General features: G+C 33.2%; 1 protein-coding gene and 1 pseudogene across 1 annotated transcript in view; both read left to right on the top strand.

Annotated features, from left to right (window-relative positions):
• Nucleotides 1-9,299: 9,299 nt before the first annotated feature.
• Nucleotides 9,300-38,224, top strand: LOC127864928 (uncharacterized; annotated as a pseudogene).
• A 22,058-nt stretch (nucleotides 38,225-60,282) lies between these two features.
• Nucleotides 60,283-72,089, top strand: part of LOC127870720 (uncharacterized) — a 12,487-nt gene continuing 680 nt past the window's right edge. Inside the window, exons 1-5 of the mRNA XM_052413161.1 lie at nucleotides 60,283-61,104; nucleotides 65,943-66,169; nucleotides 68,465-68,704; nucleotides 70,590-70,754; nucleotides 71,324-72,089. The exon at nucleotides 71,324-72,089 is cut by the window's right edge and continues 680 nt beyond it. Coding sequence (XP_052269121.1) covers nucleotides 60,854-61,104; nucleotides 65,943-66,169; nucleotides 68,465-68,704; nucleotides 70,590-70,754; nucleotides 71,324-71,952 — 1,512 coding nt within the window. The 5' untranslated portion in view covers nucleotides 60,283-60,853 and the 3' untranslated portion in view covers nucleotides 71,953-72,089. The remainder of the gene's footprint in view (nucleotides 61,105-65,942; nucleotides 66,170-68,464; nucleotides 68,705-70,589; nucleotides 70,755-71,323) is intronic.

Consider the following 72,089-nt stretch of genomic DNA (forward strand, 5'->3'; position numbering starts at 1 on the left):
GACCATTCGAAAGTACGATGGCGACAATGCGATAGTACGATGGCGACAACGCGACAGTACGATGACGACAATGCGAAAGTGCGACAATACGAAATGCGGTAGTACGATGGCGACAATGCGACAACGCGATAGTACGATGACGACAATGCGACAGTGCGACAATACGATGACGACAGTATGAAAATACGATGTCGATAATGCGATAGTACGATGGCGACAATGCAACAACGCGATAGTACGATGACGACAATGCGACAGTGCGACAATACGATGGCGACAGTGCGATAGTACGATGGCGCCATCGTACTATCGCGTTATCATACTGTCGTCATCGTATTATCGCATTGTCGCCATCGTACTATCGCACTATCGCCATTGTATTTTCGCACTGTCGTCATCGTATTATCGCAATCGTGCCATCGCACTATCGCATTGTCGCCATCGTACTGTCGTCATCGTATTGTCTCATTGTCGTCATCGTATTATCGCACTATCGCATTGTCGCCATCGTGCAATCACACTGTCGCCATCGTATTGTCGCACTGTCGTCATCGTATTATCGCATTGTCGCCATCGTACTATCGCGTTATCATACTGTCGTCATCGTATAATCGCATTGTCGCGATCGTACTGTCGCCATTTTATTGTCGAACTGTCGTAATCGTACTATCGCATTGTCGCAATCGTACTATCGCACTATCGCATTGTCGCCCTCTGGATTTTAATGTGAAACTACGATGGCTAACGGTATTCCGTAATTAACAGACGTGATTTTGTTGCCATAACATCGGATCATCAAGGCGAAAACTTTTAACGAAAAAGTAAAATATAAACATAAAGGACACCTAAACACTCATAGATGAGAATGTAACATCCACGGCGAATTTGTGTGTCAATAGCCATCGGCGGAGAACAATCTTTTATGTTCAAATAAGCCTGAAAGATTAACATCCCTTGTTCATCATCAACAAATGACATAACAACAAAAATCTTATATATTTTATGCCCTATGTAACTAAGAAAATCATCTTGATATAACCGTTTTAGTGACAACAAAGCTAGGGAAAGATCGAGTAGTACGAACATTTAATACTGCTGGTTATGTAAGTTTAAATTCCATTTGTAAGACGAAGATAAGCGTTGTTAAATAATTAAATACGATCAAGGAATATACGCTGATGGCAGGCAATTCCGATTCCGGATTGCACTAACACCGAATGTAAATGAAGATTTTCTAGTTATAATACTATTTCCAGTAACCCGTACCTCATTTGACAAAATAAAATTAATGCAACCAATAACAGAGATGTTAAAACACATTTGTGTTAGTGAAGTTGCCTTTTTAGACACAAAAATTCGTCCCAACATAGCTGCGCGATATATATTGCTTATTTCAATCAAATCGGTTTAGCCTAATTGAATGGATAGCGTAATGATGCTGGGGATAGCAAAATTATATTGATAAGATCACGTTTTTTATCCGCTGAGAATCAAATAGGATTGTACTGTCGTTTAGTTAAGACCCATATGGTCATGTCTAGTTGTGTTCAATGTTGGTTTATTAGAATCTAAGGTCAAAAAGTCAAGTTAAAACTTATTTCAACTTTGACTAGGTATTGTGAAACATGGATGGTTTGTTATTAGTTGTTTGTTATCATTATCAATAATTTGTAAAATGACAATAATTATTCAGACTTCCTTTGCCTTCTATCATGTTGTTTAAAGGTTATCATCATCGTGTAAGAAAGGACGCAATTTGGTTACTAAATCTTATATTGCTGCCGTTCCAATTAAAAGCATGAGTCGTTGGGGCATATGTAAGATTTATGACCCGATTCGCATAGGCTCTGCATATAATCAGGGACGACACTTTTATTGTATTTTTCGTTTAAAGTAGGTCTCTTCTTAGCGAAAACCTAGTTTAAGCGTTACGTGTCGTCCCTGATTATTTATAGAGCCTATGAGGATCGGCTCATCCTAATGTTCAAAGTCGTGGCGCATATTGCCGCTGTTTTAGCGACAGGCTCTATATACATTACGATTGTTCTAACCGCATGATCATCAGTGGTGACAGTTGTTAGCTGTTTAAATAACACAATTAGTCACAATGGCTTAAAATATCATTCAAATTTAATCCTAACGTTCGCGCAATTAGTTGTCGCTGTTTTTGAAATAATATTCACATAACGTGGAGTGCAGTACAATTTAAGTACTTTATGAAACATAAATATTTGATTTTTGTCACATGTGTAGATTCTTACTCGTTTGTGATATCATAAGATCTAATGGTAAGAGTAAGTTTCAAGAAGATTGTACTTAAAATATGATGTCTAGAGTGTAAACAATAATTTTATTTTATTTCACCAAATTACTTTAGTTAGAGCCAAACATGACCCAGTTTCAATATCGGCCGAGATATAATAAGAACAAATGTTCAGACCAAGCTTCATGAAGACTGAAATTAGAATGTGACTTCAAGAGTTTCAACAACTCTACACTAAAGCCCTATCAGGCAAACCTTTTTTTAAAACGGGCGTGGCCATTTTTAAACTCGGCTGAGATATCATTAGAACAAATGTTCTGTCCAAGTTTAAGGAAGATCGGCCAAAAAAAGCGACATTTTTATTATGACCCCCACCCCCTCTAGATGTTTTAGGCTCGGTAAATCCCTACTGATCATTCCTGATATCGAGCGCGTTTGGCAAGCATATTTTTCTTTGTATTACTATTTCTTACGTGCAAATAATGCCAGCGGACTGTAATCTGAATATGTTTTTTCACTATTTTTTTGTTAATGAGCGGGCGATACGTTTTAGCCGTGATAATTTCCAACTGTATGTTATTGTCACTGTGACTTATCAAAATCGCTATGAAAGGTATTCATTAAAAGAGGTGTACATATGAATGTGCGCAATTTGGTAAAACATGCAGTGTCCATAATAGGTTTCATTTTTATTAAAAATATGTTTCTAAATGTTTAGTGACATGAGTCAGCACACTTCCATTTACGGCTTTGAAAAAATTTAATTTCAAAGCAAGTTGAACAATCTTAATAGCATAAATTAATTGCAGTAACAGGGGAAAAACACAATACACAACGTCAAAAGCAGTGCCTCTTGCCAACAGTCTTAATTTTGATAAACGGAGGTTAACATTGTTATCTCCTAATAATGTCTCTGGAAGTTCTGCATTTGTATATTGGATGTAAATACAATCACATACGTTTTAAATAAAGCATGTAGCAATTGTTTGATTTGCAAATATGCTGTTATTTGAGATCTTTTTATGAACAACCCAAGTAACTCTGTAATCATAGTTATTTGTAACGAACATAGTCCTTTATATGGCTGTGTTGTCTTGGTTTGCTTTTTTAAGTACTGTTATAGATGTCCTCGATACCTGGCAAATGAACTTTGTGTTCTATGGTTATAAAACATACATAGTTATTTCCTCTCAGTTATTTCAAGAAATAAAGATGAACCAGTGTTTATACTAGTTGGTCAGCCGTTGTCTTTTTTCGTCAGATAAAAAAACGATGTTTGCAATTAAAAGAAATATTTTGCAAATTTTACCCAATTGTTCAGAATTTCTATTATTTTGGATATTTAAATTGGTTTTTGAAACAAAATGTGTAGCCGAACACCAATTTCTAGTTCCAATGTTCTCATGTGTAGTAATGGGTTTATTATTAAAGTTTGCCAGACAGTATTAAAACTAACTGGCTCGGTTATGTAGAAAATGGTCCATCTTGTTTGTCATATTCAAATTCAACTAAAGTCAAAAGGGGAAAATATGTTAAGCACATAGTAAAGCCTAAAATAAAGGATTTATAGATTCTGATAAAAATAAGGAAACTGGTTAAACGAAGAGTGTAACAACAAGCAACAGCAATGTACAAGAGCTTTGTACGATTACAATCTAAATAAAAATGGACTAACACGCGAATGAAGGATTACAAGTGTACGTGTAGGAAAACGAAATTAAAGTACAACACTGATCTTAGCAAACACACGAGTGGTATGCGACGGAAATTATCCCGTGTGTTTTGGAAATTATTTAAAGGTAAAACTACATCGCAAAACTCAGATGCTATACCGATAATCGAATTTCACGATTATTTTAGTGAATAAGCGGACGAAGGTGGCGTAAGTATAAGCTCTTTTGATGCCGAAACTGTCCTAGATGTATTTGATAATGGGCTAAACACAGAACGTACGAACCCTGAACTTGATAATCCAATATCGAAAGAAGAAATTATAAGGGCAACACAACTGTTAAAAAAACAAAGATCATGTGCGTGACAATATTATATATGAATATTCTGATGAAACAATCCATGTCATCGTCAGGTCGTTAGAAATATTGTTTAACTACATACTTTATAATGAGCGCTTTCCCCGCAGCTGAGCATCCGGAATAATAGCACCAATACATAAACATTGAGACATATTAGACCCAAACAAGACAAGTATTGATGCAAAGCATCAAAGGGCGTCGGGAATTTCAGTGTAAAAGGCACTCAATGAAGTTACATGGAACGATTTTTTTTCTACTGTAAATATTAATATATTGGCCGATTATTTTAAACAAAATAGAAAAAGATAGTATAACCATTATCTATGATTTTGTGTTATAACCCCCAAATAACCATTATCAATGATGTTGTCTTATAACCCCCAAATAACCATTATCTATGATTTTGTGTTATAACCCCCAAATATTTCATAATTCATTTTATTTACATTGGTTTCCTTTTTTTACTGGCATCCGTCTGCAGTTTTCATTAATGGAACAGAATTGTGAAGGTTTTAAAAAATCTGCTTCATCTTGTAAGCGTTCTTTCATATTTTTCTCAACTTCAAGGGGAGATGATTCTGAACTTATTCTTACGTTGCTCATTTACGATAGGGGTTGAGTACTCATTGATATGATTTTAATGTGTTTACGAAACCCCCCCACCCTATCACACATTTATTTCATGGGCATAATAAAAACAAAAAATGGTTACAAAAAACAGCATATTTATTTAAACTAAACTGTCTATATCAAAACAAAAAGTTAACATAGAACACAAATAAAATAATTTGATTCTACTGGGGCTCAAGCCTTGGGCCTCTCACATGTGAAGCGAGCGTGTAACCACTACACTACGGAACCGCTTAAAAAATCACCTTCTAACTAAGATATTAATAAGTGACTGTAGTGTAACGGTTATCAATAAAGCAATAAACCGTGTAATCGCTGCCGTCTTGTAAAATTGAAGACAATACGCGTTAACCAAAACTCGTACAGCAAAAGTCTGCGCTATTGTTAGAAAAACCACAAAATTAATATATTTTGATTATGTTTTGTTTTTATACAAAACCAGAAAGTTGCACCGGTTCGCGTATTTGCCCAGACCCTGTTATCTTTTATAATTGCCCAGTCCCTGTGATCAGTTATTAATTTAAAGAATAAGCTTTGCATTATTGGCAATAAATGTTGTAGTAAATGTAATAGGCACAAATGCAGTACTTATTTACACTAATTTACACAAAAAATCACCACTATGCAAGATATTCTGACAACAAAATTATATACATTGATCCGTAAAATAACGTCTCCTCCCATAAGCGAAAAAAACATATTACATACGAGTCGCCGCACTTCAGTGCGACGCCAACAACTAGAGAAAGAAAATGGCATTCGAAAGGATGCACATTTCGGCTTTAGATCAAACTGTAGGTAGCACGGTCGATGCAATATTTATTCTTAATTCGCTAATAGAAAAACTGTTGCAGAATACATATTCACTATATTATTGCTATATTGACTTTATATAACAATATCATATATATTAATTATATATTTTATATTTTTCCAAAAATACAAAAAGCTTAGAATATTGTTATAATTGTTGCAATAAATGAAATACGCGTTAACGGTGTGGTCACGATGTATTAACCTCATCCATCTGACATTATGACTGAAACATGTTGTATTTCATTCCTTTTTAATTTTATCTTTCTTGAAATGGTGTGTGTTTTGTATTTAATTGAAACGCATGCCGCTATTGCATTTGTATGTTTATGACGATGAGCTGTATATATGCTTAAGTCAAAACAAAATGTTCTGTTCAATTCTGTCGAAATGATTTATAATCCGAAAGAAATAATTGATTGCGTTTTTAACGTTCTCTGCTATGAAATATTGATGCAGATAGTGTTAGTCTAACACTCATATACCTTAACAACACATACTTAACAAGTAAGTAATGCGAAATCAGAAACTGTATATGCATCGGTAAAAGCGGAGATAATATCGATTGACGAATGGGCAGTCAAAACTTTTAGTTTTCATATCCGGTTCCAGTGAAAAGTTCAATGAAGTGAGTTAAGATGGGTTTAATTAAAAGACAAGAATATCAGTGAAACTGATGGATGCTCCCCGATGATGCGCTTTGTCAATATATGTGTTAATAACCACCTAAAAAATCTATTATTAGCCTCGGTGACCTTGACCTTGACCCCAGTGACCTTAAACTTCATCAAAAGGTAGAGGTCCATGCAAGGTACGTACATGCCAAATATGAAAGAGATCAGTAAAGTATTGAAGGTGCTATGAGAAACTGTCAAAAAAGTGTGACGAAACAATCTATTATTAGCCTCGGTGACCTTGACCTCGACCCCAGTGATCTAAAACCTCATCAAAAGGTAGAGGTCCATGCAAGGTACATACATGCCAAATATGAAAGAGATCGGTAAAGTATTGAAGTTGCTATGAGAAACTGTCAAAAAGTGAGACGGAAGAATCTATTTTTAGCCTCGGTGACCTTGACCTTGACATCAGTGACCTCTAACCTCATCAAAAGGTAGAGGTCCATGCAAGGTACGTACATGCCAAATATGAAAGAGATCGGTAAAGTATTGAAGGTGCTATGAGAAACTGTCAAAAAAGTGTGACGGAAAAATCTATTATTAGCCTCGGTAACCTTGACCTTGACTCCAGTGACCTCAAACCTCATCAAAAGGTAGAGGTCCATGCAAGGTACGTACATGCCAAATATGAAAGAGATCGGTAAAGAAATGAAGGTGCTATGAGAAATTGTCAAAAAAGTGTGAAGGAAGGAAGGAAGGAACTACAAACTGGCAACTATATGCTCCACCGAAAATATTTCGGGGAGCATACAAAGAAGAAAAAAATATATATAAAACAAAATTGCAAAATCTTATCAACAGAGATATTTTACGGCAATATATCAATTACCAATACATAACAACAAAACACATACAATTCAAGATAAGGCATAAAATTATGAAAACGGTGTTCACTTTGATTAAAACGGTCAAGTAGATTTGGATGGGTCGGGTGGTTGGCTTAAACCAGTTCATAGGCGGTCTACACTAATAATCACTGCAGCGGGAAAATGTACGACTTGCAGCATGTATTAAACCTGTATTTGTGTTCCGAATGCATGATATGATAAAACCAATGATCATGCACATCAAACAGGACATATGAAGTGCGACCTATCAATTAACCTGGACAGTTTTGCCAGTTCCAACTAAGATTCATTGAAGAAACGAGGTCTTCATTTCATACATATTAACACTCGAAGTTTATTACCTAAGTTGGATGAAATTAGAATCATTGCAAGACAAACTCGAGCAGCATGTATTTGTATATCTGAGTCTTGGTTAGACGTCTCTGTTCCTGATATTGAAGTTTCCATCGATAACTACTCAATACAGAGGAAAGATAGAAATCGTTATGGTGGGTGAGTCTTAATTTATATCCGCAGCGATTTAGTCTTCAATTGTCGACATGATTTAGACCATAAGGATCTGGAGGCTACCTGGTTGGAACTTCTTCTACCAAAATCCAAATCTATACTGTGTGGAGTGATCTACCGACCTCCGAAGCAATCTGACTTATACAGTGTTCTTGACAGTGTATGTTCTTCGTCTAGTCATTTTAATGAATACGAAACTATTTTATTAGGAGATTTTAACACTGACGTATCTACAAATTCTAGGACAAACACACTTTTTTCAGCTTTTACCTCTTTTATTAAAATGTTTAATTTGAGTCAACTTATACATGACTCTACAATAATATGTGATACTACTTCTACAACTGTAGATTTGATTTTAGTGACTGATCCTGATAAAATATCTCAATCCGGTGTTATTGACACGTCTTTCAGTGATCATTGTATGTTTTTTTGTACGCGAAAGACACATAAGTCAGTCATTGGTGTTCACAAAAATATTTCAACACGTTCCATGAAAAACTATAGCAATGAGGATTTTCAAGCTAATTTATTAGCTGCTGATTGGACACCTGTAAATCTTAGTGATAACTCATCAGATGTATGGGAACAGTTTAAGATTTTTTTTATGTCAATTGTAGACAATATTTCACCTGTAAAGAAATTGAGAATTAAGCAATGGACAGAACCTTGGATTTGTTCAGATATTTTAAATTCAATAAATGAGAGAGACAAAGCTTTTTCTAAATATAAGAAAAATAAAAGTGATAAATTTTTTAATTATTTTTAAAAATTTCGTTATCAGACTCAAGACCTATTAGTACAGCCAAGAAAAAATTCTTTGCAGAGGCTCTTGAAGAAAATAAAAATGATTCCAAGTCACTTTGGAGAATTCTAAAAAATCTTGGCTTACCATCAAAGAAAACTTTGTCTTCCTCTAGTGCAAATATTTGTCTTAATATTGATGGGAACATTTGTTTTGACAAAGAATCTATAGCTAAATCTTTTAACACAGTTTACACTACTGTTGCCTCAGTGCTTGTTGAGAAACTACCAGCAAGGGTTAATAAATTTGTCAAATCTTTTATTACTGCTTTTTATGCAAGATTTGGTGTCACATTAAATAGTTATTCATTTTCACTTGTTACTTAAAAGTCAGGTACTTAAATACTTATCTCAACTCAGTGAAAATAAAGCTACTGGTCTAGATGTTATTCTCTCTCGATTTATTAGAGATGGGGCTCCAGCTATTTCTTATCCGCTTACACATTTTATCAATTTGTCTCTTATACAGGGTATGGTTCCAGATGAGTTAAAGTCTGCTAGGGTCATTCCTACTTTTAAGAAAGAAGATAAAACAGCTGTTGGCAATTATCGCCCAGTTTCTATTTTAAGCATTGTTTTCAAGGTCTTTGAGAGGGTTGTTTATGACCAGGTAGAGTCTTATTTCAAAGCCAATAAGTTGTAATATAAATTTCAGTCGGGTTTTCGACATGGCTATTCCACTGATACATGTCTTATCGATCTGACGGAATTTATAAGGTTGCAAATGGATAAAGGGCACCTCATTGGTATGATACTTTTAGACCTTCAAAAGGCCTTTGATACAGTGGACTACTCAACTCTTCATATGAAACTTAGTGCAGTTGGCCTTGGTGATGATATCTTGAGATGGCTTAGGTCATATCTTTCTGATAGACAGCAGCTTGTTGATGTCTCAGGCACCTATTCATCAACTGCTGGTATTTCTTGCGGGGTTCCCCAAGGGTCAATCCTAGGTCCTCTTCTGTTTTTAATATATGTAAATGTCAGCTGTGGTAAAATCAAGTTATTATTATATGCAGATGATTCAGGAATTTTAGTTTCAGGTAAATGTAAGTCTGTCATTTAACATGTCCTTAAAGAAGATTTGCGTCTTGTTAGTCAATGGCTAGTTGATAATAAATTATCACTACATTTAGGGTTAGGGTTAGGGTTAGGGTAAAACTGAGTCAATCTTATTTTGGTCTAAACACAGGCTTAAGTCAAATTCATCCCTTGATATTACTTGTAAAGGCACTGTGATTAATCAAACTTCTTCGGTCAAATATCTTGGAGCTACCATAGATCAATCTCTGTCTTTTGATACTATGGCACGGTCTGTTTTGCAGAAGGCTTATGCCCGGTTGAAATACTTGTATCGTAAAAAGGACTTTCTTACCCAACATACCAAGAAACTCCTTATTATGTCCTTGATTCAATGTCACTTTGATTATTGCTGTTCAATTTGGTACCCCGGTCTTACTCAGTTGCTTAAAAATAAGCTACATGTTACTCAAAATAAGCTAATTAGGTTTGCTCTTAATCTTGACCCCAGGTCACATGTTTCGCTTTCTTAATCGGTTACCTGTCAGCAAACGTGTTGACCAGATTATCCTTTGTCATGTTTTCAAGGTCAAAAATGATTTAGCTCCTGATTATATGAGTCGTTTATCCCCCAGGATTCTGTCCATTCATATAAGACAAGGTCAAGTAGTAGGGGTGCTTTTGCAATTCCAAAGGTCAAAGGTTTTGGTTCCAAGTCATTCTGCTCTCTTGGGTGCTCCTTGTGGAACAGCCTACCTGCTAACATATCCAGTATAAGAAGATTACCTTCATTCAAAATAGCAGTTAAGAAGTACCTGATGGACAGTTTATAATTTTATCATTTTTATATCATTATTATCTATGTATCATTTTTGTTTCGGTATAGGAATATTTTAATCAGTTCATCTAGATCTAGTCATTTAAAAAAAAATATAATTGCCGAAGTTGTGATATTGTTTTTATCAGCTTTCCTTTAATTGATATTAAATTCTTTTTATAAGGTTTTAAGGACATTGCGTTATGTGTAAGTTTGTGTATTAATTTCAAGTATTTTTTTAGCTTTTTGTAATCCATAAATATATTTCTTTATATTCCTTTGTAGTCTATTCCCTACTGTGGATACAAAATGCCAAACATAGATTTGTACTGTGATAATATAATTAGGCCAATTATCTGTGATATCATTCCATTTAACAATGTGTACTAATATGAACTTTATTATAAGGTCAATGTTTAAAAACTCCTTTTTGTTAGTTAAAAGCTCTCTATGTCATGCCACCAGCACAAAGGACCACAATGGAAATAAGAGTCGCTCTTTTTTGTGTTATCCTTGGTGTTTGGTGTGCATGTCATGGTTTATTCTCCCCTACCGGTTTCACCGGAGGGGACTTATGGTTTGCGCTCTGTCTATCAGTCTGTCAGTCCGTCAGTCAGTCACACTTTTCTGGATCCTGCGATAACTTTGAAAGTTCTTGATATTTTTCATGAAACTTAAAAAATAGAGAGATGGCAATATGGACATTATGCACGTCATTTCATTTTGTTCCTACGTCAAAAATTCTGGTTGCTATGGCAACAAATAAAAAATAAAAATTCTGACAATGGTGAAATTTCTGACAATGGTGGAGCCAGTGGGGGACTATATTGCTTTGCAATAGTCATGTTTATTCTCATGTGTTCTACTCTGTATTATACATGTTGTTTTAGATGTCCATGTATGTGTATTCCATACCGAAATAAATCAATCAATCAAACGGATTTTCGAAAGATGACGCAATTGTGGATAGTTAAATGCTTTTAGTTGACATATGACAACAATAAACGGTATGTTTACATGTTCTTGATTTTTAAATAAACTTTTTAAATATATTTCAAAAGACAAAATACAACATTTATCTACATTTTTTGTAAATGGTGATTTATTAATACTACATTGCACCCACGTTTGACGTAATCTTTTGTATAATACCTTATTTTATGCTGTTCTTTAATTTGTAACACATTGTTTCCGCTGTTCCTGTTACATTTTTAATAACCCTTTACGGTAACCTTATCACCGCTGCAACGTTTTACGTTTTTTCCTTCGCATTCATTTTGTGTGTGTTAATCCCCTTCATATGTACTGTTCTTAATTATCGCTACTTGTACAAATTTTGCATCGAAACTAACCTTTTCGATGACATGATAACAATAACACTACACTAATTGCTAACTTGCGTTTTGTACTAAGTTGAGCTGTTTCTAACTCAATTGTTTTGAGATATGCATGTCTATATAAACCAATTATAAATAATTTACTCGTTGAAGACGAAGAAGATTGTTTGGAAGATGAAACCAATAATTTTAAAGTTTGCGCACTCTGATTACAACTTTGCTTTATTAATAACATAATGACATATTATTTGAGAAATAGAAAACCTCACTGACGGCCCTATGGCAGAATAGTGACCAGCCAGGCAGCCTCAAATAGTATATGGGCCGAAGCCGAAGGCTGAGGCAGAATAGTGACCAGCCAGGCAGCTTCGGCTTCGGTCCATATACTATTTGGGGCTGCCTTGCTGGTCACTATTCTGCCATTGGGCCTGATGTGAGGTTTTCTATTTGTTATATTATACCTAATATTTTTATGCAGATAAATGGCAATAGAAATAAAAATTAATAACACAATATAAATTCCATAAATATTTATCAGTTAATAATATGTACCGTATAATTCTCCCTGCGAAAGTTGGACACGGAAAAATTCGCTTCTTAATACAAAATTCATTTTTATGCCCCCGGATCGAAAGATCGGGGGTATATTGTTTTGGCCTGTCTGTCTGTCATTGTGTCATTGTGTGTGTCCCAAAACTTTAACCTTGGTTAAAGTTTGATAACTTTTTTAATATTAAAGATAGCAACTTGATATTTGGCATGCATGTGTATCTCATGGAGCTGCACATTTTGAGTAGTGAAAAGTCAAGGTCAAGGTCATCCTTCAAGGTCAAATGTCAATTATCATTGTATTTTTCTTTCCTAAAACTTTAACCTTCGTTTAAGTTTTGTCATAACTTTTTGAATATTGAAGATAGCAACTTGATATTTGGCATGCATGTGTATCTCATGGAGCTGCACATTTTGAGTGGTGAAACATCAAGGTCTAGGTCATCCTTCAAGGTCATCCTTCAAGGTCAAAGGTCAAATTTATGGCTTTAGCAGCGCAATAGGGGGCATTGTGTTTCTGACAAACACTTCTCTTGCTATTGTAAAGCATTTTACATATTGAGATACATTATATATAGAGATAACTGCTTATATCAGAGACAACATGTTGGAAAACATCGATCCTAAATATATTTTTTTTAAGATGTGATTTATAATAAAAAACACATATTCGTGACCTGCACAACGAATCGTTACTGTTAATAACATGTACGGTATTATTGTTGGGCGCGAGTTGTCTCCCTGAAAAAAAATGGACACGGAAAAAATCGCTTCTTTATATAAAATTCATTTTTATTGTAAAGAATTTCAAATATTGAGATACATATTGTATAAAAAATATCTGCATTTATTACAGACAACATGTTTCAAAACATTGATCCCAAATATAGCTTTTAATTTTTTTTTTTTTTTAGATGTGATTAATAATAAAAAACACACACTTGTGACCTGCCAAACGAATCGTGCGTTTACCCTAAAGCAAAAATCTCTTCATTGCAAAATTTGCACATATGTTACAAATAACGCTTCTAGCGGGCACTATTACATGCGCGCGCATCTAGTCAGCGGGTGCTAATCTGAATAGCGCCCTCTGACTAGATGCGCGCGCGTATTTAACGGTCACTATTAAAAATAACGGACCTGTGTAGTTTATATACGCAAAGAAGATTTTTTTCAATGTGAGGTATAATATATAGGGATAGTACACGTTCTGAGGGCATGATCATCTGCGAGCGCTCGAAAAATCCGTTCCTGTCCGAGTGGGCAGGAAACTTACACACATGGTACCTATGAGCATATGTGCAGCGGTGCACTATTTTTAACTTTGATCTGACCCGTAAACTCATTGAACTTACAACATGCGACGCACATAATAATAACTTTTGACACAGGGGTCAGATCAAAATCCCAAATAGTGCACCGTCGCTCATATGCTCATAGCTACCACGTGTGTAAGTTTCAAGGTTCTAGTGCTAATAGTGTAGGAGAAGATAGTGGCCGACCACGCCCACCCAAAATTTTGTTTAAACATAACTTCTTCATTTATTCACCAATTGACTTTAAATTAATACTGAACATATCTTATGACAGCACGGTCTATCTCGACCATCCATGTCCACATTACCCACCCCAGGGCCGTTGATAAAGGTAAAGACAGCTTGGTTCTCGAGAGATCCAAGGGAACTACTTCCCCGTACCCTAAATTTGTTTCGTACCCAAAATTGTTCGTACCCAATTTTTTTTCTTACCTCAATTTCCCGTACACCCATTTTTTTTTCTGAACAAAATTTTTCGTACCCAATTTTTGTTCGTACACATTTTTTTCGTACTTAATTTTTTTTTCGTACCCAAATTTTTTTCGTACACAATTGTTTTCGTACACTTTTTTTTCGTACCCAATTTTTTTTCGTACCCAAACTTTTTTTTCCTTCCAAATTTTGGATCGTACCCAAACTTTTTTTCCTACCCACATTTTTTTCCTACTCAATTTTTTTTCGTACCCAAATTGTTTTTCCTACACAATTTTTTTGGCATAATTTTTTCGTTACCACAATTTTTTCGTACCCAAAATTTTCGTACCCACATACACAGTTGTGGTGATGTAGATCAACTTAAATTGATGCTTTTATATCCATCCTCTTCGAAAGCCTCGTCACACAGTACTGTCAGTACTTTGATTCGCAATTGTCATATATTATCCCCATGCTCCGAATTGGAGCGGAGGGATTATGTGGTTATCTCCGCGGTCTGTCCGTCCGTTCGTCCTGGCCAATACCTCCTCCTACAATATTAGCTATAGATACTTGAAACTTAAACACATGGTAGCATATGTGCGTCAGTGCACAATTTGGAATTTTGATCTGACCCCTGGGTCAAAAGTTATGGGGGTTGGGATTGGGCCGTGTCAGAGATTTTCACTCATTTTTTATAGGTTATTTTACATTAACTTCTTCATTTCTTCACAGATTTACCTCGAATTGATACTGAACATCTCTTATGACAATACGGTCAATCTCAACTATGCATGGCCCCATTACCAACCTTGGGGCGCCCCACCTACATAGACCATGCCCACCTAAAATTTTGTTTTCACATAACTTCTTCATTTATTCACCAATTGACTTCAAATTAATACTGAACATCTCTTATGACAACAAGGTCTTTCTCGACCATCCATATCCACATAACCCACCCGGGGCCCCACCAACATAGGCCTTGCCCACCCAAAATTGCCTTTAAGTATAACATCTGTGCGGCGTGGGGATACGCGTCGGCCTCTGCCGCGCCACTTCTAGTTTATATGTATGATAGAACCTGGGCTTTTAAGGTGTGTATATCCCTATCGGAAGGTAAGAATGAAAGTGAGAAAAATGCTTATTTTGTGCAACATTATCTAATATTTCTTACAGGTCACACGCTCGTTGTGAATAATTAAGTGATATGTTCATCGGAAAGTTCTTTACTTTTGTAATGCATATTTTTTTTTTTTTTAAATGTTCGTCCAATTGATTATAATAATTTGTTCAAGAAGCAAAACTTATTACTTTAGAAAATTTGCAAATAAATGCGAGAATAACTGGCGCTGTGTGTCGGGCTTTGCCATCGTCGGTTAGCTCCCATATATTATAGCGTGTAATTGGAAAAAAAGTAAGATATATTTAAATTTAAGTATATATAAAGTAACTTACCAGGTGAAAATACACGTATTTGTCTTACAAATACAACAGAAACGGACGACATTTCTCCTATAAGATGCAATATATAATTATGTGTTCATTTTAATATGTTAAATATTTTATATACAATAATGTCGCATGCCGTCAATGTTCTTTTCTAATGAATTGTTTTTCGTTTAAATGTGTTGATTGTTTTAGGATCAGTCCACTTTTATAACCAGGATTAATTGTGTTAGACAGACGTGATCTGTTTAATTTTCTTCAATTTACAATAAAAGACCAACGCAAACTTAATGTGAAAGAAATTTTGAAAATGAACAATTGAATAGAATAATTCCAGGTTACGTGACAGGTTCGGAACTCTATAGAACAAATTGGAATCCCAATAACTTAGCATTTAATGTTCCAATTCAGTGACCACAGTTTTATCCATTTTTTGTTGTATATAATTCGCTGTTTTAAGGGATTAAGAACTATATCATACTGTATAGAAAATGGAATGTTTCAATAATAAAGGACCATGTGGTATTTTAATACTTTTTTACGCTGTTGCAGTTCAACTTTCACTGTGTTTTTATTTGTATTATAACTCGCTGGTATTTACACACAATTGAAATTGACAAATGCGTCCAATCGATAATCGTACAAGTTCCGGACTAGTATTTTTGTACGGACACTGATTTGTTTTTTATTTACGGGTCGTTTTCATGTATTTCGTTTCGGACAATGATAGCATTAATGGACTAAGTATCACAAACTTGAGAGGCATTGTTGTTAGCAGACGTGACTCATCTGCTGAATATTTCACTCATCCTCTCGAGCGTTAGGTTATTCCATTAAGCCACGTTAACATCTATAGCATATTCACTAAATCATACAAAATTCACAGCATTATACAAAGCTCTGTTATAAAATGCACACTGTTTTATGAGTGTTCTGTTTTAATCAGGCCATTTGCATACGGCAAATTGTATGGAACGGTTCGTGAGATTCGACGATCTTGCATGTGAAACAACAGTTCTGGATTATATGATGCTCTTAATTATCTAAAATTATCCTATTGAATAAAAAATAAAGTTTCCCACCGAGTGCTAGCAATCCAGAACCATATTTTAACGAGAGCGCCGATGGCGTTAAAAGCATAGGTGCAAGATACAGGGAAGAATGGCGTCACGTGGTATAATGTAGTTCGATATCGCCATCCGCGAATTTCTCAAATCAATAATTTCAAACAATTACCGACTATTTAAATAGATAATCTTTCCATTTACATCAGTGTTTGAAACGCTTATGAAAAATAATTACCCAAGCCTTTCAAAATTTAAGCACGGACAGATCTGTATCTTTTCACAAATGAAAATAGACGCTACCCTATTCGTCTGCGTCAAGAATTTGTCGTAAAACTTGTGGTAAGCGTTAGATGCAGACGTGCACAACAGATTGAGTTCTGAATACAGATTTCTGAATGCAGATTTTTATAGAAACTCCTCAAAGCAGTTACTTCCCTTGCTTCGCCCGGTCAGTAACTTCTAGTATAAGGGAGGCCACTGCGTTGGAGATTGAGATTTATAGTGCAGATAGAATTGTTTTACGAACGAAATTTGTTTTAGGTTATAAGAAGATTTTTTGACATAAAACGGTCTTAGAAAAATTCACTAAAAACGGTGTCAGCAATATTCTTGGAAGAAAACGTTAGAAAAACGTTTCCAAATTTTTTTTGTAAGAATGACCATATACTGAATTAAATAGATATTTCGTCTGATTTTTGATCAGGTAAGGCTTCATAATGGGTAACCATTCGATGTGGATTTTTGAAATGTGGTATATACCATAAGCATAGGTGCGTAAACGCACCTATGCTAAAAACCATCACGACATTTTGTTTATGTGGCTGTTTTCTTAAAACATAGCATTCATGTTTCATTGTGGAAATAGAGAACATAAAACATAATGTTTTGTTTTTATGAAAATAAATCCATCTCTAAATCTGGATTCATTCCAAACATATCATCCTGAAAATCGCACAAGTTCTAAAGCACTAAAAATTAGACATAATAGAAATACAATTTACAAGAATATGAGAGTCATGCTCTATTATAATTTCGAAAAATGTATATAGAAATTACATAAATATAAATGTAATAATATCGTGCAAGTTCATGCATCACATGTTGGTGTTAACACGAAATTCTAATACTAGAAGTTGTTAATTAGCACTAATGCTTTTGGTTTAACTTTAAGTTTGTATGAACATACAGCCATTTACTGTCAAAATCATGCATTTTTTTGTATTTAGGAAGGGAAAAACTTATAACTACGTTCAACAATTAATATACATAGTACACCAAAAATCATTGGATTGGTAATGCCATTTAACTTTTAAGATTTTTTTCTTAAAAATTGCAAAAATAAACTGTTAAGTTATGAAGCAATATTGCCCTTTCATCAGGCGTGCAATAGATTGCTGTCCGGTAACATCTACGTTTGTTTTATTACAGAACACTCATTCATGCGGTATTTATATCCCACATTTAGTTGTTTTAATACACAATTAATTTGATGTTATCTTATTCAAAACATTGTTCAGATATGATTTGGTAAATTATCCATATTGCATCAGTTACGTCTGTTCTAACATTCCTTTCTTCTACACAGGGGACATATTAATTTGCTACGACTTAACACATGTTCCATTGTAAGTAACTTTTATTTTTTATTACTTATTAACATTTTATTTTTCCAAACAAAATAGAATAAATAATCAACATATATGTGCCTTATCGTTGGTATACTGTTAATGTTAAGAATGAATTTAATTCCCATCAACGTAGTATTTGAAACATTGTTGCAGTATGTATTATCAAATAAGTCAATAAGACAAACAAGAAGCTCTTAAACCGTTTCGAAGTCGTTCAATGTATATCTTTCACATAGAACTATTTTATGATTTAGTATTTCTGCTGAAAGTTATGTAAATGACTTATTAAATGACTATCAATCGTGTATACCATTGTTGCGTTTTCATATACGTAACATGCCTAAATCCATATTTAAATAATTTTGTTGGGGATTACAACAATGCTCCGCCGACTTTTTTTAAGTAACCAGTATTAATTGTTTGCCAATCTTCAAACAAAGTTTTGCGTTTACAATAGTGTTACCAGCTGCAGCGTAAAAAACGAGGGTATATGAAACTTTAGCATAAGAAATCGATTATTATATTAAAACCTGTATCAACAGCAACCGAATGGTATTATAAACTGTGGCATTGGTAGCCGAAGGTGTTTAAAAGTGAAGCATAAGCAACCGATGGTATTGTAAATTGTTACTTAAGTAATGGTATTAAAAACTGCAGCACAAACAATCGATGGTATTAGAATTTGTAGCATAAGCGACCGATTATTTTAGTAACTGCAGCATACGCAGCCAATGGAATGATTTAATGCAGAATTATAAACCAATGTTATAAGAAATTGTAGCATAAGCAAGCGAAGGTTCCTGCAGACGCAACCAATGGTATTATAAATAATAGCATACGTAAGCGATGTTGCTTAATATTGTAGCATATATACCGAATATATTAGCAACTGTGACATAAGAAATTGAGAAATAATGATTAAATAAAGCAAATGCAATTGATATTATTATTAAGCAGTATTTGATAAAAATGTTGTACTAGTCAATAACGCCATTAATAACTGCGTGATCATGCGCAAATCAACAATAGTAAATACGATGCGTGATGACAAAAACTAAAGAACAGGAACTGTGTGCAGCTGCGCGTAGCTCTTTGTGATTAAATGTGGTGATTAAATGACTCAGACAAATAAGAGCTGGACAGTCCATTGGTATAAACACAAGAGTACAGTACTAAATCATATCCGCACAAACGTTGAATTGTCTACAGCGCTTAACGATATTGGCACTGACAACATACTGTTTGGCTCAATGAACTTCTTCGTACAATGAACGATGTATACACGATGTATTTGTAAATTTATAAATCGCTTAATACTGCATAAGGTACCATTCTGATATTACTTTTTTAGGTTTTTATACCACTCACACTTTAGTTTCATTGAGCTGAACAAAACACAATTAAAATGTCAAACTTTGTTGAACATTTTAAAGGAAAATTTCGAAAGAAGAATGATATAAATGTGTTTCATTAATTATACGTTTTAAATTAATGTTCATGTTACTTTTATCAATTAATAATTGTAAATTTTTTATTGGGAAGTAGGTCGATTTAATATATGGATTCTTGTTATATGTTAATTATATAGTATAATTATTGTATGCGATTAGAATGCTGACATTATATACAGGATCCTCGATTCAGTACATACATTTTTATAAGTAATACTCAGACACCACCCAACACGGACTAGCACTGCTTGTTGTTACATTGACACACTATACACGTCTTTGCCCTCCGGTGAAATATATAGAGAATAACAGGTTACTGCCTGATCTTTTTGTAAAATATCAGACAAGGCTTAGAATAATATAAGGGCTCGTTATTTTATTCGTGCCGAGTCTGATATATTAAAAAAAGATCAGACAGTAACCTGTGTTTCTGTTTATCATACCTCTTCGTCCCCGATAATAAAGAAATAATGAAAAAAAATCGCTTAAAAGCCGCAGTTTTATCGGGAAAGCATATGACTTTTGTCGTTTGACGTGTTAACAATGACGTCACGAGCACGCGCGCTTAATATTTGTAGAAAAATGTTTTTTTGCTGTTCGTGTTGAATTTTGTATTTAAAATATATTTAACTTGGTAGCAAATTGTTTGTTTTATTGAATCAGATTCGATTTTACTAAAAATTATTAGTTAATAGTTGATTTCGAGTAATATGACCATCCCCCGTACATGACTGATATTAGAACTTCCTGTTGACCATGATATAAAAAAATATATCAGGCAACGTTATATCAGGCAGATATCAATGCGGTGGTATGATAAATTGTGTATTAACCGCTACCGTGATGTCCCCTTTGTGTCGTACTGTAACTTGTGTGTTAAAGTTGTCCTTTTTGTTTTCTTTACGCGAAACGTTACCTTGTGTTATGATGTTGGTCTGTATGTGTTCTACGCTCGCCACTGTACCCTGTATTTCGTCGTGCTTGCGTTGGTGTGTTGATAATGTTTTTATACAAATATCATTGATCTATAATATGATATGTTTATTGATCAAATGACAATCGTCAGTGTGTTTAACCTGATCTGAATCACGTCACGAAACTTAATGTATATTTAAGTAAAAGACCATTGCTTATAATTATAATAGAAATCGAATGCGATTTATATTAGGAATTATATTGTAATAAACGGCAGAACATAAACACAGCAAATAAAAGCATAACCCAACAAATAATACTTAAATCTTATAATTTAAGAAAAACGTGTGTTATATAATTTCAATCTAAATTGATGTTTAACGTCCCAAAATATAACATTCGATTAATTAGATTACAATAATTTAAAACGATGAAAATGTTTAAATTGTAAAAAATTAAGAGAGCCATGTTTATACATAATTTCGCGCTCGTGTCTGCACAGCTTCAAGACAATTTTGTGTTCATCCAGTTCCATCGGCACATTTGTTGTCCATTATATGTTTTCTGGAAAGAATATCATCTTACAGTATTAATCAGATATATTTCCCAGTGGTTTTCGTTACCGTATTAAGATCGAATTAGTCAATAATTTCTCCAAACGACTTTGGAGGGCTCATATCGACAATCTATATCTGAATACTTCAATATAATAGGGGAACTATTTATGATGAGTATTCCGCCTGTAAGATTCTTTATTGACATTCGACCGGTTTGTACTCATGCGTATTCCCTCAAAGATACTAATCGTGTTAGAACATATACGTGCTTCATATGAAACCGCTATTGCAATAAACCACACTTAGCCTGTTGTTTTCTCCGACGTAGCTGTCGTGCCCATTTTTAAACCTTTTCGTTCGATTATTTCAGTGGAATGGCCAGAAAATTTCCATACACAAAACTCGGATAAAAAAATAAATATATTGAATGTTCGTATTGGTGAAAAAAAATGCGCGCAATAGAAAACGTGAAATACTTCGTGTAGTATATCCTTAACAGAATTCTTATTTTTATTCGGCTATTTTGAAAATAATCGAAATTGAGAATTACGCTTTTTAACGATGTTAAATGAGTTGCAAGTGTGAAACTATGTTTATCTGTAATAACACGGCTAATACATTTGCAAACGTTTGTCTTTCAAGCCTCTTTATACTTGGTACATAGTCACCGCCAGAGCAACATAGTTCTCAGGTATTGGTCAATATCAATTCCGAAAAGTGGCAGCACAAACATTCACAAAGAATTACAAACTAGAATCTATCCACTCGTTTATAATGAGGGCATGATACAGATGTTGTTCTTTTTTATAACTTTGATGCATTGTCATAGCTTCTAAAGTGGTATAGAAATAACGCTATGTTGATTTATGTTGCACTCTTTGAAGAAGTAATAAGTGTTGCTTCTAAATGAAATTCTCCTAGATTATTTCAACATACTGGTAAGCTTATTTTAATTCCAATGGAATTTCTGGCATTAAATCTGATGCAAACCCTTGTTATACTTTATCTTATTGAGTTTGAATATTTAGCAGGATAAATGATTATTTGCTTGCTACATGTTACTTTATGCTTCTCTTTCATATTGGTGTTTAGTATTTTTTCTTATTGTGTATGTTTTATCCAATAGTTAACTCTTCTTTTTATTATGTTTACCCGTGGAAGATCGGATCCAATAGTATAAATTAGTTATTTTTCCTCATTTTTTACTATGTACGTTCAGTTCGAGGCCGAAGACGTCATTAGATTTTTTAGTAATCCTAGCATAAACTTGAAAAGCAAACAAACTTCCTATTGAGAATGTTTTTAATCAAATACTTGTTGGTCCCTGTTTATTTTCAGCTCTTCAGTTTGATTGCGATTATAATTTATCATATTGGAGTTGTTAAGTCTGAAATATATGCTGATTTTCAAGCACGTCCAATGTGTGGGTTCTGGTGATTTATCAAAAGAATATGGGGCTTTTCATGGACTTGTATGGCGTGTCAAACGTTGCAAAATTCAATGTTTCCATATGTATGTGGTATAGTTGTATATATATGTTGTATATTTCCATTTTTGTGTGGTATAATTGCATATATGTGTTGTATAAATTCATATATATGTGGTAAAATCCGATATATGTATTGCATAACAAATATATGTTGTATTATTTCATGTTTATGTTCGATATTTTCATATATATGTTCTAAAAGTTCATATATGTACGCAATATTTTGATATATTTGTGTGGTATAATTTTCAAAATATTTGTGTGTTCTTAACATTTATATGTGTGTGCAATAGTTACATATGTTTGTTGTTAAATTTGCATATATATGTCCTATAATTTGAATCCTGGGAAATATTTTAACAGGTATGACTAAAAAGCGGATATGGCTACTTCGAGCGTTAAGTGCGTTTATGTGTCTTCTTCACGAGTGAACCGTCACGATGAGTTATATTTTTCATATTAAACAGGCGTCCATTATCCCAGTAGCAGGCTAATTCGTCCTAGGCCTAATTCTGGGCCTATTCGGCTTCAGCCCTATTCGGACAAAAATCAACGGGACTTATTCGACCCTAATTTTAATTTAACATGTTCTTTTAACTTAAACACCATATCGTTTTCTCAAGCTCGAATGCGCTCACATGATAATCACTTTTTTAACGAAATTTTACCAACTAGATCGCACAAATTCCGATCGATTCTCATAAAGGTTACTTAACCATATACCGCCATAAGATATGTTAAAATCGTTCAAAAATATATTCATTAACTTGTATATTTAAGTTTCCTGCAAAAACCATCACCTCCGAGGAAACATTCCACAAGGATGATTGTGATTCCGTCAAATGTAATCCATCGTTTTAAATCGGTATGACTGAATTGCGGGAAGTGCCCCTTTCCAACGACAGGGCTTTCTATAAACGGAAAGGGTCTCATATGTTTTATTTTGAATATTTTCCAATAGATACAACAGAAATGCACTAATAATCTAAATAAATAACTCATACTATATTGTTGAAATTTCAGCTTTAATAGTTATGAGTCCTTTTCCTTCCACTTAAAGCCCTTTACGCGGGATTTAGCCATCTTCGCTTTTCAGTCACGCCTGTTCAAAATAGTTCCCATGATGCAAATTATAGAACATATATATGAAAATTTTACAACAAATATATGGAATGATTGCACACAAATATGCAAGTTTATAACACCCACATATTTTGAAAATTATACCACACAAATATCAGAATTATACCACATATATCAAAATATTGCATACATATATGAACTTTTAGAACATATATATGGAAATATCGAACATAAATATGAAATTATACAACATATATTTGTTATGCAATACATATATCGGATTTTACCATATATATATGAATTTATACAACAAATATATGCAATTATACCACACAAAGATGGAAATATACAACATATTATATATACAAATATGCCACATACATATGGAAACATTGAATTTTGCAACGTTTGACACGCCATATACTTGTTCATACCTATATTTTAATTAATTCGGGGTCGGGTCGTGTTTAAGGTTTGTCATGCTTATAGGCACAGTGTGATGTGTTATATTCGCATTCTCTATTACAACATGTCTTTCCGGTATCGGGGACATATCTATGTGCAATAACTTTACTCCTGTTTAATTATTAATTAAGCTTATGGTTGATACCTTATTCAGCAGTACACCTTGGGTTTTTGCCAAAAAAAGATCATATAAATAATAACGTGTATACATGTATATGACTTTTCGTAAAGACAAATCTGAATTCGCCATTTTGCAGTATCGCATTGCAATTGCTTCCAAACTGAATAGGGTACATGTAGGTGTTTTATGACCGAGCTCACGTAATATATAGATTTTTTAAATTATAATTATTAGCGAATCAACCCACCTGTCCTGTGTTTATCCCAAACAAACATTTTTTTGAAGAATGTCATAATTTTATGTATTATATACATTGATTACAGTTACTATGTAGACAATGAGGTATTATGTTAGAGAAATAAAATTTGTTTTCAAGTACTCATTTTTTATCTTAAGGTAATATCAAAGCACTCCTTACCAAACCGTATATGTCTTACTTATATCAAAATAAGATTTGCTTTCAAGTACTTAAATATTATCTTTAAGTAAAATCAAAGCACTCATTGCCGAATTGTATATGTCTTACTTATATCCTCCTTATTACTTATTCTCCAAACTTATTAAAGAAATCTTACCAAAAATTTTTAGACAACAAGTTCACATTAAAGGGGCCTTTTCACGTATTGGTTTATTGACAAAATTAAAAAAATGTTTCAGATTCGCAAATTGTCGTTGTAGTTATGATATTTGTGAGGAAAACAGTAAAACTGAACATTTACCATGCTCTAAAATAGCCATTATATGCATCCTTTGACAATTTAAAAAAACCTTAATTATAAAGCGTTGCAACGCGAAATGATTGAATAATTTGGAGAGTTCTGTTGTTGTCGTTCTACTTTGTGATACTGCTTATATTAAGTTTAAAATACATGACTCATTGTGTGAGCATGGTGTAATCGATAAACTTTTAATCCAGGGGTCAGTGGATTGAGTCCAGTTGAGGGTTACTTTTTCTTTCTTTAATTTAATTCTTGTTTATTTTTACTGAAGCTTTTGAGAGCCAATGTTCACATTTAACAATATTAAGCATTTAATGACAAACTTCAATACATGCCAAAATCTATGAAAAGGCCGCTTAAAAGATTGCAAAAATTTTCGTCATTCCAAAGTGTTTGGAGAGAAAATATATATTGAGAAAAGAAAATAAAATCATGGTGCACAAGTTTAAACATATAAAACGCGCATTTTTTTTACAAATAATACTCTATAAAATGAAATTCACGTAGTGACTTTACAAATATTTGTCGCACTATGACCAAAACCGCATATAGTGAAGACACTGGACATTGAGAGAGAAGAAAGCGTTAACGAATAATTAAATTTACACATAATGTCAAAATTTTCGTATTAACGTTCATGTAAATATTCCCTAGGAAATGAGATGAAAATATAACGTACACTCTTGACTGACGATGATTTTAAAAACAGATCTAGCAACCGATCTTATTATAAAATGGCGTAAAAAGCAACCGATGGTATTATGAACGGTAACATAAGCAAACGATAGTATTATGAACGGTAACATAAGCAACCGATGGTATTATGAACGATAACATAAGCAACTGATGGTATTATGAACTGTAGAATAAGCATTCCATGATGATTTCACCTTGAAGTATAAGAAACGTATAGTATTATAAACATTAACATAAGCAACCGATGGGATAATTGACACCACCAGCATGAGCAAACGAAGGTATTACAACATGCAGAAAAAATAACAGTGGTATGACAAACCAGTGGTATTTTGAAACTGAAGCATATTCAATGACAGCTTGAGTTGGCGAACAGCAGCTGTATGAAGCTGCTCGAAGCGTTTTTAGATGGTCGCTTAGCGACCGTCTAAGGTGGTTAGTCTAAAATTCAGGTCGATACGCCTTAGCTACTAGGAGCCCAATACCCGCTTACAACGCGTATCCGCGCAAGAAAGATTTGTATAATTTATGGAAGAGGTTTGAGTTCTCCAATTATATCATTCACAAATGGAAACATGATATTAATATCGTGTTAAATAAAATAGTTTCGAACGGTGCTTTTATAGAAAAGAATCAATAAACAATGATCGTATTGTACCTGTCGCGGAGGAGATTGTTTATGAATGAATAAAATAGTCCACTTTCTGCAGCGTCTTCATGACGTAGTATTTTTGCTCAGTCCATTCATAATATGAGGCTATGAATAGATGCGCCTGTCGATAAACAAAGGAAAGTCCACGTGCGATAACAACGCACACGGAGTGTATATTGATAGGAGATGAATCGAGTATTTGACCCTTACTGTAGTAAATTCAATCTTATGCAAAAACTATTCATCCGATTTTATTGGTTTATACGTTATCTTGTTGCTTATTAATTCCTCTTTCAAAAAAAATATAACTTTTAGTATATTCCCGTTGTTATTAATGGATTTATAGCGAGTTAAACACAAGAAATACACATTTTATGTTTTACCACCGCGCGTTTAACCGTGTTGTGGCTATCGATCTTTTACAATTAGCGTACAGCGAAGCGCCGAGGTTATACATTTTGATGTACCCACTCACGTCTTTTGTTAAATTATAGTTTCATTTCTAGGCCGATTTTGACAAATAATATATCGTTAGAAAGCTTACGTTACGTAGTAAACAGCTATATAAATATATATTAAGTTTTTCTTCTGATTTCGACAGCCCGGCGAGTTATAACTTTAACTTTTGCAAATATCATACCGTTTTGGAGTTTTAGAATCTAGATTTACGGTTGACATGTTCGTACTTAATACCAATTTGTAGCGTTTATATTTGGAGTTCAGTTTAAAAAATTACATCTTGCTTAGGAGAATAGAATTCTGTATACGATAGAATAAAAATTGTTTAAAAACGAAAGTAATTAAGGAATGAAGGCGGAAGAAAGTAGCGCGCGTTCCTAACGCACTGAACTGACGCTACGGTCTTGGCGATTATGCTTTTGTTTAGAAACCGGCCATTGAATTTCCTTTGCCAAATTATTATATTTTTTATGGAATATATTGTAGTATTTTGTTCACGAAACATATCAATAAAGCTTATTATAAATGAATCTTAATAAATTAACGATTTCAGCTCTTGTTTATAACACAGAAAGGGTGTTAAATTTATGATGAAACAGCGTATATAGCGGACCATCTCGATATTATTCGGCTTTGCATGCATACTTGAAATAAAATGGGTGTAAAAAAACATTCATCGTTTGCTGTTTATTATCAACGAGGTAATTATGTATAATTATATGAAATGTTATTTACCTTAAATTATCAATTTATTAAAGATTCTTGAAAATCACGGTCGGTGTTACGCGGGTCATTTCGTATTTTGACATCAGGGCATCATGTCCAACTATTCAAAATCAGATTCACTGGGACGATGACGGCTTCGATTTAGACAGGCAAACAGGTAGTTTATTCAGACTTATACAGCAGTACATCGTCTTCAACTCAAATATATAAATTATTTTTAGACGAATTGTTAGGTGATTACACATATAGCAGTGATGATTCTGAGAATGTGTCCATGTTTCTTATCCATGTAATCTAGAGTCCGTGGTTTGAGCATTTTTATCGCGGTGTTCAATAAAAGATATCTCAATAATCTTGTTTATTGATAGATCTGTGGTTTTATTGCCCCTGTGTTCAGCACAAACCAATTATCTCGTTATGATCAGATACTGTGCCGACCAATACTAAATAAAACTATGGTGTCATACGCCACAGCAGGGACCTATACTTGTATATTGGTCCCTTACCACAGGTGGCAATGTCTGGTCAGTTTACACTTTTTATGATACCTCCATGTCCTCTCGTGGTATAAGTGGTCATTTCTTGGAGTATTGTAACACCAAGTACTCAATTTTGCGTTTATAAGATATGTAACGTATTGAAAACATTTATAGTCATCTGCCCATACAGATTGCCATTAACTAAATACTGTATAGATGTCAGGCAGCTGAATCATAATAATTTTAAGTGCTTAATTCCTATACATGTACATTTTAAACATTTAAAAAATCGAATACTTAACATTTAACGTATTTAGCGGGTGCCGGTAAAAAACTCCGTCATTTCGCAGTCCTATAAAGAGTGTATGGTAGTGTACGGAACAACATGATTAAAAACTGCATTCTCATTTGACCACAACGGGGTTAAATAATCTTTCCGAAAAACACAAATAATACAGAGTTATAATTTAGAATTCTATATATTTATAACTCTGATAACTTATAAAGATATTTCAATATACATGCGTAGACAGTTGACCGTGATTTTCAAGAATCTTTAAATATTTTTAATTGATTGATAATTTATGGTTAATAACCTTTCATATAATTTTACATAATTACATAATGAAATAATAAACAACAAACGATGAATGTTTTGACACCCATTATATTTGAAGTATGCAAAGCCGAAATATATCAAGAGGGTCCGCAATATACGCTGTTTCATCATAAAATTAACACCCTTTCTGTGTTATAATCAAGAGCTGAAATCGTTAATTTATTAAGCTTCATTAATACGTAGCTTTATTCATATGTCTCAAGAACAAAATATTTCAATATATTCCATAAAAATATAATAATCATGGCAAAGGAAATTCAATGGCCGGTATTTAAACAAAAGCATAATCGCAAAGACCTTAGCATCAGTTCGGTTCGTTAGGACCACGCGCTACTTTCTTCCGTCTTCATTCCTTACTTGCTTTCATTTTTAAACCAGTTTTTTCTCTATCATATACAGAATTCTATTCTCCTAAGCAAGATGTTATTTTTAAAACTGAACTCCAAATATAAACGGTACAAATCGGTATAAAGTACGAACATGTCAACCGTAAATCTAGATTCTAAAACTCCAAAACGGTATGATATTTGCAAAAGTTAAAGTTTTAACTCGCCGGGCTGCCAAAATCAGATGAAAAACTTAATATATATTTATATATCTGAAAACTACGTTACGTAAGCTTTCTAATGATATATAATTTGTCAAAATCGGCCTAGAAATGAAACTATAATTTAACAAAATACGTGAGTGGGTACATCAAATGTATAACCTCGGCGCTTCGATAAAAGATCGATAGCCACGACACGGTCACGTGACTTAGACACAACAAGATATTTGGCGTAACGGTCCCGTTTCTTATCCGTGTAATCTAGAGGGGAGGCGGAAAACTACAACGGGCGAGGCATGGTATGGTATTGCGCAATGGGGTGTTAGAGGATTAGGATTAGGGTTAGGGTTAGTGTTAGGGGTCGGGTTAGGGTTTGGGTTAGCCTAAACCCAACTCTAACCCTAACCCGACCCCTAACCCTAGCCCTTACCCTAACCCTTTTTTGGGGTTATAACCCCTGACCATGCCTCGCCTGTTGTAGTTTTCCGCCTCCCAATCTAGAGTCCATGCAACGCAATAGGTTACGCTCTCACATACACCTCAATGACGTAGCACAGGTCGTAAATTGAGGCTATTAATAGATTCGGGAAAAAGTTAACGCTTATTTATATTCTCAATTTATAAAACTTTGAACATAAGTTCAACAATAACTTCAGCGATACGATAGACAAAAAAAAATGTTTCATAATCGCTAAACCCGAATATAACAAACAAATTATAATAATAATACGAATGACCTGTTTCGTAACCTCGTTCATGCCTCTACAGCGGGTATTTCTGGAAAACGTTCTTTGGTTCTCAACATATAGCGGCGATCTTTTGTATCTACGGGTGCTAGCAACGCAATAGTAGAAGGTTAGTAGAAGGTTTAGCTTGTTTATATTCACAGTTCTCAATACATAGACAGTTGGATATGAGTTCATCACTTACTACAGGCATACTATAGGCAACCTCGAAAATGCTTTATAATCGCTTAAACCGAAAACAACTAAATATATTATATTAAGTATATTTATAACAATAAATATCTTTTAAAAATGTAGTCGGCGTTTACGCTGACTTTGAAATAAAGTTTGCAATTTACTTTTCTAAATAATTACAATACAATTAAACAAAAGTTAAACTATTGTGTTGTGTTTTTCACTTGTAAGTTACATATTCACCGCATGAAATGTGTGTTAGCATTATCAAACCACACATTAGTGTGAGTAGATAAAAAATATACTACGGGAAAGCACTTCATATGTGTCCTCATATGCCTTTTTATGAGTATCTTTCTTCACTATCGAAATATATCGTATGTTGATATTTGATTTAAACGCAGTTTCTTTCGACACATTTAAATCACACGTCAATAGCGCCGTCATGCGAAAATGGGTCTTATGCGTTTCGGCCAGCGTTTGTTAAACCCAACATGTGCTTTTGCGCAGTCAGGCCATAGGCGATGCTGTTCGCTATAAAATTACTCAATATGCTATGTTTCTCCTTACCAGAAGGAGAGATAGCTGAGTGGGCTATTTATATGATGGGCGCATATGAAATAAGACCCATTTTCGTATGACGAGGGTCATTACAGATCTCATTGCGAATCGAAAATGCCACAGTTAAGAACAATGCTTTTTGATACAAAATTGAATTCAAAATAGCAAACTTGTTAATAATGGCATCCTATCCACACATTAAGGAATGATTTCCAGACGTGCTGACCAATTACGGCAAACATTGTGGTATGATAATTAAACGATTTTCTCTTATCGTGACACTATACTATTTCGCTAATGATTGTTTTCTCATCTTGGAGGCGAAAGTGAAATTATGCGAGATGGATTGTAACGCGTAATTGTAACAGGGCGTTTGAGCATACAAAGAGTAGTCCGGAATTCCTTACACTGAACAGTGCTACATCCTTTGAATTGAGCACATACGCAGTGATGTAGCAAAAATTCAGAGGTTGTATCTCGAATCAGCTTATTAAATATTCGAAAATATTCATGCATGTCTGTTGGCGTTATGTAAAAGTCACTAAGATGAAAACTGAGTAAAACAGCTACGCCTAAAAGCGCATTAGTGCTGTATACCTATGTTTATGTCAGCGTTGTTGACACCGTGTGAACTGCTCGGGTAACAAGTGAAGCATAAACAGCAATGTTTATATACTTTTATTCCTCCATATACAAGATACGAAGATTATTGTATATTTTGAATTTGTATATGGTGTAAAAAATCAAAAGTTTTGTACACGGAACTTTCATTATGAATTTATACTCTTGGTACGATAGTTATTTGATATTAGAAAAAATATTCCTTTAATATGATGGTGACTGCAAATTTTCTTTATATTAAGTTCTCATTACCATTTTCATCATACTTTCTATGCTTTCAGAACGTCCAAAAAGCATGTTGTTTTTATTTTGTCTAAGTTATTTCTATGAAATGATAAGGATGATAAAAAGTGCACACAAAACTCGACCCGTGCGCTATGACACACACTTTATAAAGTTGAATGGCGTGTGTTCATTTCAAACTTGCGATTGATTTTGAAAAATGAATTGCGTGTTAAATTATGCATTAGCGAACATCTTCAGTGCCTTCAGCGCTTTGATTATAAATGCAGTCGGCGAATATCTCAGAGATATTAAACTCTTCATTGCATTCGACTACACTCAAGAGACTAGTACTTTATCATATCCGCACAAATCAGCATTTACCGATTTTGGCACTGAATTATTGAACTTCACGCTGTGTTGATTATTTTCGTTTACGTACAATTTTTGTTATAATTATATAAATTACAAAAGATACAACAGTCAAATTTATCCATTTATTCAACATTTGCTGTCAAATTGTTGACATAAGTATTTTATAAATTATAAACTATGCATATTGTATTTTATTTTGTTTTAGTGGTATATTAGCAACTTCAAAATATTACAAATTCCGTGGAAAAATACTTCAATGTAAATATATGTAATCTGTTTGCATAATCTTCAACATCTTAAAAATAATTAAGTTGGGGAAAACAAGCATATTGAGATATTGCTTTTTTTTCCATCACTTTTTGTGAGTAAATGGTACATTTCTGCACAGTAAATTACTAGTATTGTCTAACCTTCATCAATCTTTTAACATATAGTATTCTGGGCCTAATGCTTGATTTATGTTGTGTTCATATAACGTTCATATATAATTTCGGTTGTGAATATTATTTCTCATGAAATCTACAGGGCTTAAAACTACAATGTATGTCACATAACCGTTCCTAGAAAACAATGTTCGTGTTACAGTTAAATTGCCTGCAAGTAGTGGAATGTGCATAGTTGAGGCGATGTTGTTTTCACACAGGGCATTAAAGTAGATAATTCGTATTTTAGTTTATTTCCGGTTCCATAGACACGTTTGTTGTTAAACATATATTTTAGCAAATGTTGCATGTATCATCGTAAACTATTTATCAGATATATTTCCTAGTGGTTTTTGTAATCCATAGTTTCTACGTTGCTCTGGGAGTACTTTTACAGACGACAATGCATATCTATAAAATAGTTGACGTATAAATGATTTATGTTCCGCATATTACCGATGACTCGTTTAAATCATTTCTATCATATCATTGAATTCGATCGTTTTTGTATTATGCTCGGTCCAAAAATGATAATTATCGTGAAAGAAATTACATTTGATTTATAGGAAATCGCTATTACAATTAAACATAATTGCGTTTATGTGTTTTGTATTATTATTGTTATTATCAGCTCCTTCGATATCCAATGTGTTTGAACAATACTTCTAACTTGATGGCAATTTTTAATAATCTGCAAATTTTGTACTTTCATGTTTTTTGTGAAAAATGATGAGACGCATGACTGCACATCTCAAAATACAAATTTCACCTTTATTTTCCCGGTTGCACGTTGTTTATATTTACCTTATGATTGTAAATGGTTACTTAAAAATACAATTAAACTATTTTTGCTTTGTACTTCATGAATAAATAGTCATTCGTGTCTTTGAGTACTTCACCGAATTTAACGTTTCCTACAATTATCAAGTGCAACTCGAGAAACGGTGTGGGTTTTGGATATTAAAAAAGTTCTTCCTTCATATAATAATTAGTAATCAGTCATAAATTCTCCTTATAAATATTTTTTTTATAGAAACGTACCTTGAGAAGATCCCAGTTTATAAACTTAATAGAAATCTGCCCTATTTTATTTCATGCGAATTGTTATTATATTATTTAAATTTATATAAACAGTGTATTGCTTCATTAATAATTCTGAGCCAAGATGACATGTAGAGCTCTTTAGAACCGGTTCAAACCACCAATGCTTTTCATTTACAGAAAGTCAAACAACATCACAATTTTTAAACTACATATGGGTTTCAACATGGAAATTAGAATGATAATATAATAAAACGTTGTAAAATATAAGCCAATTAAACAAATCAGTATAATTAAATGGCGGCATATATAGGTTGAGGAAGTGCGTCCATCGTTGAAGCGTATTATATATGGTAACACAAGAGCATTAATTTATGGTATCTGATTTGATATAATTATTTACACATAGGTCGGGACAATGTCGAGGAAGTGTTGTGATAATTGAAATTATTAGTACTGCGCATTACATCGTAGAGAGGAGTACTTTTGTCCTGACGGACATGAGCAAAACAAACAGGTTTTGCAAGTATGTTAGTGTAGGGCAATAACCGGTTTTGCAATGTCTGTGAATGGCTTTTTTATAGAAATAAAAAGCGTTCGAATTCAGTTCTAGCGAAGTCGTCAACGTGGCAACATTGTTAACCGAAAATTGAGGAGCACATAAATCTCATAAGCGGGAAAACAAATATTTGAAAGCGGAGAGATCGAAAATATCACGAGGCGAATGCAACTGGCCATACCGAAATCAGGTTGTTATTATAAAAAAATGCACCCAAAAATGCAATTCAAGATGGGTCGATAAAACAGCCCTTGATTTTTTGCTTGTAGCAAGCCTGGTCATTGGAAAGGAGCAGCTGAATGTTAAGCAAGCAGCTCGAACAATAAGATAAGCTGTTTTATGTTTTGGACAACGTTATCCAAATAATGGGTATTTCCGATTCCGTCGGAAAACAGTTGCGTTCATAAATCTGTAAACACTGAAATGGATCAAAAAGATCCTAGTATAGATATTGATACTGAAAGTTCGCCGGTAATTAGATTAAAGGCAGACGCGGCCAAGTAGCAAGAGGATACTGATAGTAAGTTAATTTAAAGTGTAGTAAGTGGTGGGTACAAGCTTCCTTTTATACTGTACCCGATCATTCACTGATGAGAAACAATTACTCAGCGAGAGTAAATTCAGTATTTAAAGAAAGCGAAATAAAAACTTTATTAGAGAAAGGTATTGTTTCAAGATGTAACGATATTCCACATATTGTTAAGAGTAGCGTGTAATAAGAAAGGGAAACCACAATAAGTTCTAGATTGTAAGTATATTAATCTGAATTTGCACCAGTTTGACGTTAAATTTGAAGACATTAAAGTTGCTGAAACTTTGTTTGAGAACAATTCCTTTGTATTTACTTTCGATATCACATATTGATATATGCGCACATCGCACAACAAAGCTGTTGTTTATGTTTGGTAGAATCAAAGTTAGGACGTTATTTTGCCTGTATAAACTATATTGTTTAATATATTGAAGTGCGTTAATCATATTACCATATTTAAACACTTTATAAACAGCACAGATGTATGATTTTAGGAAATCTGATTTAATGGTAGTACATATATATGTCGTGACTTTTTCGAGGAAGCGTGTTTATCGTTGAAACTAATTTTGCATGCGCAAAGATATCTGTAAATGATAAATGATCTCATCGTGAAATACATATGTGTATGTATTGAAGCAAGCCGGTTAATCTTTAAAACTTTCTTACGGTGTAAGACATTAATATATAATTATAGAAAAATCTGGACATTAGTAAGTCTAACTTTTGCAAAAACACAAAGATATGTAGGAAATGAAATAATTGTCAATTCCATTGAGACTAATTTATGGACTAAATGTAAAACCAACGCTACGGTAATATATCGTCTACACTTACTACTTTGCTGCGGAATTTTACGCAATGCGAAATTCGCTCTGCAATATTTCAGGAAAGTATTGACTGAAGTTCGTTCCATGATGCTTACTTGTATTTATGTGTGGAAATATATTTTATCTGCATCACAAACATAATTGAATTAAACTAAATATTGGTATATAGCATATATTAAGGGATTCATACAATAATATAATAATAAATTACATATACAGGTGAAATAAAATCTTTGCACTCAGATACTCACGCGCGCAAATTCGTTTGACAACTTTATGATTTCAATGTTGAAGAATCTTCAGAAATAATAGCACCTACCTCGTTTTAACAATGTAGTTGAGGGAAAAGTTTCATACGCAAGGCGTCATGCATCAGAGTAATTAAGTAAATGGTGTGTCTTCAAAAGTGAAACTTCAAAACCATTCAAAAGGAAAGCTTTTTAACATATTGAAACTTAATATAATATATAATCAAAAATAATACATTTAACATATTTTTTTTCCTAAAAGGTCTTATTTCAATACTGCATATACGTACAGATAAAGTATGAAATAGAGTGCAATAATATAATGCAACCAGAGTAAAGAAAAGTGCATAAGCTACACATATATAGTTATCTAAATAATAAAAGTATAATTTTATTTGATTGCAAAAGTTTAAAAAAAGAACATTTAAAAATAGCAACAACAACACAAATTATGACAATTACAAAAAAAGATGACATTTCCAGTCTGTATACTATGGCGTGTCAAACGTTGCAAAATTCAATGTTTCCATATTTATGTGGTATATTTGTATATATATGTTGTATATTTCCATTTGTGTGTGGTATAATTGCATATATATGTTGTATAAATTGATATATATATATATATATGGTAAAATCCATATTTATGTGGTATATTTGAATATATATTTTCTATATTTCCATTTGTGTGTTGTATAATTGCATACATATGTTGTATAAATTGATATATATATATATATATATATATATATATATATATATATATATATATATATATATATATATATATATATATATATATATATATATATATATATATATATATATATATATATATATATATATATATATATGGTAAAATCCGATATATGTATTGCATAACAAATATGTTGTATAATTTCATATTTATGTTTGATATTTTCATATATATGTTCTAAGAATTAATATATGTATGCAATATTTTGATATATATGTGGTATAATTCTGAAATATGTGTTTTATAATTTTCAAAATATGTGTGTGGTATAAATTTTATATATTTGTTGTAAAATTTTCATATATATGTCCTATCATTTGCATCACGGGAAATATTTTGAACAGGCGTGGCTGAAAAGCGGAGATGGCTAAATCCCGCTGAAAGTGGAAGGAAAAGGCCTCATCAACATTAAAGCTGAAATTTCAATAATGATGTATGAGTTCTTTATTTAGATTATTAGTACATTTCTTTTGTATCTATTGGAAAATATTCAAAATAAAACATATGAGACCCTTCCCGTTTATAGAAAACCCTGTCCTTGGGAAGGGGCACTTCTCGCTATTCAATCATACCGATTTGACGGAATCACAATTAATTCAACCATTATGATAAATGCTTTTTGAAGAAAATGAAATGGACTTGCTCTTTAATAAGGCTAGTGGAACAATGCCACGATTCGCTGCTGTATGTGCAGCAATGAACGTATTGTGAAATATCTATTCTACCATTATTAACGAATTCACTTGTTATATTCAATTGTATTTCGGCTAACTAAATTTCGGACAATATAAAGAACAGTAATTTCGGCCTCGGGACGTGAATAGTTTAAATGTATACACCGAGTATTAACTATTGACAATAACCAATTAAAGTATATATTCTATTTATTGGATTAATAGTCGGAATTCATTAATTATAAAAACGATAAAGATGCTAAATAATGTGTATCACCAAAAGGGGTGTACCCATAGTCCCTAACATCTAAGGACCATGCCTCAGCCCTGTGATGTTAACATAGCCATGAAAAAAAACCCATCTAAACTCAAATTTGAGTTTTATTTGAAAAATTATTGCAATTTTAATGGCACAGGGTTGTATTAGGGTCCTGGGTTGAAAATGCTCTGAACCAAGTAATAAAGATTACTAAGCACAAAAGTCATATTGAGTTTTAAAGTATTAATAAGCTTGACGTAATCAAAGCAATATAACATGCTTTTAACTAAATCCATTTAATGACTAGTAATTTGGTTTCTTTTCAGGGGCAGCTCTTGATGATGTCCCAAAAGTGGCCAACTACGTTGAAGTCACCGTACCTCAGTACCTCCCAGATGACTTTAAGACCTTTTTTCGCATGATAAGGGGTACTTTTGAAAGAGTTCTGGAGAGAATTTCAGCTGATGATCAGTTTCGTAGAAGGATTGCCACTGGGGGTCGTGAACAAGTTCCATTGGATACGGACTTACTAATGACGCTTTGGTATTTGGGTAATTTAGAGACAGTAAGGTCTATTGCAGACCGTTTTAACGTATCAAATTCAACTTTCTTAGACCATAACCGAAGGATGCTGACAGTTTTTTCGACAGTCTTCTTAAGACAGTAATATGTTGGCCATCAAACAATGACAATCAGACTGTGATTGATGAATTTCAAAATAAGAAAGGCTTCCCTGGAGTCTTGGGGGCAATAGATGGGACGCACATAAAAATTTCTGCACCAAGGTCTCCGGACTACTTCAATAGAAAAGGACACTATTCAATAATCTTGCAAGCTGTTTGTCGAGAAGACAGGCGTTTCACAGATGTGTATTGTGGGTGACCTGGAAAGGTGCATGATGCACGCGTTTTCCGTAACTCGCCTTTATTTGCTGCACTTCCCGGGTTTACTGGAATGAATCACATAATAGATGGAGCTTATCCGATTTCTAGATACTTGATGGCACCATTTAGCGATAATGTCACCTTTCAAGGGAACAGGTATCAACTTTAACCAAGCCCTTTCTGGCACCCGTGTCCTCATAGAAAACAGCTTTGGCATGTTAAAGAGTAGATTTCGCAGACTTATGTTTATTGATATGGTGGATATAGAGTTCATTGTCAAAACAGTCATTGCAAGTTGCATACTGCATAATTTATGCATTTTAAATGAAGATGAAATTGACATTCTTTTTGAAAATGATGAACCGGAAAATGATGATAATTGCTTTCCATTATTTGTACCTCAAAATAAAGTCAAAGGCGTTATGAAAAGAACAATTATAACCAGGCAGTTTCGGTTTCTGTTCTACCTGTTGAGACGATTTAGTTTGGTTTACTTTTTATATTTAAAATAATGAAACATACTAATACAAATTTTCATCGATAATTATTTCTTTTAATGCTTGGTTTTCGCTAATACTGCACAGTAGTTATTTACATTATTTTGTAATCAGACGGTAAATTTTGATCCTGATCATGCATTTATCTTCATATTTTTAAATTAAAAGTAATAAAAAATTAAAGGGTCCATATGTCTGTTAAATGATAAGGTTTTTTGTGTATCCAACAGAATGTTTTACATGTATGAAATTCTATGTTCTTGAAAAAATGGCTATTGCACTTAAATAAATTGACTAAAAAAATTGCTGTTCCACTTTTATAGCAAATTGCATAACAAACGATAAAATATCTTTAAACAAAAATCAACAACAATAATATCATCCATAATTTGGAATTGGACACTTATTTCATTAAAACTTTGAGTGAATGCAGAATGCTAAATTGTTGGAAGCTCTTACTGCAGTGTATAGTAAAAAAGTTGCATGCATGCACTTTATAATTGGAATGCAAATATTTAACCTGGAATTGTAGTTAAAATATATTCAGAACTGTACACAAAGAATAATTGCCTAAACATGCATGTATCTAGAAAAAAAACATGGAAACATAATATCATATGGTTGACCTTCGTTTAAGGTATTTATTTTCAGAATGTCTATGATGATGACATTAGTAATGATTACATATCAATATAAAGGTATTGTGTTTTTTTAATTAGTTTACTTTCATTGAAATCCATAGCTCACTTCTAATCATCACAAAGTAATTATTCCATGCTTGAGCTGATGATCGAATGTTAGATATATTTTTGCTTTAAGTGTCAAATCCCATCATAATCTGTTTAGTATCACATGGCTGTCTGCCACTATGACTAGCTGTCATTGTAAACAACATATTCAAGAATATAAAGGCAAAATGTGTCCTTATATTTAACACAGAAAAAGCAAAACAAATGAACAGGTAACTCTTTTCTGATCACCTGCTCTAGACATATATGGAATACACATGTAAATTTTCAAACAGATTGAAATCTGTACTCCCTTTATTAAAAGGGCAGGCAAAAGAACATTTTAATTCATGGAGGCTACTTGAACTAAAGCACTCACTTGAGAAGAATTGATGTGTTAGGTTATCAATCTATGAACTGTGTCACTTGAACAAATCCTTGCATTTTCTGTTAAACATATGCGGGTCTTATTTTGAAGAAAAAACAATCCAGTTGAAAAAAATGGTGCTTGAAAAAAAAATCCTCAGGTAAGCTTAGAACTATGAATTAAATGGATTCCATCCAATGAAACTAGTAAAACTAGGCCAAGAACAATAAACAATACTAAATATGTGCCAGTGGAGTACAGATACCACCCCCCCCCCTCACATTATTCTTTCGTCTATAACTTCCACTCATGTAAACACAAGCAAATTCGTTGACTTGATATCCCCCGCCAAATAAATTTTGTTAATGGGTGGGTGTAGAACTAAAAAAAAAAGGTATAAGTGAAGGGTTGTGCCTTTTGTCAATTATTTTTTAGGTCTTGCATTGCCTGATAATTGAGAACAATAACATCAGGACATTTTGAGAATCCATTTTAGTAGTGTTGTTGCATAAGCTTTTTCTCGTTAACGTGCTGGGTTTGATTCCCCATGAAGTGCTATTAGAAAATTCAAGGTGAAATAAGTAAGGAACATGTGGATCAATGGACATGGGAAGCGTGTGTCGTATATCTAAAGTTTCCTCATATAAATCGCATAACATAATTAAGAGGTTTATTTCACAAACTTAAAACATGAGCTAACAAACAGCGAGCAAACTGACAGACAGAGTGACTCCAATATACCCAATTGTAAACTTTGCTGTTAAAATGGTACCATTTACTGTGAAGGGATGTACACTGTTTTTCCCACAATTTTTTTTTTAACAGGGTGTTGTTGAACTTATCTACATTTGCTTTGTACAGTTCAAGGAGGAGCAGGGTTTGTGATATTGTCCATGTAGTACTGGAAGTATCTTTTTCTGGTTCTCAGACAGAGACTCTAAAAAACATTAAACACATGTTTAATATAACCTATAGATAAAACACTGGTCTGTACAGGAAACAACTAGAACTTTGTCACAGAAGTGACATATTCCCCCCCCCCACATGCTGAATTGATACAGACTATTTTGCATGCTGTCTTCACAAAAAAGAGAAGCAATTTATGGCGATTTTTAAGAATTATTATGCCATTATCATTTAATGGCCATTTTGACCTTTGAACTCTTGAATTCTTTCGCACATTCCATCCAATGACTGTGAACAAAATTAATGTACAGAGTCATTTTTAAATCTCACAATGAATGACATAGTTATGGACGGACAAGCTCATTTATGGCCATTTTTGACTTTTGAACTCCATGTGTTTACCTTGACCTTCGAGATATCAACGTAATTCTTTTACATGACACACCGTCCAATGATGGTGAACAAATGTGCCAAATGATTTTAAAGTCTCACAATAAACGACAAAGTTATGGCCAGGACAAGCTCATTAATGGCCATTTTTGACCTTTGAACTCAAAGTGTGACCTTGACCTTGGAGATGTCGACGTAATTCTTTCGCGCGACACAATGTCCAATAATGGTGAACAAATGTGACAAATGATTTTAAAATCTGACAATAAACGACATAGTTATGGCCCGAACAAGCTCATTTATGGCCATTTATGACCTTTGAACTCAAAGTGTGACCTTGACCTTGGAGATATCGACATAATTCTTTTGAACGACAAACCGTCCCATTTTGGTGAACAAATGTACCTATTCATTTTAAAATCTAACGATAAATGACATAGTTATGGTCCGGACAAGAATTTTGACCTTTGAACTCCAATGTGACCTTGACCTTGTAAATATCGACGTACTTCTTTCGCATGACACACCGTCCCATGATGGTGAACAAATATACCAAGTCATTTTAAAATCTAACAATAAATGACATAGTTATGGTCCGGAAAAACTTTCGGTTTAAAACGCACTAAGTGACTACGTGACCTAGTTTTTGACCAGGCATGACCCATATTCAAACTTGACCTACACATCATGTAGATACAACTTGTGACCAAGTGTGGTGAAGATCAGATGAAATTTTGGGACAGACCGACAAAGTGAATCCTATATAGCCCCCATTACCAATGGTAATGTGGGTATAATTACAGCATCTAAAAACAATGACAATTAACACACATCTATAAATAATGGCAAGACATAAACACTAATACATTGTGAATAATAGAAAGCTGTTAAATATCATAACCCTTTCCTACATACACACTTCAAAGTTTGATCACTTTTGAGCAGGCCTTGACCATTCCTTTAAGAATCATTGTGAAAGGGTGTGGTAACATTCACAGCATGATAGGCCAACTTCTATGTTGCGTTTTAGAAAGCTGAACTTTTGGAGGTTGGTCATAACATTTTGCATGAGTTTATTATGTTGTAACAATAAGATTGAATTTATAACACAATACAGGTTAAATGTGTGATATAATTATCATTTCTAAAAAGGTATTTGTTTTATAAATACAAAGTAGGAAATTAACTCAATGAATTTCATCATCACCATCATAAATCCTAATTTTTGTCAACATCAACAGCAGCATCAATCATCATCCGCTCATGGTCACCCACATTCATCATTATAATGATCCTTGTCAGCAATACATGTACCCTTAATTCAACCACCAAATTATGCATCATCATAACTATCATCAACATCATCAATTATCACCATCATCATTACCCCCCCCCCCCCCCCTGTTTGTCATCCTCATTTATCAACATCATTAAAATTGGCACAATCTTAAGCACAATTATCATTGCCATGATCATAATTACCACAATCACCATCATCGTTGTCACCATCTTCACCATCCTTACCATCACTATAATCATCCTCACAACTATCATAAACATCATAAACTAGAGCTTTGTCACAGACGTAACGAATACCCCCACATGCCGCATTGACACAGAATATTTTGCATGTTGTCTTCACATAAAACAGCGGGCTCAATGTTAAAAACGCACTAAGTGACCCCATGACCTAGTTTTTGATCCGGCATGGCCTATGTTCGAACTTTACCTACACATCATCTAGATACAACTTCCGACCAAGTGTGGTGAAGCTCGGATGAAAACTACTTGAATTAGAGAGCGGACACCATGCTGAATGTTTAAAACGCACTAAGTGACCCCATGACCTAGTTTTTGACGTGGCATAACCCATATTCGAACTTGACCTAGACATCATCTTGATACAGCATCTGACCAAGTTGAGTGAAGATCGGATGAAAACAACTTGAATTAGAGAGCGGACACTTAATACGGACCGACAGACAGACCGACCGACAGACAGACAAGCTCACTCCTATATACCCCCCTAAACTTCGTTTGTGGGCGTATAATTATCCACTCATGGTCACCATTATCATCATCAGATATATCCGTATCAGCATTACAATCCTTGTCATAATCACAATCATCATCACCAACAGCCTTACCTCCCCCACCATCACCGCCACCACCATCACTAGGAGTACCAGCACTTGTCTTCCCTGCAATACAAAATAAATAAAATACAGCAGATATAGGATTTTTTTTATACATTGCAATGTGGCATTTTCCACTGTGATGTTTAATTTACAAATAATTTTAAATGTAGAGGCTTGTCTTTAAAATAAACAAACATTAATGAACTAAGTTCAAAATCAATTCATGTACAGTATTGGTAAACATAGTTTACACACACGGTAATTATAGTCATAAAATAGGTCCGCATATAATTTTATGCATTAGATGCCGCCTGACCTCTGTGCTTCTTCAGAACGTAAAGCAAGTTTATGTGATATATGTGCATGTACGGCTACCCAATATTTTACCAATTACAAAACATTCAGTATTTTAAGAAGTGACCACATCACAATGTTTACTTTGAAATTAAAACAAATCAATCACTTTTTCGCAATAAACAATCGGAAAAAAATACAAGCACATGAACATTTTTGTATAATTTGAATCCCTAATTATCATTAAACAAGTAATCAATAACATTTGCAAGTTTCATTTGAAAGTAAAGAGATAAGAAAAAATGTGAATGACAAACCTTGCCTCAGCACAGAAAAAATGTACTCATAGGCATGTTGCCTTGTTGAATGGTCCGAAATACAAAGTGTCACCACATCTTCAATCAATTATAATGATGAACGCATTTCAATGTTTAAAGAGGCTTTAAGAGCGTAAATAAGGAATGGGATGGTCAGTTAGGCTCGATTGGTCATTGTCGGCTCGGGTACTAGTTACATGTACACCATGTACACTTAAGCATACTTACATGTACCCCGGGTACGGTAAATATACCCATACATACCCGGGCAATCGTGATACATCGGCTATCTCGGATTTTTCCGTAAGATAGGCCTCGTGGCTAACGGTCGCCATATTGCCTTGTATTACTACTTTACTACCCAAAAGGTTGTCAGTCTATTGTTATGAGGCTGTATACGATGCGCGTTGAACTAGCGCCAAACTTTTTACCGAAACTTTGATATTAATAGCACTATTAACGTTCATTTGTGTTGCATTTTGACCTATTATCCAAGTGATTTACTTTTCCATTATTATTTAATCACCCTATCATCCAATATTTAAGATGAAATTACGGTGTTTACAAAACCAACCAAACCGAAAGTGAAACTGGATGCATTACGTTTCGCGATGTAAACATTAAATATTTGTTCAGTTTGAGGAAGCGAATCGATAATAGACGTTGGAATATGTATGCAATACAGACTATCATTGCCGATTGTAGTACTGGCTAAAAAAATACCTTTTATGACAGGTCATGTATAGAACGTTAATCAAAGAGTGACCATAAATCACTACAAATGTCTGGGTTGTTCATTAATATAATTAATGCATGTTTCTGATCTAATTGCCTGTATCTAGTTGAAATTACCATGATATTGATATAATTAAAACGTTTTTTTCATAAATTAACATTACATGTTTTATTTTTATCATTTAGGGAATATATAATTGTATCATTATCATCATTAAATATTCTGAAAATGATCTAAATTATCATGATTACTTTAAAGTAGAATTTTTATATTTTTAATGAATTTGCACATTTGCTTGATTCAAAATAAAATGTATTAAGAAGGGTTTCAGTTGTTAGTTTTAACCCATTTTTAGTTCGATTAAATTTAAAGTACTAACTACGTACATGTATGTGAAATGCTCTTGAGTTTGTTTCCTGGGCCTAGAACCAGTACTTGGGTGTCTCTTGGAGATTTCTTAAGAATGCTCCCACACTGGGGATCAAACCAGTGACCTCCAGATCATTATGTGGACACCATATCCATTACACATCAGCGACCTTTAATTAGTAAATTACTTTAGTATTGCAGCATTATATAATGTAATGTTGCTACATATTTTTGGAAAATGATTAATGTGCAGTACTAAATAAATCTAAATGCATTCAATTTTAATTGTGTATATTGTGTGATTATTAGTTACAAATTCCCTTTTTACAGGTATACTGGATTATGAAAGACTGATAAACATAAAATTGACAACTCATCTCCCCAACGATACTTTGTGTGGCTCATTCTCAGAACAAACCCATAGTCAGTGAGAAAACTACAGTGTAAAATGACCACTTGATTGTGACAATTATGACTGACCAAGCAAATGTTATCATTTAAAATAAAGAAAACTTCCAGTTCAATATACATTTTATACCAATTATGACATTGGCCAACACAGAAAATAATTATAATGTTGATTTTCCCAAAATTGACTGTTACAATTGGATACTGTTTTAAGTTTCACTCTACTTTGTCTGAAAATAAAAGTCCTAAATGATGTAATAGAAACATACATATTTAATTTTTAGTTTTACAAGGATATATATATATATATATATACATATTATAATATATTTTTATTGATAGTCAATCAATTTAAGTTTAACTTATATATACATACACATTTTATACATGTGTATGCTTTGATTTTTTCTATTGAAGCCAAATTAATATCCCATTAGATAGATTGATAATATCACAGCAGTATTCCTAGTTTGTCTGCAAGTACTGCAGAAATCATGGATTATTATTTTACTGAGTCAGCCTTAATCTTTATATTATAATTGTTAAAACAGATTAAGATGTGCATTATACAATTGAGGATGCATCAAGATTAAAAAATGGTACATGTATAAATTAATAAAGAATCAATAACAATCAGAAACTGTGCATTTTTTTCAGTATTGTGTGAAAGGATTTGAAGTAATTATGTGTTTTTGAAATATGATTTATGTGAATTTGAATAAATATATAAAATTTAGTGATTTTCTCAGACAAAACTGTTAATTACATACTAAAGTATTCAGAATGTATTATTGATATATTCATTCGAATTTTTTAGTATAAAAAGCACTTTTTCCTGGCATTTGTATTTATAGTAATTGCATATTTTATAATTCTGACAGCATTTATAAACTGTGTTCATGCAAGCATGAACACGGTTTCATTTTTTGAGTATTTAAACAAGATGGCCCTGTATCGCTCCACTGCTGAAAAAAGGCTGAAACAAATTTCTCTGCATGTGCAAATACTTAAATATAGGCCCTATTTAAGCACATGTACACTTTTGTGACCTTCTGGGCTGGGTCAAATTTAACCCCAGGGGCATAATTTGAGCAAACTTTGTAGAGGACTACTATATCTCACTACATACAAAATGTGGTAGCCCTAGGTCCTAGAGTTAAGGACAAGAATATTTTTAAAGTTTTCACAAAATAAGCAAGATATAAGCGTATATAATGTTCAATTTTGTGACATGCGGGTCAGGATCAAATTTGACCCAAAGGGCATAATTTGAACAAACTTGGTAGAGGACTATAAGATGTTACTGCATAACAAATTTGGGAGCCATAGTCCAAATGGTTTTCGACAAGAAGATTTTTAAAGATTTCACAAAATAGGCGCTTTAAAAGCGTTTATTCAATTTTGTGACCCCCCGGGGCAGGGTCAAAGTTGACCCCAGAGGCATTATTTGAACAAATTTGGTAGAGGTTTATTAGATGTCACTACATACCAAATTTGGTAGCCCTAGGCCCAATGGTTATGGACAACAAGATTTTTAAAGTTTTCACAAAATAGGCCCCATATAAGTGTTCAGTTTTGTGACCCCGGGCAGGGTCAAATTTGACCCAAGGGGCATAATTTGAACAAACTTGGCAGAGAACTATAACATGTCACTACATACCAAATTTGGTAGCACTTTGCCTTATGGTTAAGGACAAGAAGAGTTTTAAAATTTTCACAAAATAGGCACTATATAAGCATATAATTGATTTTGTGGGACCCGGGGCAGGGTCAAATTTGACCCCTGGGGCATAATTTGAACAAACTAAGTAGAGGACTATACAATGCCACTACATACCAAATTATGTAGCCCTAGGCCTAATGGTTATGGACAAGATTTTTTTTAAGTTATCACAAAATAGGCATTATATAAGCATATGTTCAATTTTGTGACCCCAGGGGCATGGTCAAATATGACCCTAGGGATTAATTTTGAACAAATTTGGTAGAGGACTATTAGATGTCTCTACATACCAAATTTGATAGCCCTAGGCCCAATGGTTATGGACGGGAGATTTTGAAAGTTTTCACAAAATAGGCCTTATTTAAGCAAATTTTAAATTTTGTGACCCCCAGGGCAGAGTCAAATTTGACCCCAGGGGCATAATTTGAACAAATTTGAAAGAGGTTCACCCCAGGAACATTCCTAAGAAATTTCATCAGATTTGGACAAGTAGTTTAGGAGATGTTTAAAGGAAAAGTTTATGCATGGATGCACGATGGACACAGGACCTTTGGCCAGTGGAGCTAAAAATCAAATTAAACATTTAGTTTTGATGTAAAATCAGTTTTTATATGCAAGTGTATATTTCACTTATAAATTAAAACAGCATATTATTCATTATTGAAAAGATTATTCCAAGCTTGATGTCATATTTCAACTTTGCATAGTGTAGTTAATTGAACATTGTATTGAACTGTATGGGCAGCTATATTTTTTAATTTATGTATGTTGTATTATACAAAATGCATTATTTCTACCACAAGTAGACCATATAAGGCCTACTGCTACTAAATAGGCACTGGTATGAATTTGACACTGTTTTTGATGCTCATACAAAACTTTAATTATTACTACACTTTAGTATATTAAATATTTTCAAGTTTTTGTTCAACATTTTTTGCAAAAGAAAAGAGTGTCTTAATGCATTTGAAAATATACTTAAAACAAACTAAAAATGCATTTTAACATACCTTTTTCCTGGTAAAGTGTATTTGGGATGATAAAAAATACACTTGAAAAGTATTAATGCTGGAAAATGCAGAAAAAAATACATTTGTTTCTGTTAGAAGTGTGTCTTGTCTGCATTTTTAAGTGTATTAAATGCACATCAAATGCAGATAAATACAATGCCAATACTGTTACATGTATTGTAATGGACATAAAATGCACTTGTTCTTGTAATTAAATGCTTTAGTGAATTGAAATAACCTTTTATAACGTTTTAACAATTAATAATACCTTTTTATATAAATTTTCTTTTGAAATGTGACACGTAAATGATTTTTGCACCACTAGTAAGAGATATAATTTGTGCTCATAATGCTTTATCATTACACTATATAATATCATTTGTTGTATGAAAATTACCCATAAAATTCATGTGAAAGCTCAAGAGATCAATAGCAGCGTGCTATACCCTGCTCCTTTTTACATGACTTGATGGTATTTAGTCCCCAATTCTACATGGGTAAGGGAAAATTAATGTGCAGATTTGACAAATAAGTCTTAACTGGGATCCAATAGGCAGACTTTCATATTACTTGTATTTAATTTAAATCATGATCTGAATTGCTCTTTGGCAAATCTTTGTTGGTCACAGTATTCAACGGAATTTTGTTCACTTTGTAGTGATTATATTTTCTATATTTATCAGACAACATCTTTCTTCAAAAGTTTAACATGATTGCTTGGTTAATTTAGAAACTAGATCAATGCATCATAACATAAAATGAAAAAATGTGTAATAGTAAAAATGGCAGCAAAAAAGCACTAGATTATCTGCCTTAAATCTGAGACGATATGTTGATGTATTGGAATTTCTCATAAATAATGTGTTCCATTGTTGTATAATTGTATAGTCGCATGCATGAGTGGTGTCAATGTCACAATACCAATTAAAGCCTATAATTTACTAAAACAATTTGAAGTTTGATGTGTGTTTTTTTCAAGATATGTTATATATAATTATATATACATGTATATATATATTGTTGAAAAGTTAACATGCAATAAGTTTACTGTAATTAAGTGACAAATAGTTTTACTGATTTGGTTGGATGCATATATGCAGATATATCATGGTTTGTGCAGAGGACAGTAGCAAAAACAAGAGCTGTCTCCGTAGGATGACATACGCCCCCAATAAACGCTTTAATAGAAGTTATGAGCATTTTTCAAAACCTAAACGCCGACCCTAACTTCAAGGTCCAAGGGGTCAAAATTTGTGTGTGTATGGGAAGGCCTTGTCCATATACACATGCATACCAAATATGAATGTTACATCTGAAGCGACATAGAAGTTATGAGCATTTTTTCGAAACCTAAATGCAAAGTGTGACGGATAGACAGACGGACAGTGCGATCACTATATGCCCTCCTTTGGGGGCATAAAAATGTGTTTCACATTGTTTTGGTAAATTAGTAATGTAGTTAAAAGAACAGAATCATCAATTATAAAGTTATTGATTATAAAGTGTTGCTGGCATATTTGATGCATTCATCTAGCTATAAGAAGGTCCCTGTTTTATCCCCACTGGCACCGAGTGAGGGTTCTCAAAATCTTTAAACTATATGAATAACTACATATAGGGTCGAGAGCCTTGTTGATATGGGGGCTAAACACCTGAAATCAAAGCGACCCAGGTTAAAGGCCGAGGCCAAATAAATAAACCAGAGGCTGCATGAGCCTGCTATACTCTGAACAAGTATTGTTTCTTCTCAGAAAAGTGGCTTAAGTGTCTTACTAAGCTTTAGACTTTGAGTTTCAGTGCAATCAATCTAAAATAAATTGGTCAAATTAAAGAATAATTTGTAAAAAATAAACATTCTGCACAAATTCAATTATTTACTTTACCTGTGTGAATGAATCATTTCAGTCTTGATGGTTAGTGAACTATGTCAAAAGCACCATATCTATGAAACACTTGTATTTTGAATAGTGCAATGTTCCACAGAAATGATGCTGATGATAATTCTACACGATGATGAATTATTAGATGTATTTCTAAATTCCATTTCCACCAACAATTCGGTTATTCCACTACCAGTTCACATGCTTCATACACAGTTGAAAATAACACTATTTCACTCAACAAACGTGACACATGTACTCAATTTTTCAACTTTTCGCAATTAAACATGTCTTCTACTGTTATTGTTGTTGTTGTACTTTTGAAAGTAGTTCGAAAGATGGCGACCATTAACCCAGAGATTGATTTATGAAATAAATCGTCTGCTGATCCAGAGTGATACCCGGGAACTTTAGCGCTAAATCGATCGTTGTCAGCAATTATTTTTTTAATTAATTATTTTCATATTTATGTCAATTTTCTGTTAAAATTGCACCTATATTATCGAAACTCATACTCAACAAGCATGTTGATACTTTTTTTTTAAATAGCAGTTTGTTTCGTAATTACGGTAGTTGGTAGCGTGTTTTACGACATCAGATTTGGGGCGGGAATAAACAGTCGGGTACAGTCTAAAATCGGCTGGGTACGTTTGAGTATATTAACCGTACCCGGGGTACATGTAAGAATACTTACATGTACCCGAGGTACATGTAACTAGTAACCGAGCGGACAATGACCAATCGAGCGTCAGTTAGGTGGTAAGGTATATTTTATTTGACATGAATAAAATGGAAATTGAAGTATTGGTAACTGATTGACAATAATCACACTTATTAATTCCAAATTTGACATAATAATTGTGTTGCTTTGTTTCAAGTTACAATTATTATAAGTTTAAGCATACCATCTGAATTCAGGGCCTCTACTAGGGTTTCTGATGCTATGATGTGATTGTGATGCTCCTCTCCATCAATACTGACAACAAATGCACTGAAAATACAGTTTAGCTGAAAGAGACTTCTTTCACAAATGGCAAAATCATGCTTTAAAATCGATGATACTCCCGATTATATCAATAAAATTTGGAAAGAAGATGAAATTACAGAAAATTGCATTTGTTAAACCACCGTCTTTCATAATAAAAACATAAGCCGAAGTGTGCATATCCGAATTAATAGATACTGCTCAAACAAAATGAAAGAACACCATAATGTTACAAATAATTGCAGGATAATAAATGTGCACATTCATACTGTAGTAATGCTCCAAAACTTAATATTTGTTTGCCTTTTGAGACTTAGAATTTGAAACCAAATGCGTAATCATTTTACTCACATGTCTTTGTCGGCCATGATGTTTGATAGACGCACTTAACGCTCGAAAAAGCCATATCCGTTGTTTAGTCATACCCGTTAAAATATTTCCCAGCATGCAATTTATAGGACATATATATGAAAATTTTACCACAAATATATGGAATTTATACCACACGCATATTTTGAAAATTATACAACATATATATCAGAATTATACCACCATATATATCAAAATATTGCATACATATATGAACTTTTAGAACATATATATGAAAATATCAAACATAAATATGAAATTATACAACATATATTTCTTATGCAATACATATATCGGATTTAACCATATATGTATGAATTTATACAACATATATATGCAATTATACCACACACAAATGGAAATATACAACATATATATGCAATTATACCTCACGAAAATGGAAATATACAACATATATATATATACAAATATACCACATACATATGGAAACATTGAATTTCGCAACGTTTGACACGCCATAGTATACATAATAAAAGTATGTTATAATTGCGCCACAGATAAAAATGGCATAGAAAAAACATTTATCTTTAAGTAACGGTACGGTTTAGGTTGTATTTGCAACCAGTTATACAGACTACAACAATAAGAGATGAAAAAAGATGCATATGCATCACATATGAAGTTATCCATACAATACAACACAATTGCATACTGTGTAAGAGGTTGCAAAAAGTACAACAATCATCAAATTTAAATATTAAGTTACGATACAATAGCACTGAACAATTCCCATACGCTGTCAAAGGATTCAAAGAAAGTTATTATTGAAATTAATAAGTTCTTAAGTTATCATATTTATACTTAATGTATTTCTTGCCACCTGTTATGTTTGGGGTGCATTTATTCATTTTACACTTGTAAAAGTAAAGCTTCATATACACAATAACATTATCTAAGGTTCTGGTAAACTTTGTAAATATCCAAGTACAAAAATTGTCTTATTTATGTAAGGAAAAAGAATGTCCTGGTAACATTTCGTCAATAATTGCTCTAGATATGTGACATTCCAAGAATTTTTTTTCTAACGTTTCTTCATTTTGGTCGTAAAATGAACATAATGGATCATCAGTTATATTAATTATATTCAGAAGACTATTCCTTTTAAGTATCATGTGATTATTCTGTATTGGAAACACTGAACTTTTACATCATTGGTCATTAAAAATGGTAGATAAAATATTCAATTTCATTCCTTTTCAATAAATATAGTATTGCGTTTGTAACACCATTGCGCTTTTGCTGATCGTTGTTCATTTAGAATTGTCTATAGCCTTTTTGCACCGGATTCTTTTTGCTATATAAGTTGTAATAATGAGGGGCAACAAGAGTTTGATGATGTTTTTTGTATGACACGATATACAATATGTGTTCATAAACTTAGGTATAGATCTTTTGACACCAATATAATTAATGAAATTTATTTTCAAATTGTGTATTTTATTTTATTCATTAACATAAATACAGCTTCCATTCTTGAATATATCAATTATACAGTGAATTCCAGCATCGCAGCATGTCTTAAAGAAAATACTTTTAGTTCATATCTATGTATTTGGATTGTAGAAAAAAAAGTGGATTATTCAATTATTGTTCCGTGTTTACTTCTAATTTACCACAATAAAATGAGAAGTTTTTTAAAACATCTACTCTAAAAGAGTTTAAAATCGCAACCAAGTAAGTTTCAATACTGGAATAAATGCATCCAAGTTGATCATTTATAGACCACCTTTACTGTATTCTTTTACTATTGTCATGAACATTTTTTCTACGCCTGCCAAAAATAAAACTCATAATAAAAGACTTTAAGGAATGTAAAATGGTTTTGGTGGGTTAGGCAGGGATATGAACAAGTGATTGATTAATGACATAATAAGTGTTTTCACAAGTATTGTCGTTCCGATGTGTTTAAAAATTCTTCTTTTCCAATTGTTCAGAGTATTTTCCATTCTTACAATTTTTCATTGTAATTAATATCAAGTTTTCTTGACAGGTCAAAGGGGTTATTTATTCCAGGAATTTTAAAACATTGTTGCATCAAGTTTAATTTACATTTAGTTTTTATTGTGTCAGAACAATATTAAATTTTGTGCTTGCCATTCCATTCAACATTAATTTTATCAAAGTTTACATTAAGACCTGAAATATTTGCACAATTCTGTATAACATTAAGGTTGAATTACTTTAATTCCATTTCCCATAGGGTCCCATTATTAAACTGCCAACTTTCAAAGCATCTTTATTGTATCTCCTATATATCCAATGTTGAGAGACCGATATCATTTTAAAGAAAATTCTGTTCTCTTTCAATAAATGCAGTCAAAAATATATGGTCTCGCAACTTCTAAGAAGGTAAAATTCGCCCAAGACAAGCATCCTCGGAAAACAGAATTTCGAAAGGGAAATTTCGACAAAAGCCGCATACTTCAATAAACGCACCGCAAACATTCATCTTTCAACGTAATCCCAAATGAAACGCACCAAAATGTCGCAGACACACATAGGATGCAGGAAATAATCACAAAAAGCAAGGTTGCGTTCGCTACATCGCTTTTATAGCCGAAGAGGAAAGGAACTCTTTAGAAGTAGACACTTCTTTCGAATGGACCACGGAGGGATACAAATTGATTGCGTATAATGTAATCGTAGATGTTTCTTTCAATGATAGATGGATAGATAGATAGGTAGGTAGGTAGGTAGGTAGATTTATTTCGGCATAGGAAGCATATACACAGTTCACAACATAACATAGAATAAAATAATAAGCAATTATTAAAAACTATATCATGTACAATAAACTATGACATGCTCACCAAACCAAGGATAACACAAAAAAGAGCAAGCCCTTATTGCCATTGTGGTCCTTATTATTGGTGGCATGACAAAAAGAGGCCGACCTTAAACATAACTATGTTGACCTTAAACATAACTATGTTCATAGTAAAATAATTATTTAATGAAATAAAAAATATATATCACCGTTCAAAAGAGATCAAACTAATTATCACAGTAGTGCTCAGAAAATATGACAGGAGCTGGAAACTAAGATCAATTGATAATGTAATCAATTATTGCAACACATAGATATTTTGACAGTTGTAATTTGATGATATGAGGTATCATGAATTATCTAAATTAAATATATTGCTTAAATGTATGTTATGAAGTATGAACTAATAATTATTAAAAATAAAAACCTAAGCCGAAGTTAATATCTGCTTATTAAAAGTGAAAAGATACACATATATAAAAAATTAAATATTCATTAAATGACTTTTAATGGCAACCTTAAAGCCTTCTAACCTGTTGACCTCTGTGAGTGACTCAGGTAAAGAGTTCCAGAGTTTAATGCTGTTAAAAGAAAAGGATTTGGAACCATGACATTTGACCTTGGGTAAACAATACCCGCCCTTTTTACTAAGCCTAGTGCTGTAATTATGCATAGAATCTTGGGAAACAAAGTGTTCACTCAAGTAATCTGGAAAAAGGCCATTTCTTATTTTGAAGACATGACATAACATTATTTGATTTACTCTCATGTGAACTGGTAACCAGTTGAGGGACTTAAAGTGACATTGGTCAATATGAACTCTAGAATCAAGGTCAAGAACAAACCTAATTAACTTATTTTGACAGGTTTGTAACTTATTTCTTAAAGACTGAGTTATACTATTATACCAAACAGAACAAACATAGTCATAATGACACTGAATCAGTGACATTACAAGAAGTTTCTTCGAATGCAAAGTAAGGAAATATTTCTTGCGATAAAGGAATTTTAACCTAGAATTGGCCTTTTTCAAAAGAGACTCAGCCATTGAGCAGAAAGAAAGATTTTGGTCAAGGGTAATTCCAAGATACTTAACGGATGCTGTAGAAGCAATGGGTGTACCATTACAAGATATATCAATGCTAGATTGTGACCTCAGTTTTTGCTTGGACCCAAACACAATTGACTCAGTTTTACCTAAGTGCAATGACAACTTATTGTCGATCAACCATTGGCTAACCAAGTTCATATCATCTGTTAGTGCCTTTTCAACATCAAGTACACTTTTACCAGAAACAAGGATTCCAGAATCATCAGCATATAATAACAATTTATTTTTAACCACAGCTGACATATCATTCACGTAAATTAGAAAAAGAATGGGTCCAAGGATTGAGCCTTGGGGTACACCACAGGTTATACTGGCCTTAGAAGAAAAGGTACCGGAAACATCAACAAGCTGGTTTCTATCCGACAAGTATGATTTGAACCAGTTTAAAACGCCATCACTAAGACCGGATGCTCGAAGCTTCATGAGAAGAATTGAGTGGTCGACTGTATCAAACGCCTTCTGTAAATCTAACATAACCATGCCAACAATGTTACCTTTATCATTTTCATACCTGATAAAATCTGTTAGGTGAATTAAACAAGTATCCGTGGAGAAGCCACTTCTAAAACCTGACTGAAATTTATACAATAATTTATTAACTTTAAAATAAGATTCAACCTGGTCATAAACTACCTTTTCAAGGATTTTAGAAATAACATTTAAAATGGACACAGGCCGGTAATTACCTACAGACAATTTGTCATCCTTTTTATAGAGGGGAACAACTCTTGCCGTCTTAAGATCATCGGGGACTTGACCTTGTATGAGGGACAAATTAATGATGTGAGTTAAGGGACTAACAATAACAGAGGACCCGTCTTTGACAAAACGCGAAGGTATGCCATCTAAGCAATTAATTGATCAGTACCGTGTAAAAAATAGTAGTATCGTCCGCAATCTGGGACAATTTATGTTCAGTTCCATGAATAGTTATACCACTTAATTTCTTGTTGTCTCTCAATACAAGTGATAATACTAAGCAGCGAAGGGGATAAACATATAACATGAGATGAGATTTCCATGTCTGCAGCCCCTTGCAATCGGGAAAAAATTAGATAAGTAGCCACACTGGGAAACAGCTGATTAATAATCTTTATTTAAAACATGAAACTTACGCTTTATGTATAGACCGCAATTGAAAAAGAGTATTCTGTTCAAAAGATCATCCCAAAGAATCAAATGCTATTTCAAAGTCTAATAAGAGAAGTTACCAGAGGATCTCATTTTCTTCAGTATAGTGCATAATATCATTAATTAATATTATATTTTCGCCTATGTATATACCTTTATAAAACCAGTAAGGTCGTTTTGAATTAACTTGTCCATCAATTATTTTAATCTAATAGCTATTACTCCAGAGGCAATTTTATAAATAATATTTAAAAGAGTAATTGGGCGCCAATTGTGGATATAAAGCCTTAATTTATCTCCCATTCGAAAACAGGTTAAAATACCTTGAGTTTGTATTAAAGATACATTTCCACAATTAAAAGCTTCATTTACGGATCTTAAAATTAAAGATTTTTTCCAGAACATTTGATAAAAGTCCGCATTAAAGACAGAACATCCTATGCTTTAATTATTTGACACACTTTTTTTAAACCGTTGAAGCTCAATCGTTATGAAACCTTCGAATAAGTAACACTTATTCTGGTTTGATTTGGATGATTTATTCCTTTAACATAGTTATTAAAACCTTCACTACTTAATTCGTTTTTTTTTGCTTATAAAGAGACTGATAATATTGTAATTTTATGTTAAGAATACATTTTTGGTCAGTTAGTTCACCTTTGTCTTCATTTATAAGTTTATATATTGTTTTGTTATTGCATTTTTGTGTAGGTTGCAAAAGTATTTAGACGGCTTTTCTCCTTGCAAAGTTCACTGAAGTTTCGATCTGATCGAACAGCCGCTTTAATTTTAGCTCTGTATATCATGTATTTTCGATTTCAAATTTTCTATTTTTTCAATGCTATCATCTGAAAATTTGTCTTTTGAAATTGATTCGCCTCTTAGTTCCATAAGCAAGTTTCTTATTTCAATAAAAAGTTTATCACTAAAGGTAAACTGTAATTAACTGACAGGAGTTATATTATCATTATTGTAAATTGGTATTGCGTAGTGAAGTTGAATATCATCCATTTTTGGGGGTTATTTCCTGTTCAAAAACAATGTCTGGAAGTAGAGAATTATTATGTTTTCCAAAGACCTAGTTTGTGAGAAAAATCGCTAAAACTTAAGTTTTAAGTATTGTTATTTTCATGTTTAATGATAAATATGTCACATAATTCATGAAATGATTGTAACAAAAAAAATCTTGATAATCGTTTTGATGTTGACATTTTGTTTATTTCGATCATCGATTGCTCACAGTCTTTAACGAAATTTCAGCAGGATGTTACACTATGGCATTTGCAATAGATTGTATTGTATGCTGTAGCATAAGCAACCGATAAATATATATTATAAACTGCAGCAAAAGCAACCGATCGTTGGATAAACTGTAGCATATGCAAAGGACGATATAATAAACTGTAGCAAACGATGGTAACATAAAATTTGCAAAAGCAATCGATTGTACCATAAAATGTAAAGTTAGCATACAATGGAATTATAAACTTCGACATAAGAAAACTTTTTTTAAACTAAATCATAAGCACCAAATTGAATTATAAACTGAAGCATACGCAACCTATTGTATTATAAACTGATGTATAAGCAACCAAATGTAATATAAACTGAAACAAACGCAACCAATCGTATTATAAACTGATGCATTACTGTCTGCTGTTTTCATGTTGTTTTCATGTATTTTAGGTGTTCATTTTTTGTTCTCATTGAATCTTCAATCGTATGTTGTCAACAAAACAGAGCATAGACACAATGTATAATATTTACATAATAGTTAAACATTGGCCTTTAGTAGAATGTGTATAATTTGTATATATTGATTTTGAAGAAAAGGCCCTTAAACGAGATACTGTAATGAATTGTATTCAAGTCATACGATGAGGTTTATTTCCAGGCTATTGACAATATGTATGCTCATAGTTTGTGTTTTATCTATACATGTTTTAATAGTACAACTCAAAGACCAACCAACCGCCTTAACACTTATTTGCACGTTTTTTGCTTCACAATAATTGCAGGAAAGTACTAATATCTTCTTGCACACTATCAGGTATATTTCAGTGGTGTCTGTGGTCGTAAAACTATGGAATTAATGAACCATTTTACCTTGATCTGGGAGTATGAAATGACGATACTGAATCTGAACACTATATAACACATTAACTATTTATTAATTGTATTTGACATCAAAAGGATGACTCGTTTACATCATTTTATTGAAGTTCGACCGCTCTTTTTCACATTCATGATCGTCACCACAAATATATTTTTGTGAATAAAAGCCCACTATCCTACATAAGAAACCGCTGTTGCATGAAACAGTGCTGTTGATGTCTTTGTTTAGTTATTCCGAGCTCGTCTAATAAAAAATGTGTCAGAACATATTAATGATTGGTGTTTTCCTTTCAAAATTAGTGATCTTATATTCTACTTGATCAAATATATTTGTCCCGAAAGAATGACGTTTTAGTTATAAATGTATAGGGCTGAGGTTAAACACTCTGTGTGTTTGTAGTATGATTTTTAGCGAGTTATCTAATAATAACTAAGTTTTTCACATTTTTATACTATAAACTCTAGTTGCCCTAAACAAGGACATGGGTGTTTTATATCCCCAAGTCTATACTGGGTGACATATTGTTCTTGTCCTGTCTATGTGTTGGTTGTTGGTTTGTTTGCGTTAAACTTTAACATTGGCAATAACTTTTGCAATATTGAAGATAGCAACTTGATATTTGGCATGCATGTGTATCTCATGGTGCCTTAGATTTTGAGTGGTGAAAGGTCAATGTCAAGGTCATCCTTCCAAGACAAAGGTAAAATATATGGGGGTGGACATAGTGTTTCACAAACACATCTTATTTTTATTTGTATTGATACTATCAAATGTGTAAAGAAGGCAAATAAAATCATATCGCGGAGAATAAAAATACTTAATGCATGGAAATAGGAGGAATTATATAGAAATATATGTAATCATAATTTTTTAATATAATGCAGTTCAATGGCAATGGCAATTGCATTAACCATTCGATGACATATAACCAGAAAAATAATAATTACAAACACAGACAAATTGAACGGTAATCATCAGCGTGCCTGTAGTAAGAGAATGATACACTTTCCGATGGCAAAATCAATACCATTGAGGCAAACTACACCAAACAGTGGTCCCCAAATTGGGGAATTGGGGAATTGTCCGCAATGAATATTGGTCCATTGAACAAAAGCTTCTGGGACTGTGAACAAGTTTCTTAGATTTGTGTGCGTGTTATGTAGCTTGGGAACAAATAAAATTAAACGGTGGTATGATTTAATGGTGGTTCATTTTATTTTCCGACAAATGTATTCATCGTTTAAACTTATTTTAGCTGTTCAATGTAAAGATAGTATTTGATGATATATGATTTAATGGTCGTATATAGAGATCATGAAATTTTTTAGGGCGTGTGTTCATCTTTGGAACGTATTGTAGTTGTACAACGTAAAAGTTTTGTCTTAGGAAAGATGCAGGAATGTGCAATGAATAATGGTCACTATTAAAACATATTTAAGTTGTAAAACATAAATATATGTAGGAATTGATTTTATGTTGTATTCGATTGTACGGAATGGATTGAAACTCGACTGAAGTAACGCAGTTATCGGGGCATAATAATTTGCTGATGAAGTTAACAAATTCCAACTAATTAATCCGATGCCAAATCCCTTCTTCGGTATTTCAGGACAAACTGAAATATGTTCCGTCAGTGATGCGTAATTGTATGCATGCATGGAAATTAAGTTATCCATTTGCGTCAGACACATGATTCAATTACTGTAACTATCCGTATATTCCAGTGTAAGTGATTAACATTAATAATAGATTACATAACGAGTTTTCGCAATTAACGGGATTTTATGGCACAGACGAAAGCAGAAAAATCTTTCAACTCAAACACTCACGCGCACGTGTGAACTATAATTCATTCGGCATCTGACTGGTTTCATTTGGAAATAGTCTACTGAAAAGATAGTGTCTACTTTGTCGAATTAATGTAGTTGAGCATTATATTTTCATACAGAAATAGTTGTGTCATGCATCTTAGTAGCAGGCTATATGTTGTGTATAAAAAGTTAAACTTCATATTAAGTTAAAGGAATGTTGTTGAATGTATTGAAACCAAATTATATATATGTTGAATTTATTCAAAGAGATGTATACTTATTAATGTAATACGTAAAACAAAAATAGCAGCGTGTTGGTGTGATTATGAAAATAAACAAAGGGAAACTGGTTATGATATTGCAGTTGCATTATATAATTTTTAACACGTTCTGAGAAGTATTGAAACAAGCTAATTATTTTTTGTTTCAACTAGAAGAGTTGTATACAATAGTTTGAAATATTGTGTTCGGCTTGGATATACAAACGACTTAAACGTCGTATAAAATAAATAAATGCTTGGTGGCGATAGGTATTTTGGTGTAGACAAAACACATGTTTGCATTTACTTGAGAAAAACCGTGTGAACAATTGAGCTTGGTGGCGTTATTTGTTTTAAAAAAAGTACATTACTAAACATATAATCAAAACGCCGTATTGGAAAATTACCAAATATATATATTGTATTGATTGAATTATTTCGTGAAGACGAGTCAACAAACTTGGATGGCTTATATCCAAATCACCATGGAAACGACACTGTTACTCTTTCTGGTACTGGTGTTGACCGCACAAGGACAGACGAACGTGAACGTGCCTGCGGAAAAGTGCGTGTTCCAGTACGACATGAGTAACCGCGTTAAGATAACGTGCGGACACGGGGCGGTGCTACACATCGTCGACCAGCACGGTACCACCCTGCTCACGGGTGAGACGAGCAACGTCGAGGACACGCCCGTCGTTTTTCAGCTAAACAGGTGGGTGCAGTTTTGCTTATATAATATTTTGTGTTTAAAAAAAAAATTCATTCTTAGCAAAAAGCCAGCTAGGCGGATAGTATCGTTTCGAATTAGCCTGTGGAAATGCACAGGCTCATCTTGGACGACACTTTATGCATATGCATTTAACCCCTTTATCTCAGAGCACGGTCCATATATAATTCGTTTAATCTTCGTTGTTCAGGAACAGTTTCCTACACAATCAATCCGAGTTGTAAGCTAGATTTGTGTTTTCAACTGATCAACACGTCAGGACACGCATTAAACAAAGTAAATAACAGCCGCTTACAAAAAAAACAGTTTAATTTATTTCAAACACACAAGCATACAAATAACATAATTGTATCATTTCTCTCAATATACTTTTTAATTGACGACATATTGCTTTGTCTAAGTTCAGCACCAAACGTGCAAACTTCAAATTATTCAGTTATCCGTGAGATTGCATGGGCGATATTTTGTTTAGATTTGGTATGAATTATTTAGATAATGGTGTATAATATACGATGAATTAAATTTTCATTCAAGCTAAGAATTATCACACAATTAAAGTCCATAAATTCAACTGATATTTACAAAAAACTAATTAAAAAGAAATAAGAAACATGTCTTCTCGTATGAATGTTTAACATGTATTTTTTATGTTGGTCTTTGCGCACGAACAAAGAACGCCATAAATACATTTAAACAATACCGTTTGAAAAAAAAGTTTTAATTTAAACATACCCAAAATACAATGTGACTCAATAAATAACTATATTAGGATTTAAAAAATTAAGTTTCAAACATAAGCATATCTGTTCCATAAAGAAACTAAGTCAATGTTTATGCAAACATTATGGACAATACACAAAATATCCCAAATCATTTAAGAATGGAAACGGAGACGTGACAATTTATTTGTAGTTTATACTGCACCGCTCGAAATAACATTCACAAAAACAAGTTCCGCAGAATTCCAAGACAGTATAGGAATTACTGATGAGAGAATTGAATCAAAGGTAAAATGGGAAAGCACGCGAGAAACAACAACACACCAACGAACAAATTCAATTAAGCAAATGTGTTTGACCGTCAACTTTACAAAACAGTCCTGGTTGTGACTTATTGTGATTTATTGTGGTTTCGTACAAATGGCTTCAATCAATCGAAATATCGGCAACTTGCCAATCGCCCTTTTAGTAAGTAGATTGTGTATTGTACGTTTAACATAGTGATTGTTCTCAACTTCTGTCATATGCTTCTTTATCAACTTACAATAACACATATGCGATTTTAAAATTCAGCATCATACACGGTTCTGAAGTTGTCACTAAATGGTCAACATTTTTGGTTATTTAGTTAAAGGTTTCAAGGCTTAATGGCATAAAGATTTTCAGTTAATTTTTCGCCAATTCATATTGATATGGTGTCCTGCGCCCGTAATCAAAGTTTACGAACTTATAGAATAATTATGGCGTTTGATCATATTCTTTTACAATCATCAAATTAGACGTGCAATTTACATATATTTTAAAACAGAAGTTTATTTCGATGCATTCTTAATTGAAAAATAAACATTAGTTTCAACGGCAACATTTTAAGTTCCGACATCATCTGCAATGGCATCCACGTTTGACACAAATGTTGCATAAACTAAAAAAAGTCATCTAATGTACTTATTCCCATCGCTATTATATTTGGAAAAGTGTAACAAAGTTGTAATATAAAGAAAAAAACTTTGAATAAAAAAGTTTTTCTACCGCGGGATTAAAGAGAATGACCTACCACTACACAAGAGAGTCCTTAAATACGATTTTTCAAGTGTTAAGATAAATTTCTTTCTATGATTTTGCCCTGAAAATTGCAAAATGACGGATATGCATGGCAAATGGTCGAGTTTCAGTCCATACATGCACTTACGGACGCACGCACGCACACCCATCCGACCGAATTTATGACATCTATAACGACTTACTACAAGCGGACTGTATCAAAGTTACAGTGTCACTTTCCTCGAAATAGATCTGCTCATACTATGTGAGTACAAAAAATACGATAATTACGTCAATAAACTCGTATACAATATACATGTACATTTTGCGTGTAGCGTGTGATATTATTGTCATTTTGTTTTGTTTTTTCACGCACATGATTTTATCTTTATTTAGTTTTTGTTTTAATAAAATGTTAATGATGGCCTTGTCCTGCCTATCGCTTTCTGCCATGTCCGTTCATTGTATCGTCTAACAAAATACACTAGTCGGGTGCGAGTTCAGTTGAGGCGCGTTCTGAGAAAACTGGGCTTAATGCATGTGCGTAAAGTGTCGACACTTTCCGCCTTAACTGGATTTTCGTGTAGAAGAGACTTCATTTAAACGAAAATACAATAACAGCGGAAATTGTCGTCCCTGATTAGCCTGGGTGGACTGCACAGGCTATTCTGGGACGACACTTTACTCACAAGCATTATGCCCAGTTTTATCAGAACGCGACTCAGTTAATCACGTTATCTACGCCTCAATGCCACTTTCTCTTACTGTAATTAAGATGCACGGTCTCACAAATTGAACTTCTTGTCCTACAATATGTTTCCTCCTGAGATGTTTGTTGCTTGTCCTGTGACAGCTCACAATTACCTTTGACGTTAAATGGTGTCGTATTATTGTTTCCTCTAAATTGGTTTTGTATGATTGTCAGTTTCCATTAAAAGTCAACGTATATTTGTTTGTTTTATTGCCAATCTAATTCCACACTGTTTAACTGTTTTTCAAAATCCTTAAAAAAACGAATTAAAATTATCACACAAATGAATTTAATGCTCATGTTTTACCTCTATTGTTACCTTAACAAAATCTTACTTGACGGATTTTTTTTTATTAATAGTTATTTGTATTTTACGAAAGAAATATATACATTCATCTAAAAATCAACTCCTCCACCCTCCAATAGGTAGGAAGAATTCGTTCACGATAACTTTTTCCAATCATGATGTCATTTTTATAATTTCAAAAATAAAGACATTTCAAGTAAAATCAATTTGAAACCTTTTTAAAATGCCAACTGACACACACAACGACATAGAAGAATTTTTATAATCATGAAAAAAGTTGTCAGTTTTATGTAACATCCATTTAATTTGCAATCTAGAAAAAAAAAATCAAATAGCAAAAATATTTCAAGACAAAGCATCATTGAGAACGATAAAGCCATGTCAAAAGTTATCATTCGTCGGCATTTTAAACCTTATTTTACGTTTCTAAATAATTAACTAAAAAACAAAAGTTTAACTATTGTGTTTTTATTTCACAATTTTGCATATTCACCTGCATGAGTTTCTGTCTTCACCATCAAAATATATCTTTATTAATATTTGAATAAATACATGCAGTTTTCTTTCTTCACCATCGAAATATATTGTATTTTAATATTTGCTTAACACGCAATTTTCCTTCTTCACAATCGAAATATATCGTATGTTAATATTTGATTAACAAACAATTTCTATCTTTTTTACCATCTAAATATATCGTTTATTAATATTTGATTAACACGCAGTATTCTTTCGACACATTCAAATCACACTTTCATAGCCGCGTCATGCGAACATGGGTCCTATGGCGTTCCGACCAGCGTAGCTCAAGCCTAGCCTGCGCATTTGCGGAGTCTACTCAGAGGCGATGCTGTCCGCTAAAAATCGATCAACGTTTTATGATCTTATTATGTATCTCCTGACCAGACTGCAAGATGAGCAGGCTTGGTGGGCGCATATGACATAAGACCCATTTAAGCATGACGCTGGTCTTTAAAAATCTGATTGCGTATTGTAAATAGCACATTTGAGCACAATTCTATTATATCTGAAATTAAATTCAAAATAGCGAATATATCAAACACGCAAATTTGGGTTAGCCACTGCCAGACTTGCTGATCGAGTACGGCAAAAATGTGTGGTTAGATAATAAAACGATTTCCCTCTTATCGTGACCCTATACTATTTCGGTAGTGTTTGTTTTCTCATCTTGAAAACAAAACTGTGTTTATCGATAGTCAATTATGTCTTCCCTGGCGATTTAGTGACCGATTACAAACCCTGAAATTCTGCGAGATGGATTTTAACGCTGAATTGTAACTGGGCCACAATTTGTGTCTTTTTGAAGTTTGAATATGCAGCGAGTAGTCCGGAATTTCTTACACTGAAAAGTGTTCCATCCTTTACGCTGTGCACAGACACAGTGATGTAGCCAAAGCTCAGAGAATGCCTCTCGACTCGGCCAATTAATATTCGAATGTATGCATTCGTGTCTGCTGTCGTGATTTCAGGGTAATTTAAGGTCTTATTGTACATTTTTAATTTGTATATGGTGTCAAAAAAGTTTTGTAAAGGGAATTTCCATCGTGAAATTATTAAGTATTCGATATTCCAACAATGTTCATTTCATATAATGGTGAATGCAAATTTGACTTTATATTAACTGGTTCTCATTTTACCGTTTTCATCGTATTTTCTATGCTTTCAGAACATATATTAAAGGACATGCTGTTGTAATTTTATCTAAGTTATCTCTATAACATAAATAGGAGGATAAACAATGCACACACATATCGACCTGCTCGCTAAGACACACTCCTTATAAAATTTAATGGGTTATTTCAAACTTGCGATAATAAAGCTATAACCTAATTTTAAAAAATAAGTTGCGTCTAAGATTTAGCAATTTTAAACAACTTCCGTGCCTTCAGCGCTTTGATTTCTTCCGCTGACAGTCAAAGACTGCTTCGCTCGAGTAAACGCATATATTTGTTTATAATGCATAATTGTATCTCTATCTTTCAAGGTCCAGTATTGCTTCTCTAAACGACGAGGCCAAAAGAGCATCGAAGAAGCTTATAGAAGCCAACAAGCTTCTCAAGAAAGTAAGGGAGGACCTTTCCGTCCAGATCACTAATCTCATCAACCTTACCAGCCTCCTTCAGAAAGGGGACGAGGAGCTGAAAAACGACTTCAACACCATCAGACGTCACGAGCTGACGTCACCGCTCGTGCGCGAGGCAATTATTGCAGGTGGGTATATGTGTCGGAATATGCGGATTATATTTAGGCTTGTTGGACATAGCATTTTAATTAACGAAAGTACGAGTCATGTACCGCTACTAATAAACTTGTAATAAATATTCATTCTATTTTAAGAGTACGATATTATGTTCAATAGTTTAATTAAAGCGAGATATTGTCAAATATTTATGAATTTATACAAAATGTGTAGATAAAACTTGTTAAACATATATTTCAATATAAATAAAAATAACAGTTAAAAACAACATGTGTCGAAAAATGTGAAATAATCCAGATATTTAATTCTGAAATCGAAATTGTCTGCACAGACGAATTTGCCAGCATGTATATCATGCATGTACGATGTGAATCAAAATTTAGTTTTAGTGCAGATTCGTTCATACGACACACAGTCACAATTTTGTTTTACGGATCATTTTCATTTCCTGCAACGATATTTATTCATACGACACACGAACACTAACTCCGATCCTAATAAAAAGACGAATGGTACGGTTATTTTAGGAAAATATGTACGAAATATCTTCGTCACAATCGGCTCGGGGCGCTAATTTGTCTTTGCTGCATTTTATGAAATTTGTCTTAAATGTATAATTTTTCTTGCCTATTCTGTGTTATTGCAACATATTTTTTATCAATATATTACAATTAAACACACATAAAAATCGTATAATCTCGCTATACATGTAGTAGACATTCGTTTAAACAATCCGAAGAAATAAACTCCATAATGTTTTCGTATGTCCCTCCGGTGCGTGTTACTCAAACAATTACTATTTTTATTTGACATAACACTTTTTCAAAACAGACTGCCAAGAATGTGGAAAACAATAATAAAAGTGAGACATAAAGTTCTTATATAAATAAAACAATGAGCACTTTCCAATAATAAAACAGGTTTTTGTTCAGTATAGCGTATGAATCCAAACTTGAATGTGTGCAGAGATGCCTAGGTTACAGCCCAAATCATCAGCAATTCAATGAATAATAGAAAGCATGTCGCCATTGTCCGTACGGTTGGTTTTATTGTCGACAGTTGTTATATACATAATTTTAGGTAAGAATATTCGTTATTGTTTGTAACCTGATAAATATTATTGAGTTTATCATGGCTGTTTATTTTGTCGTTTATTTTGTCATTAGGACAATGACAAAATAAACAGCCATGAGGAACTCAACGCTATATCTCTGATATATTCCAATGGAACACTGAGTTTTCGTGCAATTTACCAAACTTTACAATCCTACATTTAACGCATAAATCATAAAGACTACTAGCCGTTAACTGTCTGTTGTTAACATAAACATAACCCAACGGCATGTAACAGCAGCGGTGTTGAAAAAGATAAAACATGTCATGCACTTTGTCTTATGGCCTGAACGGTTCTGGATAAAATAGCTCGATAAAAAATATACCACCTCTAAGGTTGTTTTGCAAAAAAATCTAACCCAGCGAAACATTTCACATTCAATTTTACACAGACGCATATGCATATAAGACATTAAAATAACGCCATTAATCTTAAATGTAAAGTAACAGCTAAAATATTTGAACATTATGCCGCAATCAAACATTAAGAAACCCAATTTGGACTTTCTTATGAATAACGCCCTTTCAAAATGTCTGAAAAGCTATAGAATAAAAAAGTGTGCCCGTTAAATAACAAAGCAGCCCAGAACGCGAATTTGTAGACATCGGAAAACTTATGTCAATACAAAATTGGAAAATTATTTTAAATTCAAAGGTTTAGAGAAATGATATAGCTGACCTTAGTTTATCCAGAACGCACTGTAGAACGTTAACCCTTTGCATGCTGGGAAATTTGTCGTCAGCTGAATTTCTAAAATTAGCATTTTCTTTTCAAAGAATACTTTTAGAATAGCAAACAGTTTGGATCCTGATGAGACGCCACGTTTTGTGGCGTCTCATATGGATCCAAACTGTTTGCAAAGGCCTTCAAAATTCGATTCCAGCACTGAAAGAGTTAAACATGGATTCCATAATACAATAAGAAGTAACTCTACTGCTAGTCGACGCTAAAGACTAAAGACTAAATATATGTAAACATTACAGATTGCAAAACGAAACATTGAATACTACAACTCGAATACACCTGCTGTATTATTCTCAAATACAAGCAAAGAAAAAATACAGATGCGGTTACACACTTTCCGCAAAAACTTGATTTTTGTGATAAATAGACTTAAAAAAAAGAAAAATATCATAGAATAGCAAACTGCACAGGCTAATCTGGGACGACACTTAACGCATATCTTTTACAGCGCTTCAAAACCAGTACAACTTTCTTCGAATGGGCCTGTTGTCCCAGAACACCTACCTGAACGAGCTGATTCGTACTACTTCCCGTCTGACCACAGCTATCATGAAGACTACAAGAGGCGCCAAAGGGGTGGGCGAGATACTGGACCTCCGCGCGGACGCCATGAACCAGACGTTGTACAACATCACTAAACTCATGCCGGGCGGATTCGGACATGGTGCGTTCTTTGGAGAAAATACAGGTAGGAGAGATCGGCTGATTAAATAATCATTTAATATACTGACCTAGATAGACGGTTATACCCAAGTTAGTGATGAAATGATAACTAACGTAACGGCTTTTCTTTCGTTAAAAAGAGTGAAATAGATCCTATACATTCCTTATGAAGATAGACTTTACTATAAGTTTAAAAATGTGATAATACAGCAACGAAATTTATTTCATTTTAAAATTGATTACTCCATGAATACATAATAATAACAAACAGTAAAATGTTAAAAGCAAAAATAAAGAAAACGATAAAGAGCAGACACATCATAAAATAAAACACTCGATATAGAATGGAGGTGCCGTATCTTTCTCTGACAAATGGTATCAATTGTCCCATATAAATCGGTCAAATCAAAACAATTTTTTACCAAAACCTCTTCCACGTTCAGATGGATTGTTCCTAGATAGATATCGACAAGCTTTCGCGATATCAGCTTTCTTTATAAATCACTGTATGATGTTTCCGACTGACGTTGCGAACCTTTATTGGCACTTGGATGCGAGTTCGCTTGCCAAGATATGTGTTTCACTGATTTGTTCTGATTATTAGGTCTTAAGTGAAGATAGATCTAATCAATCAATGGAAAATATTTTCCTAAAACGTATAAGTATATTTAAATTTAAAAAGGGAAATGCATATTTCGACATTTAAAAACTTAGAAATTAACAATATTTAAATGAAATAAAATAATGAGTTTATCGTTTAGATATATTGTTCTTGAAAACAATCACATAATTGCCACATAAAGTATATTTTTAAGAATTTCAATCGATAATCGAAAGAAAAATATAAACATCACTTTTAAATAATGAACAGGTTTTCTTAAAATTTATTTCTTTTGTCATTTATTGTTAATTTCCTTTTAAAAATAGATATATATTTTTTCATGAAATATGCGTTGTCATACTTGTAGTTTACGAGTGCAAAACTAAATTTTATTAAAAAATGTAATGTTTTATAATATTGTGACATAGATTATCATCACATTAAATATTTAACCCTTTCTACTCCCTTCGACAAAATGTCTAGTAATATAGTAAATGGAATGTTATACAACTACTATTTGTAATTAGTATAAGCAATATATTGACCAATAAGAAAACGTGTGCTCGCTTTTTATTTCACTTAAAGGGGCCTTTTCATAGATTTTGGCATGTTTGAAGTTTGTCATTAAATGCTTCATAATGATAAATGTAAACATTAGATTTAAAAAGCTCCAGTAAAAAATCAAGAATAAAATTTAAAAAAAGAAAAAAAGGTAACCCTTAGCAGAACTCGAACCACTGACCCCTGGAGTCCTGGAGTAAAAACTCTGCGCATTAGACCTCTCGGCCATCCTTCCTTATACAAAAATGTATTTTATACTTGATATAATCGATCCTTGTAGTTTCACAAAATATAACGACAACAACAGAACTCTCAAAATTATTTAATCGTTTCGCGTTGCAACGCTTTATAATTTTTAGGTTTTTAAATCGTCAAAAGATGCATATAAAGGCTATTTTACAGCATGGTAAATGTTCAGTATTACGGTTTCCTCACAAATAACATAAATAAAAAGAAAATTTGCGAATATGAAACAACTTTTTTCAATTTTGTCAATTTACCAAAACGTGAAAAGGCCCCTTTAATACTTACACTCGTTTTACGTTCAATATTTGGTATGTTTTTGCCATTGCAATGAAACGCACGCTTTTATACATCGTCGTTGATCAGGGATGCAAATGTTCTCTCGTGTTTCTCGTCATGTTGACATTGTTCTTTCTTAGAAATTGGTACACATTGAAAAGCTTATTCATTATACAATATATTTTGGAGTTAGTTAATCACAATTTTAAATCCCATTAAATTACAGTGTTTTGCCCACAAGAACTTAAGAAGATCAGCGATAAAGGCACGAGCGTGGTGTGCGGAGTGGAGCAAGGGCAGATCATGGTGGACCCGTATACGCCTGATAAAATCTGGGTCATGTATGACTATGTGAACATCAATGAAATCTCTGAGTATAACTCTCTGAAAAGTAAGTGAGTCAGTACTCGCACACATATACGACCTTTTGGAAATTATGTTATGACTTTTTAGTATTTTACCAGCTTAAATAACACATTTCTTAGAATGGAAATATTGTAATACTTTATAAGTAGCTCCACTAATACAAGTATACAGAAACATAATTTGTGCTTCGGATTTAATAAATTATTGAGTTAATTTCGTCTGTTGACGAAATTCTCGAATTTTCAAGGAAATGTTTAGAAATTAGGTTTTTATATACTCTCATGACCCACAAATATAGATCGTTAACATCCCGTCTCTCTTGCCTGAAAACATTTCATAAATATTTACTGATCATATCATGTGTTTCTGGTAATCGGCGTGCATACCAGCGTCAATAAGCGTCAATTGTCCGTTGTGATTCTTTTACAATCTATCCTCATGCTAGTAAAAGACGAAATAGTTTAAACATTATCTTGTGCAAAATACAGCATTAAATAAACGATTACATTATATACGTAAAAAACTATTTTCACTTATAGTATGTTAAATTAGGCTTTAATCGTCCAAAACAAATACGAACATAATATGTTTTAGGTCTAAAGTTTGAACTTGTGGACAAGACGTACAAGCTGCCCTTTTCGTGTGTCGGTACAGGCCATGTGGTGTTTCGACAGAAACTGTACTGTCAGAAGATGTTCACAAACAAGATCGTCATGTACAGTCTGAAGGACACCCGTTTGTTGATGGATAAACAGCTAGATCACGTGGGAGTCCAGGACACATATCCGTACCAATGTGGGAAAAACACCGATCTGGATTTTGCCATCGACGAGACTGGCCTGTGGCTCATCTATGCAACGAACTCCTCCAAAGGCCACATTGTTATCAGCAAACTGAACGAAGATGACATGTCTTTTGAAAAGACATGGGTGACCGATATTAGGAAGAGAGACGTAGGGAACGCTTTTATAATTTGTGGCGTATTGTACGTAACGGCTTCCTATGACAAAGTGCCGACGTATGTGAAATATGTGTTTGATACGAACAACGTCAAAGGAAATGTGCTTGAGAGCACTGTTCTTCCGTTCCGTAATGCGGTCAGTGGCGATTATGCACGCGTGTATGCCTTGGACTACAGCCCGTCGGACAAGGCGCTCTACTCATGGAATAATGGCCGCGTGGAAGTATTCCCTGTTTCGTTTATCGATGCAAACGATCCTTAAGTAGGAGAAAAGATAGTGTTGCATTGTTTTGCAGCCATTGTATTTATTTGTATAAAATAGAAACAAATGTTCTAGAATACAGTTTCAAGGTAACAATATTTATTCAAATCATTATACAATTTAGTGTTAAACTTTCA

This window comes from Dreissena polymorpha, chromosome 1 (assembly GCF_020536995.1).
Source record: "Dreissena polymorpha isolate Duluth1 chromosome 1, UMN_Dpol_1.0, whole genome shotgun sequence".
NCBI classification, from domain to species: domain Eukaryota; kingdom Metazoa; phylum Mollusca; class Bivalvia; order Myida; family Dreissenidae; genus Dreissena; species Dreissena polymorpha.